The sequence below is a fragment of the Rhinoraja longicauda genome, chromosome 7 (genome assembly GCF_053455715.1).
Source record: "Rhinoraja longicauda isolate Sanriku21f chromosome 7, sRhiLon1.1, whole genome shotgun sequence".
Lineage (NCBI taxonomy): Eukaryota > Metazoa > Chordata > Chondrichthyes > Rajiformes > Arhynchobatidae > Rhinoraja > Rhinoraja longicauda.
The window spans coordinates 14,857,731-14,929,061 of record NC_135959.1 but is presented as its reverse complement, the minus strand read 5'-3'; the positions used below and the strand labels follow the sequence as shown (position 1 = coordinate 14,929,061).

At 42.6% G+C, this 71,331-nt stretch overlaps 6 protein-coding genes and 1 non-coding gene across 10 annotated transcripts in view; 2 read left to right on the top strand and 5 right to left on the bottom strand.

Annotated features, from left to right (window-relative positions):
* Positions 1–6,609: 6,609 nt before the first annotated feature.
* On the bottom strand, positions 6,610–6,680 carry trnag-gcc (transfer RNA glycine (anticodon GCC)). Its single transcript has one exon. It is a non-coding gene; the product is annotated as a tRNA-Gly (tRNA).
* A 15,749-nt stretch (positions 6,681–22,429) lies between these two features.
* Positions 22,430–23,280, top strand: LOC144595473 (mid1-interacting protein 1A-like). The gene has a single exon (XM_078402990.1). It carries the CDS (start codon positions 22,473–22,475, stop codon positions 22,878–22,880), a length of 408 nt encoding a protein of 135 aa, XP_078259116.1. The 5' UTR covers positions 22,430–22,472; the 3' UTR covers positions 22,881–23,280.
* A 1,374-nt stretch (positions 23,281–24,654) lies between these two features.
* Positions 24,655–25,507, top strand: LOC144595472 (mid1-interacting protein 1A-like). The gene has a single exon (XM_078402989.1). It carries the CDS (start codon positions 24,700–24,702, stop codon positions 25,105–25,107), a length of 408 nt encoding a protein of 135 aa, XP_078259115.1. The 5' UTR covers positions 24,655–24,699; the 3' UTR covers positions 25,108–25,507.
* Positions 25,508–28,997: 3,490 nt separating this feature from the next.
* ndufc2 (NADH:ubiquinone oxidoreductase subunit C2) lies at positions 28,998–34,746 on the bottom strand. Its single transcript, XM_078402988.1, has 3 exons — positions 34,519–34,746; positions 32,242–32,385; positions 28,998–29,191 (listed from the first exon to the last, which is right to left on the bottom strand). Exons 1-3 carry the CDS (start codon positions 34,661–34,663, stop codon positions 29,142–29,144), a joined length of 339 nt encoding a protein of 112 aa, XP_078259114.1. The 5' UTR covers positions 34,664–34,746; the 3' UTR covers positions 28,998–29,141.
* Positions 34,747–36,465: 1,719 nt separating this feature from the next.
* On the bottom strand, positions 36,466–56,068 carry alg8 (ALG8 alpha-1,3-glucosyltransferase). 3 transcript variants are annotated; one of them, XM_078402985.1, is made up of 13 exons: positions 55,983–56,068; positions 53,883–53,950; positions 52,753–52,946; positions 50,629–50,735; positions 49,493–49,560; positions 48,751–48,877; positions 47,042–47,145; positions 44,592–44,712; positions 44,194–44,333; positions 43,822–43,961; positions 41,943–42,040; positions 40,840–40,912; positions 36,466–37,290 (listed from the first exon to the last, which is right to left on the bottom strand). In XM_078402985.1, the coding sequence occupies exons 3-13, from the start codon at positions 52,854–52,856 to the stop codon at positions 37,053–37,055; spliced, it is 1,320 nt and encodes a 439-aa protein (XP_078259111.1). In that variant the 5' UTR covers positions 52,857–52,946; positions 53,883–53,950; positions 55,983–56,068; the 3' UTR covers positions 36,466–37,052. The 3 variants fall into 3 exon arrangements, with proteins under 3 accessions (XP_078259111.1, XP_078259110.1, XP_078259113.1); XM_078402984.1 differs by having other exon boundaries at positions 53,883–53,961; positions 55,983–56,065; XM_078402987.1 differs by lacking the exons at positions 43,822–43,961; positions 44,194–44,333; positions 47,042–47,145 and having other exon boundaries at positions 53,883–53,961; positions 55,983–56,064.
* A 2,988-nt stretch (positions 56,069–59,056) lies between these two features.
* Positions 59,057–61,135, bottom strand: LOC144595469 (BTB/POZ domain-containing protein KCTD21-like). Its single transcript, XM_078402983.1, has 2 exons — positions 61,075–61,135; positions 59,057–59,809 (listed from the first exon to the last, which is right to left on the bottom strand). The coding sequence occupies exon 2, from the start codon at positions 59,786–59,788 to the stop codon at positions 59,057–59,059; it is 732 nt and encodes a 243-aa protein (XP_078259109.1). The 5' UTR covers positions 59,789–59,809; positions 61,075–61,135.
* An 8,495-nt stretch (positions 61,136–69,630) lies between these two features.
* The window catches only part of lipt1 (lipoyltransferase 1), a 4,031-nt gene continuing 2,330 nt past the window's right edge, over positions 69,631–71,331 (bottom strand). For both annotated transcript variants that reach the window (XM_078402981.1, XM_078402982.1), the window contains exon 2: positions 69,631–71,331. This exon is cut by the window's right edge. The gene's annotated coding sequence lies outside the window, so the exon portion shown is untranslated.

The following is a 71,331-nucleotide window of genomic DNA, read 5'->3' as shown; positions in this document are numbered from 1 at the left end:
TCCCCCACCCCCCCTTTCCCTACCAGCCCCCCCCCCTGTCGTGCCGGCGAAAAGCACTTACCGAAAAGCACTTAGCGATGGACTTAGGGTGCTACATGGTTGCGAAAAGCACTTACAGATCGCTGTGAGAAGCACTTAGGGACCGAAAATGTTGCGAAAAAAGCACTTATTGAACCTACATTTTTAAAGTAGTATTTATTTATTGCAAGTCACTTAACATACACAGATCAGCATGGGGCCCCTATGCTCGTGGGCCCCCGGGCAAGTGCCCATCAGGCCCATGCGTTAAGACGGCCCTGTTATACACTGTACGATAGCAATGTTTAAGAGACGTCTAGACTGGCAGATGTACAGGCAGGTGGGATTTGCGAAAGTTGGCATCATGGTTGGCACAGACATCATGGGGCATCTCCTTTTAAAATCTATTCCACTAAATCCTCCTAAACTGCAGTTAGCTTCAGGGTGATTTTATGGAAAGATTTCTGGCTGTTTTCTGCAACGACTGTTTGGCGCATGTGTTGAGGACCAAATGGAATCAGAGCAACAGGCCAATAGGCAAATTAGCGGGGACCTGGGGTGGAAGGTATTGCACTGAGGAGTCCCCTGCAACCTGTTCCTCGCGCGGTTCACAGACTCGCCAGCCGCCTGCCACTTTTGCGGGTTGGAAGAGTCTGTGTACCACGTGTACATGGAGTGTGTGAGGTTGCAGCCCCTGTTCCAATATCTAAAGGGACTGCTCCTTGCTTTTTGGCTGCACTTTTCACCCACCATCCATCCTCATCTTTGGACACCCTGTGCGTAGGGGAGAGGGTAGGGCCGAAGATGTTCTGGTTGGGTTGCTCCTGGGCCTGGCCAAGCTGGCCATCCGCCGGGCGGAAGAGGGCTCTGCCCGAGCCAGCTGCCTAACCCTTTTCTGGGGTTACATCCGCACCCTGGAGGATTTCCGGGGCCGCTGGGCACCGCGGGGGATTGGATGTATCCTGGATGGGGATTGTAATATAATTGTATAATAGTTTCAATTGGTTTTATTGTACTGTACATATTATTTTAATATTTGAATAAATATTTTTGATTTTTTTTAAAAATAGGCAAATTAGGATAAGAAACATATATTGTGCATGGAGTGATCTTTTATTCTTACTTTGACAGGCAAAGTATAAGAGCAACATCAGTCAGAGTCAGAGCCCACTTTATGTGCTGCAAGGAGTGTACTGGGGAAAGGATTCCAAACTGAATTTGTAGCTGGAAGCCATCCTGAAGGCATCACGAGAGCATTTACTGAATTTACTGACGCATTCAAAATTATGTCAACTGAAACAATGGAAGATTATGTGCAGGGTTGAGAACAAGACGAGGAGAGTAAAAATGCAATTCGAACACCAAAGAGTACCTATTGAAGCTGAACTGATCTCAGTGCAGAGGACTCGCCTTAGGCTCGGCCCGCTGCGGACCGTCCGGTGCGGCCTGCAACCACAACAACCTGACTGCGGGAGAAGACGGCAGGAGGAGGGAAAGACATTGTGGCCTTCCATCACAGTGAGGAGAGGACTGGAGGAGACTCACTGTGATGGATGTTTCTTTGATGGATGTTTCTTTTTTGTGTGTTTTTGGGGTTGTGTAATTTTAATGCCTATTTAATGCTTTTTATTGTTGGACTGTGGGTGACTGAATTTCGTCCAATATTGGATGACAAATAAAGCTATCTTGAATCTTGAATCTTGAATCTTGAATCTTGAATCTTGAATGTTAGAGAAAAAAAAATGTTGGCTGTGGGAAAAGAGATGTTTTAGTAGGAACAACGAGGAGAGGCAGTATGAACTGAATGATGCAATTTTAAAAGCAAAGTGGAAAAAGTGAGTCCAGGTACAGTGAGGTTGGCACGGTGGTTCAGTGGTAGAGTTACTGCCTTACAGTGACAGAGACCCAGATCCTGACTATGGGTGCTGTCTGTGTGGAGTTTGCACATTATCCCTGTGATCACGTGGGGTTTCTCCGGGTCCTCCGGTTTCCTCCCACACTCCAAAGATGTACAGGTTTGGAAGTTAATTGTCTTCTGTAAATTGTAAATTGTCCCTAGTGTGCAGGATAGTGCTAATGTACGGCTGATTGCTGGTTGGCGTGGACTCAGTGGGCTGAAGGGCCTGTTTCCACACTATCACTAAACTCTAAAGTCCACACGTTTTATGTTGGAGAATGTTACAAAATAGCGCATGGAAACCTTAGCTTTAATAATGGCAGCATAGAGTGCAAAAGCAAGCACTTTGTACTAAACCTTCACGCCACATTGAATTGGTCATATTGCACACATACATGCCCTCAGCCCATCGATCTGTACTGTCCATTAAACGTCAGTTTATTCCTAAAAGAATCCCATTTTGTTATCTCCATTTTCCCATTAACTCCACCCGGTTTCTACCACTTACACCAGCGCATATTTACAGTGGCCAATTAACCTAGGCATCCACATTTACCTTGGGATGTGGGAAGAAACCGAGCACCCAGAGGAAACCCAGCTCAATATGGTATGACAGAGGTGTCTGAAATCGTGAAAGAAATTAGTGGAAGAAAGAGAAGTTGTGTCCTGAGCCAGCAGGTTTGGTAAAGAAGCCACAATTTATGATGACTTAGAAAAACAAATACTGTACCAAAGAAAGATAATGATCTGGCATCTCCTGCCTTAGAGGCAATAGGAAGTAGGATTAATATAACCCTTCAATTTGAAGCTGGATAAATGTTATCAGCGAAATATTTTACAGTAAAAGGACAAGGACATAGAATCAAAGACGGACACAAAAAGCTGGAGTAACTCAGCGGGACAGGCAGCATCTCTGGAGAGAAGGAATGGGTGACGTATCGAGTCGAGAGCCTATCCTCGGTTTAAACCAGCATCTGCAGTTCCTTCTTACACTAGGAAATAGAATCAATTGGATGCACCTACCAAACAGTTGGCACAGATACAATGGATCGAATGGCCATCTCCTCAACCATATCATTCTACAGTTACCTGATTAGAGTGGCCAGACCTATAATGGAGCTCGAATTAGCCAAATGGTTTCTGCTAGGGCAGACATTTTCAAGATTCTATGAATTCATCTGGTTCTATCAATAAGTGCTAAAAAGCAACAAAAATTCTACTTAGGCATAATTTTAGTTAATATAATGCATTTTTGCAAACAAATCAATTAAAAGTGAAAATCATCCATTGAACCCATTAGCTAAAATTAAGAGACATTTTTATCAGTATAACTATTAGCTATTACATATAAAGTTGAGAAATTTTCCCCTTAAATGATGGCATTTTCTGTATCTGTTTATTCGAAAGATATTTGTTCCATATTGTGAGATGAACACACTTACACATTAGCAATTCCAGTCACATTCTGCAAAATAAACATCATAAACAAGCAAGTTTATTTAGCATTCATTCACTAGCTTGCTGTATATTGAACCCACTGGACAACTGCCAGACTACATGACCTTCCCTCAGCATAAATCCATTTAAAATTCTCTTCCTTATAATTAAAGAGTCAAAATGTTGTGCACTATGGCTTTACATTATTACAGCTCTTCATTACTTTCATTGTATTTTATTTTGCACTTAATCATTGAACAGAATGAACACAATCACTGACTGTCATTTCGATCAGTCAAATAGACTTTGCAGTTTTTATTTTTGTGAGGTTGGCAATAATTTCTCCTTCTGCTGCCAACCCTTTAGTCAGAGGGTGGTGTATCTGTGGAATTCTTTGCCACAGAAGGCCTTCGGTGGACATTTTTAAGGCAGAGATAGATACATTCTTGATTAGTGCAGGTGTCAGAGGTTGTGGGGAGAAGGCAGGAGAATGGGGTTAGCAGGGAGAGATAGATCAGCCATGATTGAATGGCGGAGTAGACTTGATGGGCCGAATGGCCAAATTCTACTCCTACAACTTCTGACCTTCTGACCTTATGACCAACCCCCATGAGTAACTCACCAACCCCAGCGAATGCCTCCAGCCCCAGACCTGACTTGTCGAACTAGAGGGTGGAAAGAGAGACACGCAGTGAAGAATGCTAGTTGAGAGCAAGCACACAGAGTACACTTGGAGAGAGCCACGTGTGATGGACAATAGGCAGGGTTTGTGATAAGAGGCATCTAAAAGGCGTCACTCTTGGTGCTCAGACCATCACACAAACCAACCTCCCTTCCGTTGACTCCATTTGCACTTCACGCTGCCTTGGCAAGACCACTGGCATAATCATGGATGAGTCTTTATCATATCATATCATATCATATATATACAGCCGGAAACAGGCCTTTTCGGCCCACCAAGTCCGTGCCGCCCAGCGATCCCCGTACATTAACACTATCCTACACCCACTAGGGACAATTTTTACATTTACCCAGCCAATTAACCTACATACCTGTACGTCTTTGGAGTGTGGGAGGAAACCGAAGATCTCGGAGAAAACCCACGCAGGTCACGGGGAGAACGTACAAACTCCTTACAGTGCAGCACCCGTAGTCAGGATCGAACCTGAGTCTCCGGCGCTGCATTCGCTGTAAAGCAGCAACTCTACCGCTGCGCTACCGTGCCGCCCTTCTTCTCACACCCCTCTTCTCCCCTCTTCCATCAGGCAAGAGGTACATAATTGTGAAAATGCACACTTCCAGATTTGAGGACAGTTTCTTCATAGCTGTTAACAGGCAACTGAACCATCCTGTCAACAACTAGAGAGTGATCCTGAGCTACTATCTATCTCATTGGAGATCTTTGGACTACCTTTAATCGGACTTTACTGGACTTTCTCTTGCACTAAACATTATTCCTTTTATCATGTATCTGTACACTGTGGATGGATCAATTGGAATCATGTATAGCCTTTCCGCTGACTGGTTGGCATGCAACAAAAGCTTTTCACTGTACCTCGGTACACAAACAAAACAAAACTAAACTAAACTAAACTAAACTAAAGAAGTTGATAAATTCTGACAACATGATGGATGCAAAAATAAGAGGTGAATTAGGAGCACGGAGATCAATGCAGAGTCCAATATAGAACAAGTGCCGAATTTTACAGGGTCCAATACAGAACCATATTTCCCCATAACATTTATTCAGCTTCATACTAAATGTTTATATTGATCATACTTTCTATTGTCTCTCCGACAAGAAATTCCAAATCAATATCTTTCTTTCTTACAGTATTTTTTTTCCAAATGATGACAGATTGTGCTATAATGGCACGCTATAATGGCACGCTATAATGGCACGCTATAATGGCACGCTATAATGGCACGCTATAATGGCACGCTATAATGGCACGCTATAATGGCACGCTATAATGGCACGCTATAATGGCACGCTATAATGGCACGCTATAGTGGCACGCTATAATGGCACGCTATAATGGCACGCTATAATGGCACGCTATAATGGCACACTATAATGGCACGCTATAATGGCACGCTATAATGGCACGCTATAATGGCACACTATAATGGCACGCTATAATGGCACGCTATAATGGCACGCTATAATGGCACGCTATAATGGCACGCTATAATGGCACGCTATAATGGCACGCTATAATGGCACGCTATAATGGCACGCTATAATGGCACGCTATAATGGCACGCTATAATGGTACGCTATAATTGGCTGGGTAAAATGTAAAAATTGTCCCTAGTGGGTGTAGGATAGTGTTAATGTACGGGGATCACTGGGCGGCACGGACTTGGAGGGCCGAAAAGGCCTGTTTCCGGCTGTGTATATATGATATGATATGATATGATATGATATGATATGATAATGGCATGGTATAATGGAAAATCAGGAAATGCTGGCTTCTTAATTGAGTACTTTGGATCCATTTTGATATTGGACAATAAGGATGAAATACCAACAGTCCCAGGGAAAATAGGACAAGAAGTAAAAGGTTACAGATCCAATAATTATATTATTATCAGAGAATCAGAGAAGTGAAGGGAAGGCAGATCAGAAGTGAGCACATCGTATTTAACTGAGGGAAGAGTGTGGAGGGGAAGAAGTAGAGAATCAGCATCAACTCAACATAAAATCATTCTCAATCTGTGTAGATGGGAGCAGGAAATTAGTTTGGTTTAATTTATTATTGTCATGTGTACCGAGGGTACAGTGAAAAGCTTTGTTTGTGTGTTTTCCTGTCAAAGCAAAGACTATACATGATTACAATCAAGTCGTCCACAGTGCAGAGATAAAGGATAAAGGGTACAACATTTAGTGCAAGATAAAGTACGATAAAGTCCGATTAGAGATAGTTCAAAGGTCTCCAAAGAGGTAGATGGGAGGTCACGACTGCACTCTAGCTGGCGAGAAGAAGGTTCATTTGCATGATGACAGCAGGGGAGAAACTGTCTCTGTAAAAGGAAGCATGTGTTTTCAAACTTCTGTACCTCTTGCCTAATGAGAGAAGGGAGAAGAGGGAGTGAATGGGGTGAGAGTGGTCCTTGATTGATTTAGGAGGCGTTTAGATTGCAAGACAAAGCTAGCTGGAGTAAGAGGTAAAAGGACAACTGACCACTATTCTGGTGATCGTCTTCCAAGGCAGATTCTCAGGTTAAAGTACAATTTTAAAAAAAATCTGCAATGCATTGGCCGGGAATCGAACCCGGGCCTCCCGCGTGGCAGGCGAGAATTCTACCACTGAACCACCAATGCAGCTGCTGAATATGTGGTCTTGTGCAGGACTGATGACAGTGTCGTACCTTCCACATCTGTTCTTGCTTTCCTGTAGAATACTGCGGGGTGTTGCCAATTTCTCGTCATCAGAGCCAAAGCTCTGCTGCTCATTTATAGACTTCCATTTGAACACGGTAAACCACTCAGCACAATGTTAACATTTAATGCTGTACTCTGACAGGTCCTCCTAAATGCTGCCGCAATCTTATTGAGTTTGCCTGTTGTCGTCACAGGGGACTCTCCAGGTTTCCCACCATGATGGGAAAAAGGGATCAGTGCACCATACACAATGAAAGGATACAATAGACAATAGACAATGGACAATAGACAATAGGTGCAGGAGGAGGCCATTCGGTCCTTCAAGCCAGCACCGCCATTCAATGTGATCATGGCTGATCATTCTCAATCAGTACCCCGTTCCTGCCTTCTCCCCATACCCCCTGACTCCGCTATCCTTAAGAGCTCTATCTAGCTCTCTCTTGAATGCATTCAGAGAATTGGCCTCCACTGCCTTCTGAGGTAGCAAATTCCACAGATTCACAACTCTCTGACTGAAAAAGTTTTTCCTCATCTCAGTTCTAAATGGCCTACCCCTTATTCTTAAATTGTGGCCCCTTGTTCTGGACTCACCCAACATTGGGAACATGTTTCCTACCTCTAACGTGTCCAACCCCTTAATAATCTTATACGTTTCGATAAGATCTCCTCTCATCCTTCTAAATTCCAGTGTATACAAGCCTAGTCGCTCCAGTCTTTCAACATATGACAGTCCCGCCATTCCGGGAATTAACCTAGTAAACCTACGCTGCACGCCCTCAATAGCAAGAATATCCTTCCTCAAATTTGGAGACCAAAACTGCACACAGTACTCCAGGTGCGGTCTCACTAGGGCCCTGTACAACTGCACACAGCACTCCAGGTGCGGTCTCACTAGGGCCCTGTACAACTGCACACAGTACTCCAGGTGCGGTCTCACTAGGGCCCTGTACAACTGCAGAAGGACCTCTTTGCTCCTGCACACTGCATTATAAACGTAGAATAGTCTTAGGCAAGGAAGCTCACGTTCACTCTTTAGTCCGCCTGATCTCCCGGACACTTTAATTCTCCTTCCCATTCCCACACAGACCTTTCTGTCCTCGGTCTCCTCCATTGTCAGAGTGAGGCTAAACCCAAAATGGAGGAACAGCATCTCATATTTCGCTTGGGCAGCTTACAGCCCAGTGGTATGAATATTGATTTCTCTTACTTCAGGTAACCCTGGCACTCTCTCTCTCTTTCTCTCTCTCACTGATTGTGTCTTAAGTATAGTGCCCACATGCTCACACACAAACACATGCACGCAAACCAGCATCGGCTGTTCCTTGTATCCAGAAGTTTTATGGTTATGTAAAACATAAAGACTTTAGCGGGACAGGCAGCAACTCTGGAGAGAAGGAATAGGTGACGTTTCGGGTCTGAAGAAAGGTCTCAACCCGAAACGTCACCCATTCCTTTTCTCCAGAGATGCTGCCCGTCCTGCTGAGTTACTTCAGCTTTTTGTGTCTCTCTTCGGATTAAACCAGCATCTGCATTCCTTCCTACACATAAAGGCTTTAAATGGATTCTTGGAGTGCTTTATTAAATTATCAATGATAAAAATGGAAAGATCCACACCCTAATTATATGCAACAATAGGGAAGGGTAGATAGGAAGCAAGAGGTCTGAGGCAGATTCTCACAGACACCTTGATGAGAACTCTCAAGACCCATTATTGAAGGGATTTACCAGAGTCGCTGCCTCAAAAAGGTAGCCAGCATTATCAGAGACACCACACCACCTTGGCCACACACTCATTTCACTCATGCCATCGGGAAGAAGGTACAAGAGCCTGAAAACGGTAACATCCAGGTTCAATAGACAATAGACAATAGTCTATTCAGGATCAGCTTCTTCCCTATAGCCATCAGGCTATTAAATATTACAACCTCAAATAAACTCTGAACTTCAATAGATTATTATTGTCATTATTGCACTATTATTGTTTGTATATATATATATATATATATATATATATACGTATAGGGTAGCCACAAAATGCTGGAGTAACTCAGCGGGACAGGCAGCATCTCTGGAGAGGAGGAATGAGTGACATTTTGGGTCGAGACCCTTCTTCAGACATTCCTTCTCTCCAGAGATGCTGCCTGTCCCGCTGAGTTACTCCAGCATTTTGTGTCCACTTTCGATTTAAACTAGCATCTGTTCTTTCCTACATATAATATATGTGTGTGTATATGTGTGTGTGTGTGTGTGTGTGTGTGTGTGTATTTGTCATTATGTGTGTGTATATATATACACACACTGGACTTTTTTCTCTCTCTCGTTTATTATATTGTTCGCAGTGTACTATGTTTACACATTCTGTCGTGCTGCAGCAAGTGAGAATTTCATTGTTCTATCTGGGACACATGATAATAAAACACTCTTGACTCTTGACACAGCAGAGAGAACAAACTCAAATAGCAGAAGGAAAAAAGGTAACCGAGAATAAAAGAGAGAAATAGATCAACAGTAGAAACCAAGAATAAGTGCTGCAAGTAAGAAACAGACAATGCTCAGAGATAAAGTGAAAATGGAACAAAAAAGAGAAGACATATGTGAGCTAGAAGGTAATGAACTTGAAAGACAAACAGGGGAACATATTGCTCCAAATTTGGCAGGGACCTGCAATATGTGGCCTTCAGCAGCAGTGAGTCAAGAATGCCAAGTCAGGAATGAGGAAAATAGCTGAGTCGTTAATCTGAATGCTCTGTAAATTGCCACAAATTGCAGGCTGATACTTGCTTGGTTATTGAACTCGGCACCGCAAGTTGTCTGGTAATTATTTGCTAGAATATCCATGTAATTTAGATTTTTTTTAAATTAGATTTAGAGATGCAGCGCGGAAACAGGCCCTTCGGCCCACCGAGTCCGCGCCGCCCAGCGATCCCCGCACATTAATACTATCCTACACACACTAGGGGCAATTTTTACATTTTACCCAGCCAATTAACCTACATACCTGTACGTCTTTGGAGTGTGGGAGGAAACCGAAGATCTCGGAGAAAACCCACGCAGGTCACAGGGAGAACGTACAAACTCCGTACAGACGGCGCCCGTAGTCAGGATCGAACCTGAGTCTCAGGCGCTGCATTCGCTGTAAGGCAGCAACTCTACCGCTGTGCCACCGTGCAGGAGAAGGCAGGAACGGGGTACTGATTGAGAATGATCAGCCATGATCACATTGAATGGTGGTGCTGGCTCGAGGGGCCGAATGGCCTACTCCTGCACCTATTGTCTATTGTTTATTGTCTATTGTCTATAATTGATGTAGAAATTTGTAGCAATTACTCATTCACCCCTCTTGGCCAGGAAGTTTATAGTTTTAACTGCAGTTTTATTTCTTATTTTGGAAGTTTAAAAAAACTACAGGCGCAGATTTCCGACTTTAGAGACACAGTGCGGAAACAGGGCCTATGGCCCACCAAGTCTGCGCCGACCAGCGATCACCCTGTAAACTAGCACTATCCTACACACTAGGGACAATTGACAATCTTACCGAAGCCAATTAACCTACAAAACTGTGCGTCTGTGGAGTGTGAGGGGAAACTAGAGCACCCAGAGAAAACCCACGTGGTCACAGAGAGAATGTGCAAACTCTGTACAGACAGCACCCGTGGTCAGGATCGAACCCAAGTCTCTGACGCTGCAGGGCAGCAACTCTGCCGCTGCACCACCGTGCCACCCAATGCTGAAATAAAATAAGAAAATACTGGAAATATACATCAGTTCCAATTGTTCACTACGGTCCCAGATGGCCTGTTACTCTCACGGTTCTGTTATTAACTTAAATATCCAGTTAACTGGTGAGTAAAAAATATTCAACCTAAATAGAGAATGGTAAATCATATTGTAACAAATACAAAGAAAACCTGAGTTCAACAGAACATAGACAAGTACAGCACAGGAACAGGCCCTTCTGCCCACAATGCCTGTGCTGAACATGATGCCAAGTGAAACTAATCATCTCTGTCTGCACATGATCCATATCCCTCCATTCCCTGCATATCCATGTGCCTAATTAAAAGGCTTTTAAATGCCACTATTACATCTGCCTCCATCAACAACCCTGGCACTGTGTTCCAAGCACCAATCACTCTCCACCCACCAAGTGTAAATAAAATTTGCCCCACGCATTTCCTTTAAATTATGCCCCTCTAACCTTAAAGCTATGGCCTTTGGCATTTCCACCCTGGGGAAAAAGGTTCAGACTGTCTACCGTATCTATGCTTCCTATATTTTTTTATACATCTATCAGGTGTAACCTCAGCCTTCGGTGCCCCAGAGAAAACATCCCAAGTTTGTCTAACCTCCACTTCTAGCTAATACTCTCTAATCCGGGCAGCATTCGTGTAAACCTCTCCTTTGTGCTGTGTTAACCTGCGTGCACCCATTCTTCCTTCTCCTCCCGACTTAGACAATAGACAATAGGTGCAGGAGTAGGCCATTCTGCCCTTCGAGCCAGTACTGCCATTCACCGTGATCATGGCTGATCGTCCACAATCAGTACCCAGTTCCTGCCTTCTCCCCATACCCCTTGATTCTATTATTAAGAGCTCTATCTAACTCTCTCTTGAAAGCATCCAGAGAATTAGCCTCCACTGCCTTCTGAGGCAGAGAATTCCACAGCTTCACAACTCTCTGAGGGACTTCTGTTGGTAAACTTTGGTAAAGCCAACAGCATAGCAAACCAAAAGCAAACACATTTATTGCCAAGGAGCACATTTGTTGCCTGAGTTTCAAGAAGGATCCCCACCTGAAACGTCACCTATCAACATCATCCAGAGATGCTGCCTGTCACGTTAGGTAACTCCAACACTTTGTGGGTTTTTTTTAATCATTGCCAAGTAATAAACTCCATTTATGGAGCTCATTGCAGATTCCCTTTCTTCAGACTGCAGACTGTAAATATTTTGCAGCCAAATTCTGGTTGACCCTTTGGAGTAATGAGAAGGGAGGGCGGTTGGTACTCCTACCCTGGGCATCATCAGACTGGAGACCCCCATTCATATTTAGAAGGAGCTGCAGTTGCTGATTTACAGCAAAGATAGACGCAAAATGCCAGAATAACATAGCCGGTCAGGCGGCATCTCTGGAGAACATGGATAGGTGTCGTTTCAGGTCGGGACCCTTTTCTATTGAGTTTAACATATGGTTCTCAAGCCTGAAGGTCTCGACCTGAAACGTCACCCATTCCTTCTCTCCAGAGGTGCTGCCTGACCTGCCGAGTTACTCCAGCGTTTTGTGATACCTTCGATTTGTACCAGCATCTGCAGTTATTTTTCTACATTAAATCATAACTGATCATCGCCTGCTTACTTTAGTCAACTCTGAAATTAGTTTTGATAGACACAAAATGTTGGAGTGTCTCAGCGGGACAGGCAGCATCTCTGGAGAGAAGGAACGGGTAACGAATCGGGTCAAGACCCTTCTGCAGTTCTGAAATTTGTTTATTTAGTTTCATGATAATCCGTCCATAATTGGTTTAAGGAGAACTACATCCCTAAGGCTTTTACTAATGAAGACAATAATTTCTTTCAGGACAGGAACCTTATCTAGGGACAGGAAACTTAACTGTTAGTTATACAATACAATATATCTTTATTGTCATTGTACAGGGGTACAACGAGATTGGGAATGCGCCTCCCATACGATGCAATAAATTAATTAGCTAGTCAGTATTAATTTATACAACCCAATGAAACAAATGAGAACAGTTTTAAACAGAATAAAGTGAAAGTAGATCTGTGCTGGTTCACTGTGCGATGTGACCATCCGGCTCAGCAGGACCGGTTCATAGCAGCTATGGCCCTGGGGATGAAGCTGTTCCTTAGTCTGGAGGTGCGGGCGTAGAAAGCCTTGTATCGTCTGCCCGATGGTAGAAGTTCGAACAGACTGTTGCAGGGGTGTGAAGAGTCTTTGTGGATGCTGGTGGCTTTTCTGAGACATCGTGTGTTGTAGGTGCCCTCTAAGGTTGATAACTGTGTTCCGATGGTCCTCTGAGCTCTATGGAGCTCTGAGCTTTATTCAGCCATTCCTTCTACAAGCTTATTTCCAAAGTAAACAAAATGACTGCAACCCAGCTGTTTAACTCTGAAACCTCCATCCCAGGCATTTCAAGCCCTTCTCTCAGGCAAGGTGCAATTAGATTTGTATCCAGCAGAGGGTAGCAGCGTTCTGCTGGTTGGGCTGTCATTCATTTGATGGTAAGTTACTGAAAGAAGAGGAGGACTCTGCAATGCATTAACAGGATACTTTTAGAAGACCTGAGGTCCAGATTAAATTGCAGGCAACAAGTTAAAAACAGCTTCACTGCAAGACCAAGGACAAATGATTTGTTGCTGCTCATTTTATGCAAAATTGCCTAACATAAAAAGGCAAATTTCATGGTTAGACATTAGAAGGGTTCCGTCACCTATTCCTTTTCTCCAGAGATGCTGTCTGATCTGCTGAGTTACTCCAGCATTTTGTGTCTATCTTCGGTATAAACCAGCATTTGCAGTTCCTTCTTACAAATTTCACCGTTACATGGTTTAGATTGACTCAATTTGCCACAAGAGGTAATGGCATGCCAGTTATTTGCTCGAAGCATTCTTGCTAAAACACGTATGGAAACAAACTGTGGAATTTCACAGAATTTTGTTTTAATGATTGAGTTAAATTATATATAAATTACTACAATTGTCTAAATTCTCATTGCTCTAAAAAGTGTGTCAAAGTAACAGATTTGAAGAACTAACTAGCCACCTACTAGCTCTATGTTATCGATTATCAAACAATTCAATATTTCAAAGCAATGAATAAGTTGAGCATATTTAAGGGAACCTTCATACTAAAACACACTGTATTTCAAGCATAGTTATTATTCAATTAATTATTTTAATTTGTTGGAATTAAGCAGTTTCAGTTAAACATGAATACTCAAATCAATTAATACTTTGTATAAAATGGTCCCCTTTTCATTCTTGTCCCCATGCAAAGACTAGAACCCATGTGTAGGATTGAAGCAAAAAGTATGTGTATTGAATGGGAATCCAGATTGAGCAAAGAAATATTTGTGTTGCAATTTAGTTGATGCAGGATTACTTCAGCTTTGCAATGATAGGTATTTACTTTGTTTGTTAATGCGCACACATAAAGTCAGGGCACAATCTGTCTTCAGTTCAGAACAGAGTGAAAGATTTACTTCGTGTTGTGCAAGTATTTAAACTTCTAACTTGTGAAATACTGTATCCTAAAGAGATAACGACATTTCCAGACAGCCATGATCTAGCTGAAGCCAGTTGTTGATAATCGAGTGCAAATTCAACTGAAAGGCACCAGTGCACTTCAAATTTCATCCTAAAGCAAACAATGTTAAATGAGAAACAAGAGAAAATTCATGATGTTACACACATCAGCCTTGTCAGAACTTAATCCTATTGCCTTAAAGGAAGTTAATCTTTCTCTCTTGATGTGACTGGTAGAAAGTTTAGAAGGTAACTGAGGAGAAATATTTTCATCCAAAGAGAATGGGAGAGTGTTGGAAAGGGTGGTGAAAGTGGATAGGCACAAAATGCTGGAGTAACTCAGCGGGACAGGCAACATCTCTGGAGAGAAGGAATGGGTGACGTTTCGGGTCGAGACCCGAAAAATCACCCATTCCTTCTCTCCAGAGATGCTGCCTGTCCTGCTGAGTTATTCCAGCATTTTGTGTCTATCTTCGGTTGAAACCAGTATCTGCAGTACCTTCCTACACATGGTGAAAGTGGAAATGTCTATCACATTATGAAGGTGAAGTGCTGAATCACTGTGACTTGGGTGGCACAGTTACGCAGCGGTAGAGTTGTTGCCTTACAGTGCCAGGGACCGACTACGAGTCCTGTCTGTAGGGAATTTGTACGTTCTCCCCGTGACCTCGTGGGTTTTCTCCGGGTGCTCCGGTTTACTCCCACATTCCAAGGACGTACACGTTTGAAGATTAATTGACCTAGTTTAATTGTAAATTGTCCCGTGTGTGTATCAGATAGTGTTAGGGTGCAGGGATCGCTGAACAGTGTGGACTCGGTGGGCCGAAAGGTCTGTTTCCGCATTGTATCTCTGAATTAAACTAAACTAAACAGGAACTAGGAGCAGGTAAAGTCTTTTTGAAGGTCCCAGAATGAGACACCACTTGAGATATCTTCCTTAATTCATCATTCACTGCGGTAATGGAGGGACCTAGGGCCACACGGATGATGAAGCTAAAAGACATCCATCCAAGGTTGCCAATGACACATAATTACACCGTGTGATCAGGGGCATTAAACAGCAAAGAGGTTTGAATAGGTCATGTGAGTGGACAAAACTGTAAAGATTGAATTTCAATATATAGTGTAATCATCGTCAATGAACCAGAAACAACAGCACACTTTCAAAATGGTGGGAAAAAATAAACAATGGAAATCCAAAGAAAAGGAATAGTTGAAGTTTTGGGTCGAGAGCCTTCTTCAGATTAAGAGTTTCCCCTGACTCTCAGTCTGAAGAAGAGTCTCGACCCGAAACATCACCTATTCCTTTTCTCCAGAGATGCTGTCAGACCTGCTGAGTTACTCCAGCTTCATAAGTGATAGGGGTAGAATTAGGCCATTCGGCCCATCAAGTCTACTCTGCCATTCAATCATGGCTGATCTATCTCTCCCTCCTAACCCCGTTCTCCTGCCTTCTCCCCATAACCTCTGACACCTGCACTAATCAAGAATCTATCTATCTCTGCCTGAAAAATATCCACTGACTTGGTCTCCACAGCCTTATGTTGCAAAGAATTCCACAGATTCACCCCCCTCTGATGAAAGAAATTTCCCCTAATTTCCTTCATAAAAGAACATCCTTTAATACTGAGGCTGTGACCTCTTGCCCTAGACTCTCCCACTAGTGGAAACATCCTCTCCACATCCACTCTATCCAAGCCTTTCACTATTCTGTATGTTTCAATGAGGTCCCCCCTTATTCTTCTAAACTCCAGCGAGTACAGGCCCAGTGCCGACAAATGCTCATCATAGGTCAACCTACTCATTTCTGAGATAATTCTTGTAAACCTCCTCTGGACCCTCTCCAGAGCCAGCACATCCTTCCTCAATATCTACCTTTGGTGTAAACCAGCATCTGCAGTTCCTTTCTACACAATCAAGTTTAAGTATCCAGTACTACTGATGATTATTTTACAAGCATCACATATTCCTTTTCCCTAGAGATGCTGTCTGACCCGCTGAGTTATTCCAGCTTTTTGTGTCTATCTTCGGTTTAAATCAGCATCTGCAGTTCCTTGCTATACAATTAAATCACATTGATAAGGAAACAATGTGCCAATGGTTTCTGAAGTATGGGAAAATTGCATTGATTAACAAAACAAAAAGAGGAAAATTACATATTGAAGATTTGTTCTTCAAAATGTTTTAATGAAATTCAGCACTACAATTATTAACCTACCCTGATATGGATCTAAAGTACCTCCTGAGTAAATATGATTTGCAATATTTATTTTTCAAAACATTGCAATGAACTTGAATAACAGTAATCATTTCTCCAGTTACCACAATCATGCCAATCAGATAAATAAGGGATTTCAAGGTGAGCACAAAATGTAATTCCATTCTTTTTCAGTTTTCAAAACATCAATTTACAGCGACCTGTTAGCTAATTTTACTTTAGAAAATGGATAGAATATGGTTTAGAGTGTATGGATATGGATATTGTAAGAAAATAACTGCAGATGCTGGTACAAATCGAAGGTATTTATTTCACAAAATGCTGGATTAACTCAGCAGGTCAGGCAGCATCTCAGGAGAGAAGGAATGGGTGACGTTTTGGGTCGAGACCCTTCTTCACGTTTCGGGTCGAGAACCGAAACATCACCCATTCCTTCTCTCCTGAGATGCTGCTTGACTTGCTGAGTTACTCCAGCATTTTGTGAAATAAATACCCTGGATATGGATATTGATAAGATAGGTTTAGAATGGATAGGATAGGTTTAGAGGGATATGGGCCAAATGCAGGCAGATGGGAGTAATGTACATGTTGGTCGGTGTGGGCAAGTTGGGCCAAAGGGCCTGTGTCTATGCAGTATGACTCTATGAAAAGCACTTTTACAAATGTAAAAATCCTGTATATTTTCTGGATTTAAAATAAAGATTTAAATTGTTGTTTACACTGAAAAAAAAGAACAAATCTGTAATCCATTCTGGAGATGTACTCTATATGAATCAGGAAAGGTCCACCAAATGTAACTGAGGACTGCAATATTCATGCAGATTACAATAGACAATAGGTGCAGGAGAAGGCTATTCGGCCCCTCGAACCAGCACCGCCATTCAATGTGATCATGGCTGATCATTCACAATCATTACCCCGTTCCTGCCCTCTCCCCATACCTCCTGACTCCGCTATCATTAAGATCTAGCTCTCTCTTGAAAGCATCCAGAGAATTGGCCTCCACTGCCTTCTGAGGCAGAGAATTCCACAGATTTACAACTCTCCGAGTGAAAATGTTTTTCCTCATCTCCGTTCTAAATGGCCTACCCCTTATTCTTAAACTGTGGCCCCTGGTTCTGGACTCCCCCAACATTGGGAACATGTCTGGGAACACGTTTACTGCCTCTGGCGTGTCCAATCCCTTAATAATCTTATATGTTTCAATAAGATCCTCTCTTATCCTTCTAAATTCCAGTGCATACAAGCCTAGTCGTTCCAGTCTTTCAACATACACAGTCCCGCCATTCCGGGAATTAACCTAGTGAACCTACGATGCACGCCCTCAATAGCAAGAATGTCCTTCCTCAAATTTGGAGACCAAAATTGCACACAGTACTCCAGGTGCGGTCTCATTAGGGCCCTGTACAACCGTTTACAAGCTCTCTATTATGGCCGGACAGTACAGTCCGGCCATAAGATGGGGGAATCAGCAAAAGAATAATCTTTCATTGCAGGGATCTGAGCCTTAACGCATTTTGGAATCATTTTTGGGGATCTGGGCTCATCTTGAATTGTCTTTGAGAAGGAGGCAGTGATTCCCCCTCTTGAGCCATTGTAATGGAAAGATAAATGATATAATGGAATCGGTCCATTTAAGAGTCAATCACGTCAGTAGGCCTGAAGTCCCATAAAGGTTGTATCAGGAGAAACCGGTGGATTCCTCCCTCGAGGTCCATGAGTGAACCAGCTGGGCTTTTGACAACTTGCAGTGATTTTATAGTTAAAGAAACTTAATTACTTAATGACTAGTTTGTTTTTAAATTCTAGATTAATAATTGAATTTAAGTTCCATAGATGTCATTGATGAATTGGAAGGGAAAATATGGATCAAAATTTAAATAGAATTTATCAAGAGTTGCAGACTCAGGCAGAACAATTGCAGAGGCTGTTTCTGGAAACTGCTCAGCCAACATTGCAAGGGAGCAGCTGGACACTACTTTCGTACTGTATGACTCTTGGAATAGGAACGATGAAGGCTAACGCAAAAACTGCGTAGATTGCAGTGTGATAGATTATTACTTACAGCCAAAGCAAAACTTGTACTTGTACCAATACAACAGGTAACTGTGGAGAGCTTGAAATAAATCTTCAAATAGTTGGTTTTATTCCAAAAAATATCTGCAGCATGGTAAATGCACAAGCCTCAGGAAAAAAAACCTTTGGGTACACACCAGACAGGAAAGAGAGTGACATAAAATTCATCTCAGCATATAGCACTGTTTATTGTGCAGTTGTCCAGAATTCCTCTGCTGTGTCCTGCAAAGATGTCACCAGAAGTGGCCACATTTACTGTGAAGCTCCTCTTAAAACAGTTCAAGCAGCCTTTTCCCATTGTTTTCCCTTTATATATCCGTCTAGCACTGAGAAAGTCGTTAGCTGAAAGTCTCCTGTCAATTGTTGCTAAATTAAAGAAACTCAGTCTGAAGAAGGGTCTCGACCCGCAACGTCACACATTCCTTCTCTCCTGAGATGCTGCCTGACCCGCTGAGTTACTCCACTTATAACGATGGATATGTATTGGTGTTATGCTTCCAGCATCATGTGAGTAGAAACAAAACAAGGAGGCGCTTCACCTGGCGTAAGGAGGCTCCAGGTAAAATACATGGAATCCTGAACCCCCTATTCCACTCCCACTCTCCTCTGTAGCATACTTCCAGATAATGTTAAATCATTTGAGAACAAGCAGCGAGCTTAGAGCAAAGGGAGATCACAGACTGCTATGTTATTTGCATCCCTGAAACATGGCTAACCTCTGACTCACCTGATCCTGCTATACACCTGAGAGTTTCTCCATGTATCACATGGAATCTGGAATCCTCAGGAAAGGTGAAAGGTGGCAGTGTTTGCTTTTTGGCCAGTGCTTCATGGTACACTGAAATGATGGTTTTAGCTCAATTCTGCTCCCCTGACATGGAATACCTGTACCAAAAATCCCATCCCCTTTATCTACCGAGGGAATTCACAATACAATACAATACAATACAATATATCTTTATTGTCAGTTCTGAAATTTGTTTATTTAGTTTCATGATAATCCGTCCATAATTGGTTTAAGGAGAACTACATCCCTAAGGCTTTTACTAATGAAGACAATAATTTCTTTCAGGACAGGAACCTTATCTTGGGACAGGAAACTTAACTGTTAGTTATACAATACAATATATCTTTATTGTCATTGTACAGGGGTACAACGAGATTGGGAATGCGCCTCCCATACGATGCAATAAATTAATTAGCTAGTCAGTATTAATTTATACAACCCAATGAAACAAATGAGAACAGTTTTAAACAGAATAAAGTGCAAGTAGATCTGTGCCAGATCTGTGCCGGCTCAGCAGGACCGGTTCATAGCAGCTATGGCCCTGGGGATGAAGCTGTTCCTGAGTCTGGAGGTGCGGGCGTAGAAAGCCTTGTATTGTCTGCCCGAGGGTAGAAGTTCGAACAGACTGTTGCAGTGGTGTGAAGAGTCTTTGTGGATGCTGGTGGCTTTTGTGAGGCATCGTGTGTTGTAGATGCCCTCCAAGGCTGGTAGCTGTGTTCCGATGGTCCTCTGAGCTCTATGGACTACCCGCTGAAGAGCTTTCCTCTCTGCCTCCGTGCAGCTGAGGTACCACACATCTACCAACTTGCCAGTTGTCTATATAGCACCCCAAGCTAATACCAAGGTAGCATTGGACGAATTATACTTGGTTGTCTACCTTCTTCAGACAGCAGCTGGCTCAGATGAAATTGCGATCCAATCAACTGGCTAGTCTTTGTCGACATCTTCAACCTCTCACTTCAATAGTCTATTGGCCCCATCCACTTCAATGAAACCACCATCATTTCAATCCCCAAGAAAAAAAAAGACTTTTCTCAATGACTAGTGTCCAGTGGCTTTAACATTGACTATAATGAACTGCATTGAAAGATTGGAAACAGACCACGTCTGCACCAGGTTTTCGGACATGGTGGTAGAGCTGTTGCTTTCCAGTGCCAGAGACCCGGGTTCGATCCTGACAACAGGTGCTGTCTGCATGGGGTTTGTACATTCTCCCTGTGACCTGCATGGGTTTTCCTCCCACACTCTAAAGACGTAAGGTCATAAGTGATAGGATAAGAATTAGGCCATTTGGCCCATCAAATCTACTCCGCCATTCAATCATGGCTGATCTATCTCTCGCTCCTAACCCCATTCCCATGCCTTCTCCCCAGAACTCCTGACAGCCGTACTAATCAAGACATACAGGTTTGTGGGCTAATTGGTTTGGTAAAATTGTAAATTGTCCCTGCTGTGTGTAGGATACTGTTAGTGTGCGGGGTTCGCTGGTCGGTGAGGACTCGGTGAGCCGAAGGGCCTGTTTCCATGCTGTGTCTCTAAACTAAACAAAACAACGTAGACCTGATTACAATTTGTATCCAGGAAAAATAGGTGTTCTGAGCGGTAACCGGTGGAGATCACCATTTTTCTTGGGGTTTGAAACTATGGTGGTTTCCTTGAAGCAGATGAGGACTCAAAGCTCTACACACCTTCAAACATCCTATTTTTGTAATTAATCAAATATCCATGACCTCCAGGGTGTAGTTAAATATTCAACTTCATCTTCAAGGCAAATCATGTCTGACGAATCTTATAGAATTTTTCGAGGATGTAACTAGTAGAGTGGATAAGGGAGAACCAGTCGATGTGTTATGTCTGGACTTTCAGAAGGCCTTCGACAAGGTCCCACATAGGAGATTGGTGTACAAACTTAAAGCACACGGTATTGAGGGTTCAGTGTTGAGGTGGATAGAAATTGGTTGGCGGACAGGAAGCAAAGAGTAGGAATAAACGGGTCCTTTTCGGAATGGCAGGCAGTGACTAGTGGAGTACCGCAAGGCTCAGTGCTGGGACCCCAGTTATTTACAGTGTATATTAATGATTTGGACGAGGGAATTGAATGCAACATCTCTAAGTTTGCGGATGACACGAAGCTGGGTGGCAGTGTTAGCTGCGAGGAGGATGCTAGGAGGCTGCAGAGTGACTTGGATAGATTAGGCGAGTGGGAAAATGCATGGCAGATGCAATATAATGTGGATAAATGTGAGGTTATCCACTTTGGCGGCAAGAACAGGAAAGCAGAGTATTACCTGAATGGTGACCGATTGGGAGAAGGGGAGATGCAACGTGACCTGGGTGTCATGGTGCACCAGTCATTGAAAGCAAGCATGCAGGTGCAGCAGGCAGTGAAGAAAGCGAATGGTATGTTGGCATTCATAGCAAGAGGATTTGAGTTTAGGAGCAGGGAGGTTCTGCTGCAGTTGTACAGGGCCTTGGTGAGATCGCACCTGGAGTATTGTGTGCAGTTTTGGTCTCCTAACCTGAGGAAAGACGTTCTTGCCTTAGAGGGAGTGCAGAGAAGGTTCACCAGACTGATCCCTGGGATGGCGGGACTTTCATATGAGGAAAGACTGGATAGATTGGGCTTGTACTCGCTGGAATTTAGAAGACTGAGGGGGGATCTTATAGAAACATATAAAATTCTTAAGGGGTTGGAGAGGCTAGATATGGGAAGATTGTTCCCGATGTTGGGGGAGTCCAGAACCAGGGGTCACAGCTTAAGGATAAGGGGGAAGTCTTTTAGGACCGAGATGAGAAAACATTTCTTCACACAGAGAGTGGTGAGTCTGTGGAATTCTCTGCCACAGAAGGTAGTTGAGGTCAGTTCATTGGCTATATTTAAGAGGGAGTTAGATGTGGCCCTTTTTGCTAAAGGGATCAGGGGGTATGGAGAGAAGGCAGGTACAGGCTACTGAGCTGGATGATCAACCATGATCATATTGAATGGCGGTGCAGGCTCGAAGGGCCGAATGGCCTACTCCTGCACCTATTTTCTATGTTTCTATGTAACTTTGTGTTGCTTTAAACATTTGGCAACATATAGTCCCACAGTAACAATCACACCACTTTTATGATATTGTGCAATCTCTTTCTGAAGATCTGATGTTATAGTTAGGCAGAGTGTATAATTTGTCAGTCAGTCGCCACAATATTAACGGTGATTGCTGGCTTAAACCAGGCCAACTCAAACACTGATCTTCAAAATGTCAATGTACAATGTGCACATGACCTTTAAAATGACCAGAAAACGAATTGAACTGGAGTAACATTGCATCATATCCTAAGGGTACATAAGTGCATGTCTGCTCTTTTCCATTCAGCTGTCTCCGCACTGAACGGCCAGCATCATGCAGTTCCTAATTGCTCAACAGCAAAATAATTTCCTAGTTACTGCTTTGACCAAGTATTCTTCTGCAGTGAATAATATGGAGCAAACAATCATGCTACCCAGCCTCCTTCAAGACATCCCTACGGAGGAGCACAACGAAACTAAAGATGCTGAAGGCGGTCCCCATAATATGTACGAATGCTACAACCTGCTGAAATCCATCAAAAACACCGTGGAAAGCAGCATGCTGCCATCTGAAGACTGGAAACAGAAAATCAACAGTGCTTCGGAAAATGAAGAAGTGGCAAATTTGGAGAAACTTCTCTATACCCATGTGAAGGGCCTCTGTATGGTGTTGAATAGATTGACGGACAAAGCCAACACATTGACAAGTAGATACAAGGGCAGGATTGGAACTTATTTTTGAATCACATCAAGATAATCATTCAGCTGACAATGAACAACCAGAAGCAAAGAGCTCTTGAGAGAGAAGATAACTTGTACCGCTTGGCTAAAAAACACATGTTTGAAAGTAAAGACAAAATTCGTAATTCTGCAGAACACGTTTGGCTGATGATCGTTGGATGCCTTCATTGAGCCACTGCTTTTTACAAAAGAACGTCAATGTTGTGCTGCATGTATTGTGAATTCTTGACTCCATCGTGAAATATTTCATCTGCAAGAAGCAACTTGGAACTGCGACTTAAGATCAGTATGTACTTTCCAACTGTTACATACAGGAATAACTTTCCTAACAGTGCTTGATCATAAATGTGAACTACTTCCATCATTTTTCATTTATGACAAAAATAAAAGAATACAAATTATTTCAAAATGGTGTTTATTTTCTTTCGCATTTTCCTTGGGGCAAGGAAGGTTATGGGATTTAATAAAGGCAGACAAGACAACTATGGGTAGGGAGAACGGCAGATGCTGGTTTAAACCAAAAACAGACACAAAGGGCTGGAGTAACTCAGCCGGTCAGGCAGCATCTCCAAAGAAAAGGAATGGCTGACATTTTGTACAAACGGTCTGAAGAAGGGTCTCAACATGAAACATCACCTATTCCTTTTCTTCAGAGACGCTCTCTGACCCGCTCAGTTATTCCAGCCTTTTGTGTCTGTCTTCAAGACAACTATAGATTTAGATAAGGGAGATAGAGAGAAGCTGTTTCTATGAGTGAGTGATTCAAGAAATAGGGACACAGATTCAAAGTTTCTGGGGTGTGGAGTTTGTAAGGGGATCAACCTTCACTTAAGTGCAGTGTAATGATCTGGAAATCTTTGCCACTGCAGGCAATAGAAACAGCTTCAATCAGGACTTTCAAAACTGAATTTGAATTGATACTTGAAGTAAAGTAATTTGCGGGGCAATGGGGGGAAAATAGAGCCCCCCCCCCCTCCCCTCTCCCCCCCTCCCCTCTCCGCCCCCTCTTCTCCCCCCCTCTTCTCCCCCCCCCTCCTCTCCCCCCCCCTCCTCTCCCCCCCCCCTCCTCTCCCCCCCCTCCTCTCCCCCCCCCTCCTCTCCCCCCCCCTCCTCTCCCCCCCCCCTCCTCTCCCAATTCTTAAGGGGTTGGAGAGGCTAGATGCGGGAAGATTGTTCCCGATTATCACAGCTTAAGGATAAGGGGGAAGTCTTTTAGGACCGAGATGAGAAAACATTTCTTCACACAGAGAGTGGTGAGTCTGTGGAATTCTCTGCCACAGAAGGTAGTTGAGGCCAGCTCATTGGCTATATTTAAGAGGGAGTTAGATGTGGCCCTTTTTGCTAAAGGGATCAGGGGGTATGGAGAGAAGGCAGGTACAGGCTACTGAGCTGGATGATCAACCATGATCATATTGAATGGCGGTGCTGGCTCGAAGGGCCGAATGGCCTACTCCTGCACCTATTTTCTATGTTTCTATGTAACTTTGTGTTGCTTTAAACATTTGGCGACATATAGTCCCACAGTAACAATCACACCACTTTTATGATATTGTGCAATCTCTTTCTGAAGATCTGATGTTATAGTTAGGCAGAGTGTATAATTTGTCAGTCAGTCGCCACGATATTAACGGTGATTGCTGGCTTAAACCAGTCCAACTCAAACACTGATCTTCAAAATGTCAATGTACAATGTGCACATGACCTTTAAAATGACCAGAAAACTTATTGAACTGGAGTAACATTGCATCATATCCTAAGGGTACATAAGTGCATGTCTGCTCTTTTCCATTCAGCTGTCTCCGCACTGAACAGCCAGCATCATGCAGTTCCTAGTTGCTCAACAGCAAAATAATTTCCTAGTTACTGCTTTGACCAAGTATTCTTCTGCAGTGAATAATATGGAGCAAACAATCATGCTACCCAGCCTCCTTCAAGACATCCCTACGGAGGAGCACAACGAAACTAAAGATGCTGAAGGCGGTCCCCATAATATGTACGAATGCTACAACCTGCTGAAATCCATCAAAAACACCGTGGAAAGCAGCATGCTGCCATCTGACGACTGGAAACGGAAAATCAACAGTGCCTCAGAAAATGAAGACGAGGCAAATTTGGAGAAACTTCTCTATACCCACGTGAAGGGCCTCTGTATGGTGTTGAATAGATTGACGGACAAAGCCAACACATTGACAAGTAGATACAAGGGCAGGATTGGAACTTATTTTTGAATCACATCAAGATAATCATTCAGCTGACAATGAACAACCAGAAGCAAAGAGCTCTTGAGAGAGAAGATAACTTGTACTGCTTGGCTAAAAAACACATGTTTGAAAGTAAAGACAAAATTCATAATTCTGCAGAACACGTTTGGCTGATGATCGTTGGATGCCTTCATTGAGCCACTGCTTTTTACAAAAGAACGTCAATGTTGTGCTGCATGTATTGTGAATTCTTGACTCCATCGTGAAATATTTCATCTGCAAGAAGCAACTTGGAACTGCGACTTAAGATCAGTATGTACTTTCCAACTGTTACATACAGGAATAACTTTCCTAACAGTGCTTGATCATAAATGTGAACTACTTCCATCATTTTTCATTTATGACAAAAATAAAAGAATACAAATTATTTCAAAATGGTGTTTATTTTCTTTCGCATTTTCCTTGGGGCAAGGAAGGTTATGGGATTTAATAAAGGCAGACAAGACAACTATGGGTAGGGAGAACGGCAGATGCTGGTTTAAACCAAAAACAGACACAAAGGGCTGGAGTAACTCAGCCGGTCAGGCAGCATCTCCAAAGAAAAGGAATAGCTGACATTTTGTACAAACGGTCTGAAGAAGGGTCTCGACATGAAACATCACCTATTCCTTTTCTTCAGAGACGCTCTCTGACCCGCTCAGTTATTCCAGCCTTTTGTGTCTGTCTTCAAGACAACTATAGATTTAGATAAGGGAGATAGAGAGAAGCTGTTTCTATGAGTGAGTGATTCAAGAAATAGGGACACAGATTCAAAGTTTCTGGGGTGTGGAGTTTGTAAGGGGATCAACCTTCACTTAAGTGCAGTGTAATGATCTGGAAATCTCTGCCACTGCAGGCAATAGAAACAGCTTCAATCAGGACTTTCAAAACTGAATTTGAATTGATACTTGAAGTAAAGTAATTTGCAGGGCAATGGGGGGGAAAAAGAGCCCCCCCCCTCTCCTCTCTCCCCCCCCCTCCTCCCTCTCCCCTCTCCCCCCCCTCCTCCCTCTCCCCTCTCCCCCCTCCCCCCCCTCCTCTCTCCCCCCCCTCCTCTCTCCCCCCCCCTCCTCTCTCCCCCCCCTCCTCTCTCCCCCCCCTCCTCTCTCCCCCCCTCCTCTCTCCCCCCCCTCCTCTCTCCCCCCCTCACCTCTCTCCCCCCTCCTCCCTCCCCTCTCCCCCCCTCCTCTCCTCTCCCCCTCCTCTCCTCTCCCCCCTCCCCTCCTCTCCCCCTCCTCTCCCCCTCCTCTCCCCCCTCCTCCTCTCCCCCTCCTCCTCTACACCCCTCATCTCTCCCCCTCCCTCCCCCTCCTCTCTCCCCCCCCCCTCCCCTCTCTCTCCCCTCCTCTCCCCCCCTCCTCTCCCCCCCTCCTCTTCCCCCACCCTCTCCCCCCCCCTCCTCTCCCCCCCTCCTCTCCCCCCCCTCCTCTCCCCCCCCTCCTCTCCCCCTCCTCTCCCCCTCCATTCCCCCTCCTCTCCCCCCCTCATCTCCCCCTCTCTCCCAAAAAAAAGAACACAAGACACATGACCCCAACACAAACGTTCATCACAGTGAAGGGGTGTTTGGAGTCACTGTGAGGCAACAAAACTTCCACTCTCTTCCCCACGCCCACGGACAGACAGCTCGTCCCCGACCGACCCGCACAGTCCCCGCGGCCGAGTCGCACCGGGCGCTGAAACGTCTCGCGGCCGAGCCGTGCGGTGGAAGTCCCCGCGGCCGAGCCGTGCGCAGCTAAGTCCCGCGGCCGAGCCGCACCCCGCGCCGTGAGTAAGAGACCTAAAAGAGAAAGGTTTCCCCCCCCCCACCACCACCCCCCCCACCACCACCCCCACCACCACCCTCCCACCCCCACCACCACCCCCCACCCCCACCACCCCCCCCCACCCTCACCACCACCACCCCCCCCACCACCACCCACCACCCCCCCCCCACCACCACCACCACCCCCCCCCCACCACCACCACCACCACCCCCCACCACCACCCCCCCCCACCACCACCACCACCACCACCCCCCCCCCCACCACCACCCCCCCCCACCACCCCCACCCCACCCACCACCACCCCCCCCCACCACCACCACCACCCCCACCACCCCCCCCCACCACCACCCCCCCCACCACCACCCCCCCCACCACCACCACCCCCCCCCCCCCACCACCACCACCACCACCACCCCCACCACCACCCCCCCCCACCACCCCCCCACCACCACCACCCCCCCCCCCACCACCACCACCACCCCCCCCCCCACCACCACCCCCCCCCCCCCACCACCACCACCACCACCCCCCCCTGCACCCAATCCAGTCTACAGAGCCCACTCTATAATGATTGGGTCCACACATATCCTACCCCGGCCACAGCAAAATGAATGCAACGTTAACCCTATGTTGAAAGCAACACTTTTACCTCTTCTGAAGTTCAGTGTGGAAATTTGTCTGTGAACATTGATTCAACTGGGTTGTACAGCCAAGCACACAGGTTTGCGGGTGTAATAGAACAATTTGACTGTTCACCCACAGGTTGTTCACATCAGGTTACAATGTTTTGCTCCAATCTATGCATGGTCTCAGCGTTTGCAATGAATACAAAATATTAAGAAAAATCGCCATCTTATAATGTTCACACACTCAGTGTGAGACTTGCTCGATTTTCATTTTCTGTGGGATAATACCATGGCTTTTGGTCAGCATCATCTCACTGGGATTTAAAACTGAGCACTGAGGAATAAATCTCAAACTGTTTTACATATAATTACTTACCTTTAATATTTAAAAAGTCATTGACATTGGACAACTGACTAGGTGAAGCATCACTAATGGTGTGTGCTGCCATCATTTGTTGAGATAGGAGTCTGCTGAAAACATCTAAGTGGATTGTTTTCATGTTATGAATATTTTGGACAGGAGCTTGTAATGTGGTCACTTCCAAAGGGAGAACATCGATGTACTTTTTCAGACCCCCACAGCCCTCAATGGTAATGTGATCTCAATCACCGAGGCCAATGTCAGAAGATCCTTCATAAGGATGAACCCTCAGAAAGCGCCGGCCATGATAGTCCACCTGGGCGAGTTCTTAAAACCTGCGTGGACTAAATGGCAGCAACATCACCACTAAGGTCTGAAGTCCCCGCCTGTTTTTAAAAGGACATCCATAAATACCGGTGCCCAAGAAGAGCAAAGTGACAGCGCTCAATGACTACCAATCAGTTTCACTTACGTTTGTTGGGATGAAGCGCTTTGAAAGGTTGGTTATGGCACACATCAACTCCTGCCTTAGTAAGAACGTGGACTCACTACAATTCGCCTACCACATCAGATTAACAGTGCATGCGATCTCACTGGCTCTCTATTCTGGACTACTTGGACAATAAGAACACGTACGTCAGCTGTTGTGTTTTGACTACAGATTGGCTTCAAAGCCAGCTTCCCTCTAAACATCATCAAACTATGGAACTGGGTCTCTGCTCATCCCTATGCAATTGAATGCCCAAATGTAACGCTTCTACATAAAGTACTTCATGTCTCTTTAAATAAACAACCTAACTCTTAACTAAAACACGATAGAGAAGCTGTTTTATTCAGCCAGAGATTTCACCATGTACCATAAATTGGCATTTCTCCCCAAAATAGATCTTATCGCTTAAAAGATAAAATAGATTGTTTGAGTTTCCACAATTATTTTATCTCCAAGGTTATTTCGTCGGTTTTACAATAATTTATTTACTGTCTGTCTGATATTTTTGCATCTGGCTAAAGTCACCGAGGCTATTGACCAAATACTCAATTAGAGAAAACTTGTCTGATTATTGTAACCATGTTGACCTGGTGCTAAATTGAACTGTAATCTCAAGATTGAAAAACAAACAGCATAAATAATTTCACATAATTTATTACAAAGTAATTTACAACGAGAAAGACCATGCGTTGGCAGCATGGTTTTATAGACCAGCCGATAGTTATTTGAGTACGAGTGATCACTCAACATGAATAGTCAGCTATGTGTTACTACTGGTTGGTTCAGCGAATTGGATGGAAATTCTCCAGAATCTCAGCAAATGTTTTTTTTTCTGTAAAATGAAAAAAAAATGGAAACGTTAAAAGAGACATTTTTTTCTCAGTGCTATGCTCTAATAGAAGATCCAAAATATAAGCTGTACTTTTGATTCAGATATGTTGAAGCAGAATCTTAGGTCTTTAAATTAGAGAGCGAGAATAACAAGGTGGTTACTGTCATGCTACCGTTACACTAAATCCTGCGGAGACCACGCATTCAAAAACAAAACCATGGGATCAACGACAAAGATGGCAGTTGCTGTCCAAATTGCTCTGGATCTGCAGTCACATACATCCCAGAGCACGAGGTTGGCAGATTTTCTGAAGGACATTAGTAAAGCAAATGGGATTTCGTGGCAATCTGGCAATTTGATAGTCACGATTACTGACTCTAGCTTCACATTCCAGATATATTTAATCACCTGAATTTAAAATTCCCCAGCTTCCAAAGTGGAAATTGAGCTCATGCTTCCCAACAAATGGATCCCACTCCAGCATACTTTTGCACAATACAAGATGGATATTTTGGCACTGGAGAAATAGCATATGCCTTTACCAGATTACCAGTTTGCAGATGACGCAAAGCTGGGTGGCAGTGTGAACTGCGAAGAGGATGTTGGGAGGTTGCAGGGTGACCTGGACAGGTTGAGTGAGTGGGCAGATACATGGCAGATGCAGTATAATGTAGATAAATGTGAGGCTATCCACTTTGGCGGCAAAAACAAGGAGGCAGGTTATTATCTCAAAGGTGTCAGGTTAGGTAAGGGGGAAGTGCAGCGAGACCTGGATGTCCTTGTACACCAGTCACTGAATGTTGGCATGCAGGTACAGCAGACAGTGAAGAAAGCTAATGGAATGTTGGCCTTTATAACGAGAGGATTTCAGTATAAGAGTAAAGAGGTTCTTCTGCAGTTGTATAGGGGTCTGGTAAGACCACATCTGGAGTATTGTGTACAGTTTTGGTCTAATTTGAGGAAGGACATCCTTGTAATTGAGGCAGTGCAGCATAGGTTCACAAGATTGATCCCTGGGATGACGGCACTGTCATATGAGGAAAGATTGAAAAGACTAGGCTTGTATTCACTGGAGTTTAGAAGGATGAGAGGAGATCTTATCGAAACATATAAAATTATAAAAGGACTGGACAAGCTAGATGCAGGAAAAATGTTCCCAATGTTGGGGGAGTCCAGAACCAGGGGCCACAGTCTTAGAATAAAGGGGAGGCCATTTAAAACTGAGGTGAGAAGGAACTTTTTCACCCAGTGAGTTGTGAATTTGTGGAATTCTCTGCCACAGAGGGCAGTGGAGGCCAAATCACGGGATGAATTTAAGAGAGTTAGATCGAGCTCTGGGGGCTAGTGGAATCAAGGGATATGGGGAGAAGTTGGGCACAGGTTATTGATTGTGGATGATCAGCCACAAACATGCCGGCTCGAAGGGCCGAAAGGCCTCCTCCTGCACCTATTTTCTATGTTTCTATTAATGACAAGAATAGTGTTAAGACTTTAGGACTAATAAATTCTGGTGGAAAGTGAATGATTATAAACATTAATGTATTGAGATATAATCTGCATCGAGCGGCATTCTGCAGTAAAGATATAAATGACTTGCTGCTTTTTGAACTTTTCTTAAAAATGTCTACCTGTTCACTAAAACTGTGTTTTGTTAAGTGGTGCAGAGGGATTTTGTCTGCATTCACACAGGAACAATACCTCTCTGTTGTGCTGTGTTAATGAAGTTGCAACAGAGCATTAAACAGTAACAGTCAACGACAGAGCATTAAACATTTTCAGTTATTCTTTTGAATTCAAATAATTAATGAGCAATTTTGTTTATGTGGAAGCAGACCAAAATGAGGTAAACTCAGACAGGGTGAAATAAATTGGAAACAGAAGAAAAGATGAAAAGGATAGTACCACCACCCGCCATGCTACCCTGAGCTTAAAGCCCAGGCATAAACTGCACGTGTGTTATTAGTTATAACCCCTAAAAGGTTTGTACATATCCGTATTCTTCAGTGTGGCTCCAAAGCTAAGAATTGCTGGGAAACTCATGCTCGCATGTCACAGTGAGTTGTTGTGATTGAACTGGATCTGAGGTAGTGCTACCGGGCAGCAGTGTCATTTATTCATGTTTTATCAGCATGACATGCCCGAAAGAAATTGATAGTTAAGCGCACAATGATTTATTTGCATGTGAATTTCATTGTTTTTAAGGGGAGAATAAACATTTGTTGCGTATTCCTACACTGACATGTCTCTTAGGAATCTGAACCGATACGAAATTATGGTAACACTTTCATGTTCCTTGAAATAATCACTTCCCCTGTTATTTTTGATAAATGGTGCATATTTATATCATACAATAAAGCAATGTCAATTCCCAGATCCTAAATCTAATAAAAACCTTTGTAAGTAATGAAGTGGTCTGCAGAGCAAGATAATCAAAACCATAACTTCAGGAATGGATGTTGACTGGCCATATTTATGTCTTACTGCCACTATATGCCTATAAACAGTGCCAATTTCTTAGCATAAAATGGGGTTTTGGAAATTTTGAGTGTGTGTTTTTCTATTTCTAAATGGGATGTTGCAGATGTGTTTTCAATTAATTTTAAATAGGATATTTATAAATGTAAACCCTGAATTCTACAAGTGTGATTTCACATTAAAAAAATTAAAAGAGAAAAAAAAGGGGATTGCAGATGTTGGAAGCTGGAGGAACTCAGTGAGTCAAGTGGCATCTGTGAAGGAAAATGGACAGTTGACCCATGAAAGGTCATGACTCGAAACATCAACTGTCCCTCCACAGATTCACTTCACCGATTTCTTCCAGCAGATCGCAAACTGCTTATTGTTAAAAATGTAACAAAACGGCATCAAAGTTAGTTTGCGAGTTTCTGAGCCATTCAGATAGGAAGGCAGCAGCTTTGATATCAAGTGATAAACTCAACATAGAATTGGTACACTCCCCTAGGTAGGTCGCTAGGAGACGATAAGAGCTCCAATGGCCTCGAGATCGGAAGAGTAATTCAAAGGTAAAGGTAATTCAACTCATTACTTACCCACTTCCGGAAAGTCATCAGGATGGCGCTGAATATAGTCCATCATTTCTTTATCCAGTTTGGCTGTCTTGTAGTCTACTATCTTGCTCACGTGATATCCAACAAACCATCCAACACTCAGAAAGAGAAGCTGGCGATGCACACCTGTAAACAGAAAGATTATTGTTTTCCTTTTGTTTAAATTGAGGTTAAGAAATTTGGAGACTTCTTTGGACATCATTTATCCATTCTCTCCCTACGCTGCTTGGCCCGCTGAGTTCCTCCAGCACTGTCTGTTTTGCATAACTTCATTCCGTTGTCATTCTGACAAAAAAAACTAATGATTTGGTGTTGTTCTGTCTAATGCACCAATTCATACAGAAGTGGACTATGAACACATGTCCACTTTCCATCTGTGCACCCAAACAAGTCATCCTGAGGCTTTTTCAAGCAAGCCTTTTAGTTCATAACATGCTGTTCAATGTATTTACTCATTCAACCACAGATTCCCAACAAAAAGCAAAATTCACTCCAACAAAATCCAACCCAAAAAAGATTTAAAGATTTAAATACATGTTGGCTTCTCCATGTTAATTCTGCTGCTGTTGAGGGTGTTCACTGTGAAGTGGGTGAGTAACTCATCTTCAACTGCCCTCAAAGTATGCCATTGTGTCTCCATTTTACTGCTCCACTGCAAAATCTCCTCAAAGTATGCTGCCTGTATGCATCCACACATGCTGCCTGACCTGCTGAATTCCTCCAGCACTTCGTTTTGTATTTACAGCATTTTAGATCTTGCTTGCAAAGCATACAACTCAAGGATACGAACATTGAATTCTCCAATGTTCCATTGAATTCCCCCCCACCCACCCAGCACGTTTACTGCCTTTCCAGTGCCCCACCCCCATCTTCCTTTATCCCGCACTTCTTTTTTCCCCTCCCTGTTCTCTTCTACCTCTATCCCTCCCCTGGCTTTACATTTCACATCCTCTCTGGCCATCTGTCACCCATTTGTGTCCTTTTCATCTCTGGGCTTTGTCCATCCATCTGCCAATTACCCCTCACTCACCTTCACCGTACCTATAACAGATAAAACACAAAGTACAGGAGTAACTCAAAGGATCAGGCAGCAACTCTGGAGTGCATGGATAGATGGTCGTAACCCTTCTTCAGTCTTCTTAGCCTCCTACTACAATCTGTCTGAAGAAGGGTCGCTTATCTATGTTCTCCAGAGATGTTACCCGACTTGCTGAATTATTCCAGCACTTTGTGTGTTCCAGTATCTGCAGTTCCTTGTGTCTCCATTTAACAGGCCTTGTGCTGGAAGGCGACTGAGAGTCCTGGCCTGAGCCACACACTATACCTTCTTTGAAGCAAACACACAAAATGCTGGAGTAACTCAGTGGGACAGGCAGCATCACTGGATAAAAGGAATGGGTGATGTTTCGGGTCGAGATCCTTCTTCAGACTCAACTTCTGTGTCTATCTTCGGTTTAAACCCGCATCTGCAGTTCCTTCCTCAGAATCAGAACAGCCTTTATTGTCATCCAAAAAAACAAGTCTTTTGGACAAAATTCCATTACCCACAGTCCAACAATAAGAGCAATAAAAATAAGCAATAACACACACAATCACAAACCAACACAAAACAACAAAAAAAAGAAACCTCCATCACAGTGAGTCTCCTCCAATCACCTCCTCACTGTGATGGAAGGCCAAAATGGCCTACTCCATGTTTGGAGGACATGGATATGAGTTTTGGGTAGAATCCCTTCTTCAACTCTAAACGTCGCCTATCCATGTCTTTCAGAGATGCTGCCTGACCCACTGAGTTACTCCAGCACCTTGTATTCCATGCAAGTTTCCAGCAACTGTTGATAACTTGATGGCTTGATGGACACCACTCTTGCTGCGGTTACCTGTCCTGAGGTGACCTGTTGTCCATCCATCTGCCAATTACCTTCTGCCACTCACCCTTCACCCGTAGTACCCCCTGTTTTGTTCTGGCCTTTTCTATCTTTCAGTCTGAAGAAGGATCTCGAACCTTTCTTTCACCTATTCCTTTTCCTATCTCTATTCATTTTCTCCAGGGATGCTGCCCGGCCCATTGAGTTACTCCAGCATTTTGTGTCTTATATTTGACGGCTTCAGACTGGGCTCTCTCTGGTCCGCGGCTCGACCCCATCCATCCTTGGCCCGGGGTTCGACCCCACCCACCGTGTCGGGTCGGGCCGGGCCAACCCGATCCCCGGGCTTATCACCGCAGCACCAGGCCCTCGCCCCTCGCTCTTTCCTCACCCGATCTGAAGGCCGGCCGCCGGTTGATGCCGTTCTGCATCAGCGCCGCCGTCCAGCCGATCAGGCCCAGCCACACGCTGTTCTTGTTGACGATCCCCGGAGGCGGCAAAGCCCGCGCCTCGGCCGGCAGTGGCAGCAGCCCCATCCCAGCCAGCACCACCCGCCGCCGCTTCACCAGCGGGGAGGACAATTCAAGGGCGAAGCACCAGCGCTTTCAGTCCGCGCCTCTCAAGGGCTCCGGGTGGATCCCCGCCGCCGAAACAATAGTTCCGACAACTTGCTGTGGCAGAGAATTCCACAAATTCACAACTCTCTGGGTGAAAAAGTTCCTTCTCACCTCAGTTTTAAATGGCCTCCCCCTTTATTTTAAGACTATGGCCCCTGGTTCTGGACTCGCCCAACATTTGGAACATTTTTCCTGCATCTAGCTTGTCCAGTCCTTTTATAATTGTATATGTCTCTATAAGATCCCCTCTCATCCTTCTAAACTCCAGTGAATACAAGCCTAGTCTCATCAATCTTTCCTCATATGACAGTACCGCCATCCCAGGGATCAATCTCGTGAACCTACGCTGCACTGCCTCACTTACAACGATGTCCTTCCTCAAATTAGAAGACCAAAGCTGTACACAATACTCCAGATGTGGTCTTATAACTGCAGAACCTCTTTACTCCTATACCGAAATCTGCTCATTATGAAGGCCAACATGCCATTAGCTTTCTTCACTGCCTGCTGTACCTGCACGCCTACTTTCAGTGACTGGTGTACAAGGACACCGAGGTCTCACTGCACTTCCCCCTTACTTAACCTGACACCATTGAGATAATAATCTGCCTCCTTGTTTTTGCCACCAAAGTTTAGTTTAGTTTATTGTCACTTGTACCACCTCTTCCCGAAAATTCTGATTCCTGGAATCTCGAGTGTTGGTTGCATTAGATTTCTGAACATTGAAGGAATCTGGAGAAATGGAGATCGAACAGGAAAATTATGCCGAGCTAGAAGATCAGCCATGATCTTATTGAATGGAAGATAAGGCTGAATGGCCTACTCCTGTTCCTATTCATAATGTTCTTGTGCAGTATTTAAGAGCCCAGCAGCAAAAATACTCCAGTAGATGCTGGAAATCTGCAATACAGACATAAAATACTGGAAATACTCAGCAGCTTAGCCAGCATTTTCCAGGTTGCTGACCCGTGTTTCTCTCTCCACAGATGCTGCTTGGCCTATATTCCATTTCCTCGAGGATGATGTTTCCACTACATTTTTGTGGGTTTTGGGTGGCTGAGTTCTATGCTGTATCTACAGATTCTACTACACGTGGGACAGGTGGAGACTGCCAGGATGGGTGGTCAAAAGGAAAACATTTCAAGAACATTGGAGATGCTGAAAATCGAAATTAAAAACATAAAAATGTTTGAAATATTCAGCACGTCAGGCTGCATTTGTGGGAAGATAAACAGGGTCAACCTTTTGGGTTGTGAGAAGTGGAAAGGACACAACATAATTTGTGAAGCTTGAGGGAGGGGGATATCTCTGATTGGGTAAACCAGGGTGACCATGGGATAAGTTGTATGCAAGACGATCTGGTCAATGGGAGCAGTTAATAAATGCTTAGTCCAAACAAAGTGGGAGTTGCAAACTACCGAGCAGAAAGAGATGTCCAGCAGATTGAGCTTGCATGTCCTATCATCATCTCTGGACATAATGCAGCCTTCTGGACCTAAAAACAAACTCTACAGAAAATTTGATCACTGTATGTTTCAGATGTCCATCTGTAATAATGGCTTCGCTTGTTATCTTGTTATAGCTTAGCTTGTTAATTCTGCACTAAACATATTTCCTGGCAAGCAATTTCTCCAACATGATTTAATTTAAATATACTGAAGGATTTTATATTTATAAAGCACATACTTGTCCATGTTACATTTACATTGACTCATGAACACTGTATTCATAACATAATTATTTTTGGTCCTTAAATTTATCTTTGACATATTTGTTTTAAAAAATGCCCAACCAAGAACAAACTCGGATCAACACATAAACTTCCTTTAAGGAAAAAAATGAATGCAGGTATTACAGGAATGATACAGATTTGTTTCAAAATATATTCGTTAAAAATAGATAGAAATGCATATTTTTTTGCATTGCAGAACACATTGGAAGCACCTAACATCCAATGTGGAGGAGCTATGCATAGGAGAGCAACATTTATGATTCACAGGTGTGGGTCAAAAATATGGAATTGTGAAATTAAAATACATAATTCATTAATAACTCAACACCATCACAATATCAGGTGCTGTTATAAAAACAAGAAAACGATAATTGGAAAATTCATGCTCTTCCCTGCATTCTGTCGATCACATCTCAGTTTCAGTACTGTAATTTTAATTAGCATTCATAATTTGTGAGTGACATTTTTGCTTCCTGTATTTCACCCATAATTACTTTATTGCCCATGATTCTGTCATGATTCATGTAACACAACTCCAAATGAATAACACATTCACAAGTTGAACAAATCCATTAACTATAGTGCTTTCATCTTCATGTTAACCAATGTCGTCTCCCTTAGGACTGAAATATACAGTTTGATCCAAGCGTAGGTAATTCCCAGCGAACAATATACGGAGATGGACATCAGTGGTATAAAGGGGAACCTCTCCTGCCAGAACGTTAGAGGGTAGATGAACTCGCAAATAACTTGCAGGGGAATAAGACCACTGAGGTAGATGGATTCTGGCCAGTTTAGAAGTGTTCCTTCATTCCTGGATAAATAACAAACTCCATTAGATTTTATTGGATTATATACATTTCTTTTAAGTTCAACAAATGTAATCAATTGCAAGTGTTAAATGTGATGTGGAATTCTTTGCCAGCCCTCGTGTATACAATTTGAGCTAGGTTTACCAAGATGTACTTCATCAGACTGAATACTTTGCTGTAAATATTTTTCAACAAAATATGAAACTAAGCAAAGCTTCAGCAATCTCTAGGCTATTGATCCAGACACCAAAATGGTGCATTAATTCTAATCCTTTAATATTTATAAGAAAATACTGTGGATGTACAACAGATTGATCATCCAGGAGGAAAGATCATCAAAAGGATGTTCTTTTAGGAAGATGAGGAGAAATTTCTTTAGTCAGAGGGTGGTGAATCTGTGGAATTATTTGCCACAGAAGGCTGTAGAGGCCAAGTTAGTGGAGGTGTCAGAGGTTATGGGAAGAAGGCAGGAGAATGGAGTTAGAAGGTCGAGATAGATACGCCATGATTGAATGGCGGAGTAGACTTGATGGGCTGAATGGCCTAATTCTACTCCTATTCCTTATGACCTTATGACCAGACTAAAGTTGATTCTGAAAGTTAAAAGTTGATAACCACCAAAAACGGATTCAGGGATTGTCATGTGTAGGAAGGAATTACAGATGCTGTTTACACTGAAAATAGACACAAAATGCTGGAGTAAATGCTGGTGACGTTTCAGGACTGAAGAAGGGTCTCGACCCGAAACGTTAACCTTTCCTTCTCTCCAGAGATGCTGCCTGTCCCGTTGATTTACTCCAACATTTTGTGTCTATCTTTAGGGATTTTCATGCTTTGTTAACCTACCACACCAGTCTTGTATTACTTCTGTACGAAGACGACAATACCTATTCAATCCATTGGATGCATATACCAGCTGGGGACCTGGTGTAGCTCACACATTTGAAAATGAAGGTGCTTTTTGACTGCTTTAGCTGCAGAGATTTTAAGTAATAATGTGATAGCCAGCAAAGGCTGACCACCAAAGGGAGCAGATAACAACATTTCAGAGGCTGAACTGGAAATCTTTGTTGACAGCATGGGGTATAGAAAAATATATATCTATTAACTTCATAAAATCATACAGCACGTAAACAGGCCCTTTGGCCCAACTCATCCATGATGACCAAGATGCCCCATCTAAGCTCGTCCCATTATCAAATTTGGCTCATCTCTCTAAATCTTTCCTATCCATATGCCTGTCCTAGTGTCTTTTAAGTACTGTTATAGTAACCGCCTCAAATACCTTCTCTGCCAGCTTATTCCATATACCCACTACCCTCTGAATGAGAAAGTTTCCTATTAAATCTTTCCCCTTAAACCCATGTCCTCTGGTTCTTGATTCTCCTCTGAGTAAAAGACTGTGCATTCACCCTATCGTGGTTTTATACACCTCTACATGATTAGCCATCAACCTCCTGCGCTCCAAGGAATAAAGTCCTCGCCTGCCCAACCTCTCTCTGTAGCTCAGGCCTTCTGGCAAAATCCAGTGAATCTTTACAACCTTTCCACTTTAATGACATACTCCGAAAGACATTTGCAAGAGAAAACAAGCCTCTCATTCCAGACATACATGATGTGGTGATAAGTTTAGTGGACTACATGGGCATTGGTGCCTTCACACAAATATGGAAGTAGGATGAAATTGGCAGCCTGCCAATCGACTGAGTGGTGGGTAAACCAAGCGCGGTAATCCCTCCAGCAATATTTGGTGGTTATCTCATTTTAACGTGCAGAATCACCTTTTGCCTTTCAGGTGCTGATCAACCTGTTCAAACGTCAAGGTTGGTTAATGCAACTGAAAATGCAAATCCTACTTAAGGTACTACTGACCTCAGTTACCACTCAATCCACACATCTCCATCACTCAACTACCGACTTGATTTGTCAGGTTAATTGGCTGGGTAAATGTAAAAATTGTCCCTAGTGGGTGTAGGATAGTGTTAATGTACGGGGATCGCTGGGCAGCACGGACTTGGAGGGCCGAAAAGGCCTGTTTCCGGCTGTATATATATGATATGATATGATATGATATGATGTGTATGCATCGCCCCACACTCACATATTCGGTAAGCATCACACCTCATCTCAGGTTCTTCCTTTTTAGAATTTCATTTAAAGGGACAAAGAGTAGGAGTAAACGGGTCCTTTTCAGAATGGCAGGCAGTGGCGAGTGGAGTGCCGCAAGGCTCAGTATTGGGGCCGCAACTGTTTACCATATATATTAATGATTTGGAAGAGGGAATTAGAAGCAACCCTAGCAAGTTTGCGGATGACACAAAGCTGGGTGGCAGTGTAAACTGTGAAGAGGATGTTAGGAGGTTGCAGGATGACCTGGACAGGTTGAGTGAGTGGGCAGCTGTGTGGCAGTTGCAGTATAATATAGATCAATGTGAGGTTATCCACTTTGGCGGCAGATTCAAGGAGGCAGATTATTATCTCAATGGAGCTAGGTTAGGTAAGGGGGAAGTGCAGGGAGACCTGGGTGTCCTTGTACACCAGTCACTGAAAGTTTGCGTGCAGGTACTGCAGGCAGTGAAGAAAGCTAATGGAATGTTGGCCTTCATAACACGAGGATTTCAGTATAGGAGTGAAGAGGTTCTTCTGCAGTTGTATAGGGCCCTGGTAAGACCACATCTGGAGTATTGTGCACAGTTTTGGTCTCCTAATTTGAGGAAGGACATCCTTGTAATTGAGGCAGTGCCGCTTAGGTTCACGAGATTGATCCCTGGGATGGCGGGACTGACATATGAGGAAAGATTGAAAAGACTAGGCTTGTATTCACTGGAGTTTAGAAGGATGAGAGGGGATCTTATAGAAACATATACAATTATAAAAGAACAGGACAAGCTAGATCCAGGAAAAATGTTCCCAAGGTTGGGCGAGTCCAGACCCAGGGGCCAGTCTTAGAATAAAGGGGAGGCCATTTAAAACTAAGGTGAGAAAAAACTTTTTCACCCAGAGAGTTGTGAATTTGTGGAATTCTCTGTCACAGAGGGCAGTGGAAGCCAAATCACTGAATGGATTTAAGAGAGAGTTAGATAGAGCTCTTGGGGGCTAGTGGAATCAAGGGATATGGGGAGAAGGCAGGCACGGTGTATTGATTGGGGACGATCAGCCATGATCACAATTAATAGCGGTGCTGGCTCGAAGGGCTAAATGACCTCCTCCTGCACCTATTTTCTATGTTTCTATTAAAGTGCACATGAATTGCCCAATCTTTTGTACATCTGTTCTAATATCCTTAAGTAGCTTGGTGACAAATGTTTGTTCAATTACTTTCATGTTCACTACTTTGAAATCTTTTTGCTAAATTAAAGAAGCTATATAAATGAGAATTTGTTAGTGGTTGATCATTATTTCCACAAGGAAAAGAGAGCATTTGATTATAGATTTAGAGGGCCCCAAATGAACAAAAAAGTCCACTTTCTGACATATTTTTAAACCCCGATTATAATATTTATGGTAATAATGATGTAGCACTATATATTGGGTGAGGGATTTCAACTTACCTGAATAAAGCATGCAGAGCAGAGAAACTATATACAGTGAAGAACAGCATGAGGAAAATTTTAATTGGCATTTCTAAAAAGATAAACAAAAGATCAAAATAAAATCAAAACCACAGCATTGACCACAACATGAGATGCAAGAGTAGATTCACCAATCCAATAATGTAATTAAATAGAGCACAAAACAGACCAGAGAACAGTACAGGGCCTTCAGCCCACCAGGCAACACAAATAGATAGAGTAGTAAGGAAGGCATATGTTATGCTTGCTTCATTGGTTGGGGCATTGAATATAAGAGTCAGGAAATCATGTTGCAGCTTTATAGGACTTTGGTTCGGCTGCATGTGGAGTATTATGTGCAGTTACTTTCTTTTTTTTTTTAATGTATAAAGTACCTTGGAATTTCTTTCTCAAAGGTTGTTTAGGTGGATGGTAAGATGTTCAATTTTATCTTGAGTCTCCCTTAACAGGATTAGGATTGAAAATCAGAGAGGCATGCAACAGGAGAGTCAGGTTCACTTCTGCAGTCTGAGCACAGATATTCAGCAAAGTGATCAAACAATCCATGCTTAATTTCTCCAATGTCGAGGAGACCACACCGCGAACAGCAAATGCATTAGATTTGACTGCATGAAGTACAAATGAATTGTTGCCTTCCCTCACATGGAAGGGTTGTGTGGGTCCCTGGATGGTGGATGGGAAGAGGTACGTGGACAGCTGTTACTTCTCTTCCAAATGCATGGGAAGATGCCGTGGGGTTGGGAATACTGGGTGGGGAGGCACAAAGTGAAATGCAGAAAGTGGAGGAAAGTGGAAGAATGCCTAATGGTGGGTTTATATTAGAGGTGTCAGAAGTTACTGAGGAATTTGCAATGCTCTAATAGGTACTCTGACTGAAATCAGCTAACTCAGTATAGATTGGGGAATCAAACTCAGGACTGTCCATCTTATCAATTCACCAGGTCAAGTCACTAGACTGAAACACTCATAGGCTATTTTGTCCTAATTTTTAATCGAGGAATTATCCAATAACAGATTGTTTTATTTCTTTAGGCCAAACAAGTATTGTAGTTATTAAATATGAATGAACATATTTTCATTACCTGGTCCCGTGAAGATAAGTGGGAAGAGGGAAAGATGCCCTGTTGTTACTAAAACAAGATATATTCCAGCATTGTTTCTATTTTCCACAGCAAACAAGCTGAAAGTTAAAAAAGGAACTCAAGATTAATTTTATTGTCGGTGACACAAATCCCATTTAAATGATAAACTTTATCCTGCATGTCCTGGCATTTTAAACTCAACAAAGGATGTTTTGGCTCTGATGGTCTAACCTAGCGATTTAGCTTCCAGGCAACCAATTCAGTGCAGTCTTGTCTGATACATAGTTTGGAAGAGATGGGAAGGAGCTGCGGGTCTCAAATTTGTGGTGATTCCATTCTTCAACCCTAATTCAATCACAAAAGGGGATCCCATCCTCATTCTGCAGATAGTAGAGTGTGGATTGCTGTAACGGATTGGTGCAGTGTGAAGCTCTCTTATTCTGCCCAGTTAGACAAGGTGCTCTACCTTCTTCCTGAAGATGAAGCTGTCCTACTTTAGTCCCCAGATTCCAGAGGCCTGGGGTTACCTGACCATCTGCAGTAATACCTACACGTTAAATCCGACATCTCATTATTCTGACACATTTCTGTTGTGTGGGTGAGCTGTGGCAATCCATCCATAACAGCCCCCAACTCTTGTCCCACCTCCATATAATTAAGAGGTTAATAAGATGCATCTGGCTTAATGAAACACAAAAAGATTCCCCTGTCCCCATTTAACGCTCTCATCCCCACCACCTCCCATCTAATCCCATGCACTGACCATTGTTAAAATTCCCCCAATATTAAAACTTTAACTGACAAAAAATGTACAGCAGCATTATTGGAAGTTATCTAGATGAGTTAGAAACACATATAAAATATTTTCCAGCACCTATTTTATGAATAAGACTAGGCGCTAGCAATGGCTGCCTCGCCAGCAATCTGTCTGTCCCTTCCTTCTTTGTTGTTTGTTTGTATGTGTGAAATGTATGTTTTTAGTTTGCTTGAGCTTGTTTTGTGTGGGGGGAGGGGGGGGAGGGAGTTCGGGAAGTCTTTTTCCAATCTCTCTCCTCGACGGACATGCGATTTTTTCCTGCATCTTATCACCGTCCACACTGTGGCCTAACATCGAGGAGTTGACAGCCTTTGCTGGAGACCGACTTCGAGAGCTCAACGGCGGGAGCCTGCGGACTTAACATCACGGAGCTCACGGATCCCTGTAGGGGATCGACTTTGGGGCTCCACCGCGGGAGGCTCTGGACTTAACTTCGTGGAGCTCCCATTAAACTAAAGACATGAGTTGAATCCCACCATAGAGAATTTATGTTCAAATATTTAAAATAAAGCTGGGGCCAAATAGCTGGTATTAGTAACGTGAACAATTAAACAAATAGTTTTCTATATATCTGGTGCACTCAAATCCTTTACGGAAGGAAATGTGCTGTCCTTAATTGATCTCTCATTTATGTGAGTCTCCTCTCCAGCACAGGAAAGTGGGACCAGCACAGGTAGACATCATGATCATCTTGGATGAGTTAGGCCATGTGACTCTACTCCTCTATAGGTCTATGAATGTTGTATCTCTTTATGTATGGCCTCGTCATTTCAGGAACAATTGGAGACAGAAAATAAACGTCAGGCCTGTTAACAGCTTCCATATTGTGTGCATGAAGAAATAAAAAGAAGCAAAGCTGAAAATAAAAAAAATGTAAATGAAAATAGGACCGAGCTGTTATAATCTGCGTTGGATCTACTTGGAATCCACTTGTGGCTTCATCCCTGCAGTTTAAACATCTCTGCCTCACTCCATCCAATACCCCATTATCCAACATAATTAAACTGCATTGCACAAAATATTATTTTTATAACATTACCCAACCAATTAATTGTAAGATACCTCAAAGGCAGTGTTGCGATGAGAATGGCCTTTTCATGAACATGCCAGCCAAACATGAATGAACCCAATGCGCAAAGAATCAGGCAATGAAGGAATCCTCTCGGTCCTCGAGGTTTCAGCCAAACATGACAAATAGCAGGCTTGAAATAGAAAACACAGAGACACAGGGTATTAACAACTGAAGCAAAGCCAGATAACATTCTCTCTCAGCTATATCAGGCATGACTAAACATTTTCAGCAGCATTATAAAACCAATGTTAACCCAGGAAACTCAACCTGCCAACTTCATATAAGCGAGAACAAAGTAAAGGTCAAAGAATAGCAAGAGTCAAACAGCATGAAATGTGGAATTATTTGGAGCTGGTACTGACCGTTATTGACAGCAATGTACAGACCAAGGTTGCCAATGGTGACACTGAAGGCAAGACGGCATGTTGGAACTCCTTTACTAAGCCTCCTGTCATTGATGCGTTTGAGATGTTGGCATGACCCAGTAACTGCAGCTTCACATCTGTAGCAATAAATTAAAGTTGTCTGTCAGCTGTTCGAAGAATTAGGTTTCTGTTTAATAAATAAGTTAATGAGTCAGTTGCAGTCATGGTATCAGGGATGTCAAGATGACTTTGATTCAGCATGAATGAGGACTATGAAAGTATAGTTTCCTGGGTTATTATTAGTTTTCAACATGCAAATATAGTACTGATTCCCACTATTATAAATGACATTTTTTAAATTGCCTTGAACTGAACTACATGTTCAGTGACCTTACCAATGACAGACAGTACTTTGTCCGCTGCATTGTACAGAGCCCAGAAATTTGGAGCCCAATATGCATGAGAGAGGCCTCGCTTGAAGGGGAAAAGTCGTGCAAGCACCTGAGGTAGCTGACCCTAGGAAAGAAAAAAAACATTAATTATTGCAGTTTTGGCATTTTATATCCATGCAATGAAATAGTCTCCCCAAATATATTTTAAAATAAAGACAATCCATTACTTGACATTTATGTATCACATTATCATAAAATGTTGCAAATAATTCAGAAATTCAAATATATGCATTGATTGTTGTTTCCATACAGAAGTCCATAATGCAAATGTAATTTCCAATTTTGCAATCAATATATCTCCCAACAAACTGCATATTAAAAAGAATTATTAAAACATTTGAAAGACATTAATCTTTATTTTACATCTACTCAATAATAAATAAAATTATCTCTAAGAATATATTTAGAAACAATTATTGCATAGGAAACCAATGCCATTAGTTTTCCTGGCCCCCAAGAATGGAATATTTATTTCTGACATATACTGACGACGTGGAAAACATGGGACCTCACAGAAATGCATTGGATACTGGAGAGCAAGAACCAGGCTTTGAACATACACAATTGATGTTGGAGGAATCATTGTGAGGATAAGACATTAAAAGTCCATTCACGTTTCAGGCAATGAGCATCTCCAACAAGAGAACCTATCACAGAAAGGTTACAGCATAGAAGCCATTTGGGCCACTGAGTCTAAGCCAGCACTAGGCAAGATCAATCCAGCCATTGATTACAAAAGCAGGCGGACTCATCATAAAAACGTACGGCTATAAGAATCCAGAGCCTTAGTATTCGACAGCCACTATCCTATCCTCTCCACGAGATTAGTTTAGTTTAGAGATTCAGCGCGGAAACAGGCCCTTCTGCCCACCGAGTCTGCACCGACCAGCGATCCCCGCACATTAACACTACCCTACACACACTAGGGACAATTTATACTTATACCAAGCTAATTAACCTACAAACCTGTACATTTTTGTTTTGTGGGTGGAAACCAAAGAATTCAGAGAAAACACATGTGGTCACGGGGAGAACGGTCAAACTCTGTACAGAGAGCAACCGTAGTCGGGATAGAACCCAAATTGGGATATAAGCCATCGCCATAAACACATCAGAAAAATGGCACCATTTCTTTTTACTACTTGCAAAATTGTCGGCTACAATAGCGCTCACGAAGCTCAGCATCACTTAGGACGAAGTCAGACACTTGATCATTCTCCACCCAGGAGCCAAATTGTGGCTGAAAAACACAGCATCTACAGGATGCACCACAGCAAGACCTAACCTTAATTTATGTGAAGGAAGGAACTGCAGATGCTGGGTTACACCGAAGATATAGAAACATATAAAATTCTTAAGGGGTTGGAGAGGCTAGATGCGGGAAGATTGTTCCCGATGTTGGGGGAGTCCAGAACCAGGGGACACAGCTTAAGGATAAGGGGGAAGTCTTTTAGGACCGAGATGAGAAAACAGTTCTTCACACAGAGTGGTGAGTCTGTGGAATTGTCTGCCACAGAAGGTAGTTGAGGCCAGTTCATTGGCTATATTTAAGAGGGAGTTAGATGTGGCCCTTTTTGCTAAAGGGATCAGGGGGTATGGAGAGAAGGCAGGTACAGGCTACTGAGCTGGATGATCAGCCATGATCATATTGAATGGCGGTGCAGGCTCGAAGGGCCGAATGGCCTACTCCTGCACCTATTTTCTATGTTTCTATGTTTCTATGAAGATAAGACACAAAATACTGGAGTAACTCAGCAGGTTACTCTGGAGAGAACGAATACGTGATGTTTTCGGGTTAAGATCCTTCTTCATACTGAGAAGTCTTCAGAGATGCTGCCTGACTTGCTGAGTTACACCAGCATTTTGTGTCTAACCTTCATTTAACTGAATTTCTATACCCACAGTCTCCACTACCGAGGGAGATAAGGCAGTCAAATCCATAATATTGGTTAGGGGTATTCTTCCAGCTTCATTCTCAAATTGTACACAGACTGCAAATGACTACTTTCTCTTTCGGAGTAGAATGCACCATCTCTTTTGTAAACTGTGTCCTGGATAAAACAACATTCCTTGTACCCATCTAACGCTGTAGCTAGTTAATTTACCAGCTCATGATAATGAATTATGAATACACTGTATGCCACTTTCTCTCATATCCAGCAACTTAACTAAGTAGTTGACTCCTTCTGCCATTTTTAGCAGCCATTTGAGTTGTTCCAGATACCCTCCAATACATTGCCATTCCATGGGAAACAAATTACAAATATGATAAGGAATTGACATCAAAGATTCATGGAAGAGAACTACATTAAGAAATCTGTGCTCAATCGATGTCACAAATTACATCTCAAATTATATTCATCTTTAGATTAATTCATCAAACTCATATTTACCATGACTATGAAGGGACCAAATGAAAGAGCAAAAACAGAACAGACTGTCAATCCCAAGACATAAAACCGCATACAGTTGAAACTTCTCCACTGGACTGATCCATCTTAAAAGTAAACACAAGAAACAATAAAACAATTTATGAATCATAAGTCATCCAAAGACTAAATTAAATAAGATGCAGCATTTTAAAACGTTAAAAATATTTACTATCAATACCCCTTAAGAAAACTCAAATAGTTCCAAAATGTATCATTAATCCCCTTAATCTGTCTGAAGAAGGGTCTCGACCCGAAACGTCACCCATTCCTTCTCTCCAGAGATGTTGCCTGTCCTGCTGAGGAACTCCAGCATTTTGTGTCTACCCTTAATCTGTTCTATCCATTCGACATGTTTTTTAAGTAAATGAAGGGAGTTAGTTTGCATAGGTTACCAAAACTAAAATTTAGGGAGTTGGCAATAATCAAAATATGTCAACAGTAAACAACATAAATGTCTTAAGAAGCAAGCAACATAATTCTATTTTTCCTATTTTTCTTAACACTAATAATTATTATCAGCAATAATAATTTATTGTTAACAATAGAATTAACAATAAAAAATTAAAGTAATAAAGCCACTGTTTACTTTTGAGGAGCTTCATTACAGTAAGATAAGTTATAAAGTGGTGTTAACTAGGTTAATTCCCGGAATGGCGGGACTGTCGTATGTTGAAAGGCTGGAGCGATTGGGCTTGTATACACTGGAATTTAGAAGGATGAGGGGGATCTTATTGAAACATATAAGATAATTAGGGGATTGGACACATTAGAGGCAGGAAACATGTTCCCAATGTTGGGGGAGTCCAGAACAAGGGGCCACAGTTTAAGAATAAGGGGTAGGCCATTTAGAACGGAGATGAGGAAGAACTTTTTCAGTCAGAGAGTGGTGAAGGTGTGGAATTCTCTGCCTCAGAAGGCAGTGGAGGCCAGTTCGTTGGATGCTTTCAAGAGAGAGCTGGATAGAACTCTTAAGGATAGCGGAGTGAGGGGGTATGGGGAGAAGGCAGGAACGGGGTACTGATTGAGAGTGATCAGCCATGATCGCATTGAATGGCGGTGCTGGCTCGAAGGGCTGAATGGCCTACTCCTGCACCTATTGTCTATTGTCTATAACTCATAATTAGGAAAATAAAAATAATATTTCAATACAAGATTTAAGTGACTACTGAAATGGCAATAATCGATATTTAAGGGAGAATTAGGTGATAAACATGAATTAGAAGTATGTGCGATAATTGCTATGTTAATTTATTTTGATTGTTCTCAACCTGTATGAAGTGGAAACAAGCAAAACCTGGCTGTTCCAGAGTCAGGGATTTAATTGGTTCTTAACTTAGAATTTCACTTCAGAAACATGGATATGAAGGTGGCTACCAAGCTGCTCAGTTGTATCAAAAAGCTAAGTTTTTAGAATAACTAGTAAAGGGACATCCCAGGAATTCTTTGAGACTGGAAGTTGTGATGAAAATAGGTGAATTGTTACGGCCTACATCTGTGATTTTCTTGCTATTATGCTGGAAAGAATGCAACGTTTTAATATAAATTTTCTACACCTTACTTAAACCTCTGAGAACAAGTCCCCATTTTTTTGCTGACAGTTGAAAATCAAGTAAAGAATCAAACTAAGTTATATTTTAATTTAAAATCTGTTGGAAGAATGAGCTCAGTACCTTGTTTATTCTGAGTGAAGCAGTATGAACGCAGCAGGTAAATACCATAGGCAGGAGCCACATAAAGAAAGATGTGTTTAAAGTTCATCAGGACTGCAAATAGTAAAGCACTATCCACAACTCTTCCCTGTAATAAAATCAAATATTTCAAATATTCTATTACTGCGATATTTTTTATTATTTCCAAAATGATTGAGTATGAAATCTGTTCAGTGTAATGAAATTGATAAATGCTATGGAAGACAACTGAAATGGGAATATTATTCAATTGTTTAAATTATCCCACATATCTTGACAAAATACCATCGTGCTTTAGAGCCAAAATGTATTTTTTTAGTCTCTGCTCAGTGTAGGGAATTGAGTAGTCAATTTGCCCACAACAAACTAACATGAACAACAATGTGTTAATGATCAATTTTTTAACTTTGTGATGTTGATTGAGATTTAAGTATTTGGGTTGAGATATAAATATTGACCCAGGGTAACTCTCTGCCCTTCTTTGAAATAGTGCTCTGGGATCTTTTACATCCACTTGAAAGAGGTGAGAGGACTTTGACTCAATGTCGCTTTCAAAAGAACATCATCTGTGTTGTACCCCATAAGAATGAATTTTCAGTCTTGCTTATATGTTCAAGTCTCGGCAGCGAGACATGTTGCCAGAGCCTGTCTGGTTCAGAGGTGGGAGCGTGGCCAGCTGACCCATGCAACAGCTGATGTTATTATACTGTATTTTCAAAAGTACCTGAAACATCTTTGCAATTGAAAGAAGCAACAAGCCAAATAAGAAGCCGTTGTATTGGAAATGAATGTCTAGGTTTGGATTAAGAAATAATACATTATCAGTGTTTTCATAAAAGAGATGACACAAAGAGAAGAAAAAAAGAACCAACAGACATACATTTCTCTGAAAAATAAAGACAATTTTTTTCCTTTCTGAGTTCTTATCTAAATCTGAGACAGCAAATCTGCTATTCTTGTATACCTTTATTATCATCCCTTCCAAAGCCAACAATGGGCCATTATGGGCTTCACCCTTCCTTGCTCATTTGTTGCCAGCCCTGATTTGTTCTACCCTTTTCCACCTCTAGTTCCCTCCTGTCTACTTTCAGTCTGAAGAAGGGTTCCAACCTGAAACGTCACCTATCCTTTTTCTCCAGAGATGCTGCCCGACCCGCTGAGTTACTCCAGCACTTTGTGTCTAAATCTGCTATAAGCCTTTGCCAGCACCAATCCAGGTGATTCTCTTCTGAGCTGTGATAACAGTGAATATTACCTTTCCAAATCATTTCTACTCTGTGATGTCTAAGATTCTGGGCAATTTAAAAAACCCCATCATTCCATGGAGCTGCAACAAACCTATTAGTTAAGATACCATTTATTTAGAAAAAACAATATTATTATTTGAAAGCACAATTAATCATTCACCCAATAAATGGGAAAGTGGTTATTATAGATTTTCAGTAACGATGCTCTGTTTTTTGTTTTGCCTCAGTAGCAAGTTACTAGTCCCTGTGAAGCAGGGGACTCGGTAAAGGCAGTAACATAGAGTCATAGAGTGATGCAGTGTGGAACCAGGCCCTTCGGCCCCACTTGCCCACACAGGCCAACAATGTCCCAGCTACACTAGTCCCACTTGCCTGAGCTTGGACCATATCCCTCCAAACCTGTCCTATCCATGTACCTGTCTGTTTCTTAAACGATAGGATAGTCCCAGCCTCAACTACCTCCCCTATGAGCTTGTTCCATACATCCACCACCCTTTCCATGACAAAGTTATCCCTCGGATTCCTATTAAATCATATTGAAATTATTAGAGAAAAAAAAAATCTTGCTGATTTTTGTTATATTAAAAGATGTACTTTATAAATGTAAGGATACGATCAATAATCAGTAATCCAAAGTTCCAAAGTAACAGCACTGCAAGTATGAATTCTGGCTTCTCCAGTATTTCCTTTGATTTTGTACTTTTTATATTCTTGCAACACCTTTAGAATAATAGACAAAAAAAAACAACATATTGATTATACACCTTCTACTTTTTCTTCCCCGAGTACTAGACCACATAGGTGCTTGACAAAATATCTTTCACCTTCCTGACAAATAATGTTTTCCAATGGCTGAAAACAAATGAGAACCATGATCGCCTTTTGGTAGCTGCATTTTTAAATCACCTGATCAAGTACAGATTGAACAGTCCCAACTGAGGCACAATAAATAAGTAGGAATGAAAGGCATTCTTTGGGAAGTGACCAGAATATTTCTTACTTATAAATTGAGCAATTATGCTGATTTGATTATGAATAATTATTGCTAATTAAACTGACTCTTTGTTCTAGGGTATGATTCTCGCTTAGGGTGCGAAAGGTCCCGGGTTCAAATCCCGGACAGCACGGTGGCACAGCGGTAGAGTTGCTGCCTTACATTACCAGAGACCCGGGTTCCATCCTGACTACGGGTACTGTCTCTATGAGTTTGTACGTTTTCCTCATGACTGCGTGGGTTTTCTCTGGGTGGGTTTTCTACCAACATTCCAAAGACATACAAGTTTGTAGGTTAATTGGCTCCTGTAAATGGCACATTATCCCTAGTGTGTAGGATGGAGCAAGAGTACAGGGGTCGCTGGTGAGAGTAGACTCGGTAGGCCAAAGGGCCTGTTTCAACGCTGTATCGCTAAACTAAACTAAACAACAGAGCTCCTTCAATGGCTTTGTGGATGCTGCACAGTCCAGCATGAAACTGCCGCGATGCTGCACAGTTTCATTTCCACACATGTTTGAACTTTGGTTTTGTTGGAGATGGAAAAATTGGGTATAAATCAAGAGTCATCACTACTAGCAAGTGCACAAGTGGTCATTAGGGAGGACACAACTGAGCTCCCACAGTTAAATAGACTAAAGATGAGGAATGATAACTTGGGAACAGTACCACAACATTGCCAATAATCATGCACCCATCCCTTCATAAGACTAATGGCACCTGTATTTTGTCAAGTTCATTACTTTTAACACTCAATTGATTTTCAAAGCTAAATGTTTGTCAAATATTCTACGATTACATTCTATACAACTGATCAGTTTGAAAGTTGGGCACAGAATTGACAGATGGAATTTAATCTTGACAAATGCAAGATGGTTCATTTGGACGTCAAACGGAGGTAGGATATATTATGTGAATGATACGGCTCTAAAAGGAATGTTGATGAACAGAGAGACCTGGGCGTCAAAGCCTATAGTTCACTTAAAGTGGTAACACAGGTGAACAGAGTGGTGAAGATGACGTATGGCATACCTGCCCAATAGCTTGGGGCACAAAATGTAAGAATTGGTGTGTTATGTTTCAACTTCACACTTGATGAGGCCCAACTTGGAGTACTGTGTGCAGTTCTCGATACCACACTAGAGAAAGGATGTAATTGTGCTGGGCATACTGCAGAGGAGATTCACCAGGATGTTGCCTGGTTTGGAGGACTTTAGTTATGGGCAGAGACTGGAATGGCTGAGCTTGGTTTATCTGGAGGCTGAAGGGTGAACCTGATAGAGGTAAATAAGATTATGAAAGGTATTAGATAGATAAGATAGATATTCAAAATATTTTTCCAAAGGTAAGGAGTATCAAATGGATATGGTTTCAAGGTGCGAGGTAGGAGATTTAAAGGAGATCCTAAGAGCTGAGTTTTCTTGCACAGAGTGATTGATATGTGGAATGCGTGTCAGAAGAGGTAGTGGGATGAGATCAAATGACTACATTTAAGAGGCTTTTACTTAGGCACAAAATGGCAACACATAGCAGGATATGTCATAATATGGGCAAATGGAATTAGTGTGGGTGGGTAAAAAGATTGACATGAATGTGGTGGGCCAAAGGGCCTGTTTCAGTGCTATCTTTATATATATATATATAGACTGTCCTTTATTAGAGTCGTAGAGCTATATATTATATAGGACTACTAATAAAGGAAAGTCTAAATCTTAACATAAATATAAAGGCAATGTTAACACATACGCTATTACTCCATAAATGAACACTATGTCCATGGTGATCACCGAAAGCCGCTGAAACAGTACTGTTGCGTCGCTGGCATAATTCAGGTTCTGGACAACCAGCATTTTCGCATCGAAAAATTGTGCATAGTAAGAGAGGCAGTATTCAAGGAATGCAAAAAATGGTGGATAATCCAAAGTCCAGCTTGAAGTCTCCTGGATTTTGGGAATGGGGTGGGGAAGGGTGCGAGGTGGAAGATGAATGATGAAAAATCAGGAAGAAAAGGAGAAAATAGAAAAGTTAGATTTTATCCAATAAATTGCAATTATCGTTCAGCATTTTACAGAAATTGACATACAACATTTACTGAAGTCACAAACATCATGAGACAAGGTGGATTTGGTCTAATGACTATTACTGACAACGTGTGGAATTGTACATGGCATTCACAATGCAGGGAAAACAAAACATTTGGATTTATTTGATCAACAACTGAAACTGTGCAGGTCTGCTCCAAATGCATATCGTATTATTCCCAGGTTGATAAAATGGGTAGAAATCAACCCACAACTCATTGAAAGTAGAAAGAAAAGGGAATATGCAGATCCCTTGCTTTTGAAAAATTAGGAATCAAAATAGCATTCTTTTCAAGAGGAGAGTGAGTAAGTGAGATTAGAGTTATAAGTTCAGGGAATTAATCAAGTTATGTTGTGATTGCAGAGCAGAGGGCACAGGTTAAAACCAACAAAAGTAGGGACTCAAAGTTTCACAAAAATGGTTTAGCTTTTGGAAAGTAATTCTGGAGAAAGAAATTCTGAATATATTTGGAAAACAATTGAATGAATGAATGAATGAATAAATGAATGAATTAATAAGTTTATTGGCCAACTATGTCCATGTACAAGGAATGTGCCTTGGTGCTCCGCTCACAAATGACAACACAAACATACAGTTAACAATTAAGAATAAAGCATAAACACATCAAAACAAAAAGGATACAACATTACGGTCTAAACACGTGGGTGAAAATAAACACCCTTCCACACCACTGACCGAAAGAAAATACGAGGAATTATTGCAATGCCAGTGAACATAAGTTTCCTTCAACTGTTACACGTTAGGAGAACTAACCTTAAATCATAAAGACTTACTTCATAATACCACTCTGATAAAGGTAAACTGTAAGTAATGGCCAGCCAGTTTCTGTGGACTTCAAAATCTGTTGAATGACTAAAAGTGAAAAATGTAATTATATATTTCATGGAACTATATCAATAATGTCCATTTTGCTGCAGGATGTCTAAATATCAATTACATAAACCATGAATATTAAAATATAACAATTCATTCCAGAGATTACAAAAGCACCAGAACTAAATTTATATATTTAACATTATTGTATTTCATAAAAATGAAGTAAAATGTTGGTATTTCTCAATGCATGGAATGAGATTTGCTAATTTTACATAAAATATGTAATCTTTCATTCCACTCTGATTAATGATAGATTCTGATGATCCAGCTATAGGAAGAATGGTATTAAGCTGGAAAGGATACAGAAAAGATTTACAAGGATATTACTGGGACTGGACATCTTGAGTTATAAGGAGGAACTTGATAGGTTGGGACTTTTTCCAGCAGGAGCATGGGAGGCTCCCAACCACACATGAGGGATGACCTTACAGGTGCATATCAAATCATGAGGGGTATAGATAATGTGAATGGTCGTTTGGATCGATACATGGGTAGAAAAAGGTTAAGAGAGATATGGGTCAAACACAGGTAAATGGGACCAGCTCAATCGGCAACTAGTTGGGCCAATGGCTGAACAAATATAGCCTTTCTTCTTGTCATGCAGTCATTTGAGATCATGGATAGCTTGCTTAATGTCATTGGGGGATCTACAGACTTTACCATAGGTAGGACTGGAGTGTGTAGTTGGGAGGTGGTGACTTTCTGAATTCTCCCAATGAATGGACATGATGTTTTCAATACCACCAGAATTCTCTATTTTGAATCGACATGAGTGGCATTCCCACAACTCAGTGAGGATGTTACACTTACTCAAGAAACTAACATTTATCAAATCTTTTCCTCTATTCCCTTAGTAATTTCTTGCCCTGACAGAGATTGGAAATACTGTCTCTTTTTTGGAGTTTGACATTGGGCATGTGAGCAATGCGGCCTGCATTGAACCAGTTGACTCTAATTCAGACCGCAACGCAGAGGGTGTTGGCCTGGGAAAGGATCTGACATTAGGAAACTTACCCTACCAGTGGATCTGAAGCAGCTTGCAGAGGCAGTATTGGTGGTATGTCTCCAGTTCTCTAAGATCCCTAATGTAGGCACTCCTAATTTCTGAAGAGTTGAAGAGGTCAGAGATCATTGCTATCTCTTACCAAGAGATTTTCACTGTGTTTAAGACCTTGATCTTCAAACACTCTTTTCATCAGATGGCCTAAATCTACTAGCAAACTGAAGGTCACGCTAATTTCATCATTGACAGATGGCTCCAACATATGGAATGTGATCCATATTTGCCAGAGTTTTGTCATGGACCTTTGTTGTCAGATATGGCACAATGGGGTCACATTGGGGGAGGGTCTTGGCTTTGTAGATATTAATTATGACAGTTCTGTGAATTAATTATGACATTATGAATTTCTTATCTGCACCCTTAATTGCTTAAAAAGGACAAAGGACATTCGGGATAGCACGGGGCAACTCAACTTTAGTCATCGGGTACAGACTGAAACTCAACGCAGTGAACGGACGAAACACCCCTAAACTACCAATCCACCCGTTAAGGCATCTCTGTCCCACCCCCAACGGTGTCTCCAGATCCACAACTGGCCTCATCAGCCACATCGAAACTGAAGTCAAGGCAAGTCCTCCTTTGCCCAAGGTGGGCTGCTTAAGAAAAGTAATCAATGGCTTCTGTAAAGGGGCAAAGAACCAGAGTGACGGTGACAATTAAGCCCAAACACTGTATTCATGTCTTTCACCATTTGACATTTAATTCCGGCAGAAAAAATAAATAAACCTTAAAACATTTTACTTTCTTTTCAGTGACATTCATTGAAAGCAATCGGCACAACCGTGGCCGGAGCTGGAGGGGGGAGGGGAGGGGGGGCGCCGCGCCTCCGCCTCCGCCTCCACAGCGGCGCCCGAAAGATGAAAAATAACATTCCGAATAAGCAGATAAAACCCCCGTTTTAGGGAGAAAACCTCCGCCCGGGGGCAGCTCTTACTAAGCAGGGATGAGCAGACACTTCAAGAGAGTCACACCAAAGACGAGCGGCAGCAACCAACTCCACATCCTGGACGCCGCCATTGCTGTCTCACACAACTTTATTCAAACACACACTGCAGCTGCTGCGAGCAAAGCAGGACCAAAGGCATTTCCCTGCTCCAAATATCCCCCTCCTCCCCATCCTCATCAAGTTTATGACTGTTGTTTTCACATGTGGATTATGCTGCTACTCATACTTCAGAGGAAGTTGACTTTTTAAATTTAAAAAAAACCTATTAAGTCAAGGTAGCATGAAGTCTGGAACTGAGAAGACAGCAGGGGAAGAGAAAAGACATTCTGGCCTTCCATCACAGTGAGGAGGTGACTGGAGGAGACTCACTGTGATGGATGTTTCTTTTTGTTTGGTGTTGGTTTATGATTGTGTGTGTTATTGCTTATTTTTATTGCTCTTATTGTTGGACTGTGGGTAATCTTTCATTTCACTGCACATGTATGTGTATGTGACAAATAAAATTGACTATTGACTGCTTCTTGCAAAACATTCAAATATAGGGGGATTGCACGTAAGGTCATAGGGCGTGACGCACGGAGTCACTCAAGCCATCTGGAGGACATTGCAACTCCGACATACACTAGCAACACATGCATTCTTACCTTGAAAAAAACGGCAAAATAGTCCGTTTTGGTGCTGTAAAAAAATGAGGAAGAAACTGCAGGATCCGAGAGAAGGGCAGCAAAGCCCGCGGTCGCAAGAAGCAGCTGGGAAAACGTCTGGCCAGCTGGCGGGAGAAGGGGAAACGCGGCCGGGAAAGGAGGCAGGAGAGCAAGGCCGAGAAGCAGGGGTGCGCCGACCGGCCGGCGGGGGAAGAAGAAGAGGAGTAGGAGGAGGAAAGGACGGGGTTGAGCGAGCTGGGGGAGGAGCAGTGGGAAGAACCCGAGCCAAGGGGCCTGGAGGGTTTGCTGGGGCAGAAGCAGCGAGTGCTGGAGGTCGACGACCCACCTGAGGGCGAAGGGCCCAGGCCGTGCTCGATGGCCTTGGAGGAGGCGGTGGAAGTGGAGGAGGAGGAGGAGCGGAGTGTCGAGCCCGATGAGGAGGAGGAAGAGGACTGGGGAGAGGCCGATCGGCAGCGAGAGCTGAGGCGGAGGACCAGGCCACAGCTCTGCTCGGCGGCCGCAGCCACGAGGCATTGAGCGCCGGTCAAGTGGAAACAGCCAGGCTGGAGATGGAGATGGCGAGCGGGGAGAAGGGCTGGAGGGCCAGCAGGAGCGGCGCGGGGCCGAAGAGCCGCAGGAAGCGAGGCACGGAGCAGGGGCGCCGAGCCTGGAGGAGCGAGGAGCGCAGGGAGATTGCCGGAGACGCGCTGATGGGAGAAGACGGGGGAAGCCGAGCGGCAAAGTGCAGCCGCAACATTCAACTGCAACACCCTCTCAAATTAGGACTGACGAATTGTTCCACAACAAAAGTCATTCCAAACATAAAATAGAAGAAAAAGACTAAGCAAAAATGCACTGAAAGCCATAATAAGTGATTGCCTGCAGTACACGGCTTGCCCCCCAGAAGGCGTTGTGTGGCACCTCGCCTGACGTGCATTCCCCCGTTCAGAATCAAATATGTTCAAAAAGGTCATGAGCCAGAACTAGAAGTGGTGGAGCCAGAGAAATTGCCATTGTTCGCATCCGAAGCTAAATAATTTTCACACGTGCTTAGTTTACATGCAAATTCATAACCTGCTATTTGGGAGTGTTTTTCTACTGAATTGTTTTACTGGCACCCTAACTGCATTACTGTTTTGCAAACTCTGACTGGTAGAGTTATCTTTATGTATGTGGGTTGTAAGTATTGAAAAATCTAATCTCTTAAAAAAAACTAAATGCCATGTTATTTCAGCTTCAGCTGTAAACTTACATGTTATTTAACCTTAGCAAATTGTTTCAGATATTAACTAAATCGCTTTTTTTTGGTTTGTTATCTGCACAATTTTTTCAATATGATAGATTGTTCAACTATCATATTTATGTCACCCGATATTTATTTTGCTCATTGTAAAATGTTTCAAATATTTGCAAAATAAATAATTGTTCTTTTTATTTATTACTAGACCAAGTGGACCCGTTGGGCCTAAACCTCTCCTGCATTGGTGCAGCACCCTCTCCATCCCCACTCCCCTCCCCCCTCCCTTCCCCCTCACTCCCCCCTCCCCTCCCCCTTGATATGAAAGGGGGACAAAAAGGTATTAATAGGGTGAGTGAAATATAAAGCCAGAGGGAGAGATATAGGTGGAAGAGAATGGGTATGCACCAGAGTCGTTGGAGGATGTGGTGAAAGAAGAGAACAAAATTGTGGTGTGGTGTTTTTTCTTAAATTGGAGAATTCGATGTTCGTACCATTAGGTTGTAAGTTACCCAAGTGGAATATAACATACTGTTCCTCCATTTTTCGTGTAGTGGAGTGCTGAAAGAACTCAGTGGGTCAGGCAGCTTCTTAAGAATTAAATAGAATCCCAACCCAAAACGTTGTCTGTCCCTCCACAAATGCTGCCAGACCTGCTGAGCACTTTGTGTAATAGGTAGGCAACTGCAGTCTGTAATTAATCCATGGCTACGGAGTTATTACCCAAATGAGTGAGGTGCTGTGGTGTTGAGCAATTTAAGTGGAATGTGCAAGGTGCTGGTTTTCAACCGTAGCTCCATGCCTGGATCTATATCTTCTAGACTTGAAGCTCTGATTTGTCTCACCACATGTCTCATTTTTTACTTCGAAAATGTTCCTGAAAATTGATCCCTTTGACCAAATCTCGATTATCAACCAAATATGATATGAACCGACGTTAAAGACTTTGGGGTATTTGACCATGTCAATTGAACTACAGAAATACAGGTTGTTGAAGTTTACTGTGAACAAATCAATCATAATTCAACCAACAAAGTAAAAGAAACAATTTTTATACCATTCATTTTTCACGATGAGTTTTATTTTGAAGCACATGGATGGAAAACGATTCAGCTCTTTGTAAAAAGGGATGCTGTTCAATTTTGCTTCAAACCCAAATATTGGGACCTGCATCCATTTTATCAGCACTGAGTGAAATGCATAATTACTGGGCTGGATGAAGTGGTGGGAAAGGAATGAAGGAGGAATCCGCCATTCATCGCTATTTTGATGACTTGTTGAAAAAACATTTGCAGATTTTTGATTTTCCGGTGAGACGCCGAGATGTGGAGGCTTTTCCAATTCTGCATCAAATACTGGCTTTCCATTGCATTTAAGCCACTTTCAACCCATTCCAAGGAAATTAAGTTCTGATTCTCTTCTTTGGTGTCTACAGGTGTGCGCTCCCCATTAATAGCATAGTAGAACTTGGAGTTTAGGAGTTTCAATAGTGCACACGATGTAGAAAACACTTGAGCACTCATAATTTTTACAGGAAAAGAACCAATATTATGTAAATGGGAGTCAAAAACAATATTAAGAATTGTATTCATTCTCACTTTAGTAGCTTTTGCTTTGATGTTCTGCAAAGCTTCCAGCAGAGGTTGGATCTGAAAAAAGTCAGCTTCTCTGTGCAGAAGACCCAGCTCTTGGAAATCACCTGGAAGGTCTAAATGTGATGTACGAAGGAAATTCAGGATGTAGCGAAAGATTTTTCCGTCTCTGTCAATGAAGCAGTTTCCTTGTAAATCTTTTTTAATGGGTAATGTTCCGCCAAACATTGAACCAAGCATTGAATCTGGATAGCAAGTTAAAGTAGTCAGGGAAGTGGTGTACAATCTTCCCCCTACATTCAGCGTTATTGGATCAGACATGGTGAAGTCTTAAATTAATCTCTGTAAGAAAAAGGAAAATATGGGATCCAAAAAGTATCTGAAAGTTTAAAATAAAACTACCTTTGTTGTTATGTCCTAGACTGTTACATTCTGGCACTTACTGTTATAACATGTCATGAGTAGAGCTTGCAGACATCATGGAGAAAGTGGTTCAGCTAAACTAAGATAGATACGAAAAGCTGCAGTGCTTCGCTCAACACCTGCGCTCGATCCGCGTTGGCCAAACTGATCTCCCGGTGGCCGAGCACTTCAACTCCCCCCCCCCCCATTCCCAGTGTGACCTTTCTGTCTTGGGCCTCCTCCAGTGCCATAGTGAGGCCCACCGGAAATTGGAGGAACAGCACCTCATATTTTGCCTGGGCAGCTTGCAGCCCAGTGGTATGAACATCGACTTCTCCAACTTTAGATAGTTCCTCTGTCCGTCTCTTCCCCTCCTCCTTCCCAGATCTCCCTCTATCTTCCTGTCTCCACCTATATCTTTTCCTTTGTCCCGCCCACCTGACTTCAGTCTGAAGAAGGGTCTCGACCCGAAACGTCACACATTCCTTCTCCCCTGAGATGCTGCCTGACCTGCTGAGTTACTCCAGCATTTTGTGAATAAATACCTTCGATTTGTACCAGCATCTGCAGTTATTTTCTTATACTTACAGTAACTCAGCAAGTCAGGCAGCATCTCTGGAGAAAAGGAATAGGTGACATTTCGGGTCAAGATCCTTCAGTCAGTTTTTTTTTCGCCAGACAGGTTTTTGCCATGTTGCTCCACATCTTTTATTGTTGAGACATATATGATCCCATTCAAATATTATTGCAATGGCTGCAATGATGTTTACATCCAACATTGGACAAAAATACTATTTTGATGAACTTGGGTGGAAATTATCATTTTACTGCCACAATGGATTTGAGCCACGAAGTTTACAAATCAGAAATTCACAGAGGAGCGAAAGGCTGTTTATTCATTCATGTGTCTTTAACCAGAGTTTGCATAAGGTGTCATGCTGGTGAAGATTATAACAAAGATTCAAGAAAAACCTGTACAAAAAATTATATCGGCAAAAATTATATAGTTCACTTCACAAATTGCTTGGTGTTTGACGAATTTTGAAAAGTCCAATTAATCTAGAAAAAAGGAATCCTCTCATATACTGAATGCGACAAGGTACTTTTAAAGGAATTATGGTTAAAACACTACAAAATGCTTCAATATTATCTCTGCCCACTAACTCTTGCATTTGGAAATCTTTTCAATTACACATATTACTTACCTACCAAAAATCGCAAAATATTCTGTATTTAACAGCTTCAAAGGGAGCAACAAAACCGAAGGCCACACCCAGAATGCTGAATTTTACACACCTGTTTAAACATTTTTTCTATCATGCGATTATTCCAATGTGTACGTTCTTGCACAACTATCTTTTTGGAACACATCCAGCCAGTTACTAAATCTAATTGAAGGGTTCTTGAAAAATGCAAGGAAATCTTACACGGGGCGAGGACAATATAGGAACTCCAAAACTTACCTTCAACACATAAGGTTGCAAGGAACAGCCTTCTGAGATAGGTATTTTAATTTCTCCCATAATGCACTTCGGTTTAAGTCATTTCAAAACAAACCTGATGTACAGGAATTGTGTAACATTTCTGGAAGGTATTAGGTAAATCATTCAGCAAACAGTTACTACTTTTCTGCTCAAATAAAGGGTTGTGCAATAAAACTACTCCAACAGCTGCACCACCTCGTCCAAAACCAGTTCATCTGCAAAGTAATTGTTCTGCAGAATGTAGCAGAACTACCCAGCAGGTCAGGCAGCAACTGTGGAGAGAGAAACAGAATTAACATTTGAGGTTAAGGATCCTTCATCACAATCAGGAAAGGGTGGAAACAATCATATTTTTAAGGTAGACACAAAATGCTGGAGTAACTCAGCGGAGGAACAGGCAACATCTCTGGAGAGAAGGGATGGGTGATGTTTTGGGTCGAGACCCTTCTTCAGACTCTTAAAAATCATATTTTTAAGTTGTGTAGGGAGGAACTGCAGATGCTGGTTTAAACCGAAGACAGACACAAATGGTTGTGTTGTTTCTGATAGGACAGAGACACAAGGAGACTGAATGTCACAGTGACGCTGGTGTCGGCTGAATGTGGTGCTTGTTAAATGCAGTCGCTTGGTCTGGAGGAGATGTGAACAGAATGAGATGAATGACAACAGTGGAGTGAAAATAATATCAATGCCTCAACTGTGAGATGCAAAACACCGCAGTTGCTAGAAATATGAAATAAAAGAGATCACTAGAGTTACCCAGCAGGTCGGGTATTATTAGTGGGGGAGAAAGACTGAGTTAACGTTAAAACATTTTGTTTAATCAGAATTGGTCAATTCTGATAACAATCCAGCTGCTCACCTGGAATTATTGAATCTGGGTCACTGTTCTGTCAGCACTATCACCCTTTCTCATATTGGCGACCTTAGTAGATTTATGTGTGTTTACAGAGTACTATGATTACAGATTCTGATGTGCTGTTGCAAGTACAATTTTCAATGTTCTGTTTGGGACAAATAACAATAAAAACACTTGACTCTTGACCTCCCCTTTTCAACTTCCTTCCCCACCATCTAAGGACCCAGACCGTCGTTCCGGGTGAGGCAGCAAGTTACTTGTTGGATTTTGCAAACTTAGATGCTCATTTAAGCAAGACCCACTTGCCTGTGTTCAATCATATCCCGCTAAACCTTTCCTATCCATGTAACTGTCCAAAAGTGTTTTCAATCTTGTTATTGTACATGGCTCAACCATTATTTCTGGCAGTTCATTCCAAATATGTGCCAACCTCAATGCGAAAAATTTGCTCCTCAGATTCCTATTAAATGACCATTAACTGGCGGTGCGCCTCAGGGGTCGGATCTGGGCTTATCGCTGTTTGTCATCCACATCAACAATTTTAATGAAGATGTACAAGGCACGATTAGTAAGGTTACAATACCATCTACTTTATTGCCACCTGCACTCAGAATGATGAATGAAGATGGATATGAAGAATTATAGTGGGATCGAGATATATAAATTTCATTGTTGCATTTTGGTACATATGACAATAGAACACTCTTGACTCTTGAGCTGGGCAAGTGGAGGTATGCCAAATGGAGTTTAATTCAGGTAAGTGTTACGTTTTGCAATTTGGGAAGTCAAACAATGGTAGGACTTTCACAACGAACAGTAGGAGTTTGTACGTTCTCCCCGTGACCTGCGTGGGTTTTCTCCGAGATCTTCGGTTTCCTCCCACACTCCAAAGACGTACAGGTATGTAGGTTAATTGGCTGGGTAAATGTAAAAATTGTCCCTAGTGGGTGTAGGATAGTGTTAATGTACGGGGATCGCTGGGCAGCACGGACTTGGAGGGCCGAAAAGGCCTGTTTCCGGCTGTATATATATGATGATATGATAATACTTGTTCAGGTCCATCAATGATTTTCCGGCACCCTTTGTTCCAGAGGCTTGCCGAGTTATCCATTGTGTCAGACCACAGAGGTCTGGGCCCCCGAGAGAAGTTGAACAATGTTGGAACGGTTTGCCTAAGCTATTGGGGGGGCCGAGATACCAGCCCGCAAAGTTGGCCTTGAAAGTTGGCTATGGGAACAGATGTGCCGGCTCTGCCAGGCCCGAGTTCCAGAGCCCCGGCCGCAGGGTGAAAATTTGACCCACCGATCGGAAGTCCGGGCACGAAAATACCAATGAAGTTGAGAATGGCTGCCTCACCCGGCCTAGGCGCCACATTTTCGGTGGTGGGGGGACGGACACACACTCCCAGAAGGGATTTCAAGTGCGCTCTCGTAATTTTGTCCGGATTAAAGGAGGTGCCGGACAATCAGTTACCAGAAAATCAGTGGAGCTGTACATAGTTTACGGAACTCAAGGATTTTGACACACTGGCTTCGTCAGTCAGAGAAATGAATATATAAATTACAATGTTATGATACAGTTGCACAAGACCACACTTGCGAGGCCACACTTGGAGTATTCATTTCAGTTTTAGTCACCCTGTAATAGGAAAGTTGCCATTACGTTGAAAGGAGTGCAGATAGGATTTTCGAGGATGTTGCCAGGACTCGATGGTCTGAGTTACAGGGAGAGGTTGAGCAAAGCTGAATTTTATTCTTTGGAGCGCAGGAAGCTGTCATATGAGGAAGGATTGGAAAGACTGGGCTTGTATTCACTGGAGTTTAGAAGGATGAGAGGGGATCTTATTGAGACGTATAAAATTATAAAAGGACTGGACAAGTTAGATGCAGGAAAAATGGGACTAGCTCAGGTAAAACATCTTGATGAGCATGGAGGAGTTGGTCCAAAGGGACTATGTCGGTGATGTAAAGCTCTATGACTCTAAATCTTTCCTCTCTCACAATAAACCTTCGTTCACCCACTAGAGAAACCAAATGTAGATTAGATGATATTTTACACATCTCCTCTCTGTATCCAACGGGACTGTGTCCATGATGTATGACTCTAAATCCTTCCTTCCTCCCTCACCTAAACCTTCGTTCACTCTCTAGAGAAACTAAATGTAGATTAGATTACCATTTTGCACCGCACCTCCTCTCTGTATCAAAGATTACTCTGGGCATCCAGTTTAGTTTAGTTTATTGTTGTCACGTGTACAGTGAAAATCTTTTTTGGTGCGTGCTATCCAGTCAGGAAAAAGACTGTACGGATTACAGTCAAGCCACCCAGTGTACATATACAGGATTAGGGGGATAACATTTAATGCAAGGTAAGGTTCAGTAAAATCCGATTAAAGATAGTCCAATGAGGTAGATGGTAGGTCATAACCGCTCTCTAGTTGGCGATAGGATGGTTCAGTTGCCTGATAACAGCTCGGAAGAAACTGTCCCCAAATCTGGACAGTAAAAAAAACTTTTCACTGTACCTTGGGATATGTGACAATAATAAACTAAACTGAATTCAATAATTTCAGATAATCAGCTTTTTCAGACTGCGTCGATACTGACCATTCTGAAGAAATCTTTCACATGCTGCCTGACTTGCTAAATAATTTCAACATCCTCATTTTATTTAAGATTCCCATCAATTGCAATGTTTTGTATCTTACGATTCCAGCACCTGTTTTTATTGTCACCTTTTTACATATCTTTCCATTTATTGTCCTTTATCTCTCTACATCATCGTCTATATCTCTCGTTTCCCTTTTCCCTAACAAGTCTGAAGAATCTCAACCCGAAACATCACCCATTCCTTCTTTCCAGAGATGCTGCCTGTCCCGCTGAGTTACTCCAGCTTTTTGTGTCTATTTTCGGTTTAAACCAGCATCTGCAGTTTCTTCATACACCTTTTTTGCTCCTTAGTATTCATTCATCTCCTTTCATTAAAATCTCCTCTGCCAATTTACACCCCTTCACCCAATCTGTCAACTAGCACCACAAATATTTGTGTTATCCAGAATCTCTCAGTTTCCACCCTATTGTACACTTTCCCTTTGTTCTCGCTACCTTCTTCTTTGATTTCCAGTTCTCCTAGTTTTATGAAGGGTTATCAAGGTGAAATGTTAACTCAGTTTCTCCCTCCACAGATGTTGTCTAACCCATTGAGTATTTCCAGCAAAATACTGTGATGAACTGCTTGAATCCTGAATTCAGTGCATGCCAGAATCTACAATGCAGCTTTAGTGCTGCCAATTTCTCAGTCACGACTCTGATATTAATACAAATACAGGGCCTAACTCGTTTGTATAAAAAATTCTTAAGATTCTCTAGAGGAGGTGGTCTCACCCTGCCTAGGTTTGATGATACAAGAACAAAGAAAAGTATAGCATAGGAACAGGCCCTTTGGCCTACAATGTCTCTACTGAACATGATGCCAAGCTAAACTAATCTCATCTGCCTGCACATTATCCATATCCCTCCATTCCCTAAAAACCTCTTAAATGCCACCATCGTATCTACCTCCACCCCAAGTCGTGCATTCAGGCACCACCCTCTGCATTAAAAACTTACCCCGCATATCTTCTTTAAAATGTGCTATTTGCCATTTTCAACCTAAAGCTATGCCCTATAATCTTTGGCTGAAGTACAACCCAGTTCTGTATAAAATGAATTTTATTCAGTCTTCACAAATCTGTGCAATATTGTCCATGCTCTGTAATCCTAACTCAAATTAATGTGATTACTGAGTGTCAACAACATTTTACTTGTCTCAAGTTGAAAGTTTAACTCCTTGGTGTGGAGCTTCAGGTATTCATGTAGCCAAATTTTGTAACATTCGTATCATAGTTCTAGTGTCACACCCACAATGACTAGATCCCAGAAGCTGCTGCAATATAAACGGAACATTGGCTAATTCATGTTGCTCAATTGCATGCAATTAACCTGGGTGGGAGGATGAGAGAGTAAAAGAGTTAAAGTAATTATAAAAGTGAAGTAGGTTACAAAATGGACGCCCTGCTGTAGTTTTAATCAATATACAAGATGAACACCTTGCTTGTAGTTTGCATGCTAGCTGATGGAAAAGTACAGCCGCTGGCTTATCAGCATGGGAAACTGCAGAAACAGCACAAAACTTACTATGTATGGACATGGTGTGATTTTATACTGAAATGTACTGATAAAATAGGGGTTTAAGTAAGCAGCTTGAATGTTGTATCGGGGAGTGTAGAACACGAGGTGATCTGTGAGTCTTAAGACACACAGTTCTGTCCTCGCCAGTTTTATACTGCCATCAGAGTCTGTCCTCACCTTCTCCACCATGGTCTGGTTTGGCTCAGCCACCAAGCATGACCTTCCCCCCATTGCCGAATTGTATACTGCAAGGGCCAGGAAGCGAGCGGGTAAGATCATCTCTGACCCCTCTCACCCTGGCCACAAACTTTTTGAAGCACTTCGCTCTGGAAGGTGACTGTCAAAGCTGCCACAGCCAGACATAAAAACAGCTTTTTTCCTCGAGCAGTAGCTCTACTCAACAACCAAAAGTCTGTAACCTCCTTTTGCTCTGGTATTTTATTTCATTCTTCACGTGTTTAAATTATGTTTTATTCTTAATTGTTTACTGTATGTCATGTTGTTCCTTGCGAGCAAAGCACCACGGCAAATTCCTTGTATGTATACATACTTGGCTAATAAAATTTATTCAATTCAATTCTATTCAATTCAAAGACACAGTTGCCCAAGTATCTTGCTGCCACCTGCTGGTAAACTGGATGCAAATAATTCAAAAGCAAAATACTGCAGAAATCTGAAAATAGAAAATGCTGGAAATACTCTGTAGGCCAGGATGTACCTGTGGATCGGAAAACAGTGATATCATTCTGTCAGTGATCTTTTATTTCCAGATGAAGTATCTTTTTAAAGAAGATCTGTGGGTTTTTCTTTACATATAGGGTTGGTGGGTGCCTGGAATGGGCTGCCAGGGGTGGTGGTGGAGGTGGAAACAATAATGGCTTTTGGATAGGCACATGGATATGCAGAGGACATCTCGGGAGCCCCAGTGTGAAACACCTCATCCCGGGCGCAGACGGAGGAATTGGGTACACTTCTTCCCACCCGGTCCCCTGCAAAAAGTCTATCCCCTACTAATTCCTCCGTCTACGCCGCATCTGTGCCCGGAATGAGGTGTTTCACACTAGGGCTTCCGAGATGTCCTCGTTCTTCAGGAAACGGGGCTTCCCCTCCTCCATTATAGATGAGGCTCTCACTAGGGTCTCTTCTACATCCCACAGCTCCGCTCTTGCTCCCCCTCCCCCCACTCACAACAAGGACAGAATCCCCCTCGTTCTCACCTTCGATCCCACCAGCCAGCGGATCCAACATAACATTTCCGTCACCTACAACGGGACCCCACCACTGGCCATATCTTCCCATCCCCTCCCCTCTCTGCATTCCGCAGAGACCGTTCCCTCCGTAACTCCCTGGTCCACTCGTCCCTTCCTACCCAAACCACCCCAACCCCGGGCACTTTCCCCTGCAACCGCACGAGATGCAACACCTGTCCCTTTACCCCCCCCCCCTCAACTCCATCCAAGGACCCAAACAGTCTTTCCAGGTGAGACGAAGGTTCACCTGCACCTCCTCCAACCTCATCTATTGCATCCGCTGCTCTAGATGTCAACTTATTTACATCGGCGAAACCGATGCAGGCTCGGCGCAGACTCGGCGATCGCTTCGCTGAACACCTGCGCTCGGTCCGCATTAACAAAACTGATCTCCCGGTGGCCGAGCACTTCAACTCCCCCCCCATTCCCAGTCTGACCTTTCTGTCATGGGCCTCCTCCAGTGCCATAGTGAGGCCCACCGGAAATTGGAGGAACAGCACCTCATATTTCGCCTGGGCAGTTTGCAGCCCAGTGGTATGAACATCGACTTCTCCAATTTTAGATAGTTCCTCTGTCCCTCCCTTCCCCTCCTCCTTCCCAGATCTCCCTCTATCTTCCTGTCTCCACCTATATCCTTCCTTTGTCCCGCCCCCCTGACATCAGTCTGAAGGTCTCGACCTGAAACGTCACCCATTCCTTATCTCCCGAGATGCTGCCTGACCTGCTGAGTTACTCCAGCATTTTGTGAATAAATGTTTCCAAGTACCTACTGACTATGTTTCAGAATATGGGGCTAATCATTTTGGAAGGCTCTCCCAAAGAAGACTGGTGGAGTAGCTGCAATACATCAACAATGGTGCATTCTGTAGACCCAGTGAATTTCAAATTAATTGGTGCACTTCTGTGAGCAGTTATGATTTGCTGAATAGATGCGCATTTTGTTAGCATGACATCACATTAGTTATTAGAAAAAGACAAAGACGACGACAAGACATTTGTTTCAACTTGGCAGCAGGGTACCAGAATCAAGGAAAGAATTTACAAAAGAAGCATATATACTGCTTTTTGTTTTGGTTTTGCTGAACAATAGCGCTCGCTCTGCCAAGGCCTGCTGGATCTCCTGGTTGCTAACCATTTTAACTCCCATTCCCATACTGACCTGGGCCTCCTCCATTGCCAGATTGAAGCTGCACGCAAACTGCAGGAACAACACCTCATATTCCACGTGGGTAGCTTACAACCTAATCCCATGAACATTGAATTCTCCAAGTTTAGGTAATTAAGCAACAAACAAGCCCCCCCCCCCCCCCCCCACTTTTATCCCCCTCTCTTCCCTGGATGCACATTCATCTCTCCCACAATCCTACCCCCCTTTTCCCATCCCCCCCATCTTCTTCCACCTTTATCCCTTCATCTGGTTTCACATTTCATGTCTCTTCTCTCCTTATCTCATACTTTTGTACTAAACCAGTATCTGCGGTACCTTGCATCTATTTATAATACTTTCATTGCAAACCTAGGTTTTGTTTGCAATTGTGATCCAATTTCCCTTGCACAAATTGGAATCGCACAACTATTGCAATATAGATGGAGGCCACTTGGTCTGTCAAGTTTGTACCAGCTCTATGCAAAAAAGCAATCCAGCTTGTCCATCCTTCCCCACCTTCTCCCCGTTGGACCAAATATTTTGTTTCAAATTGCTCCCATTTAAGTTATCCATGTCTCTTTTGCATTTCACTTGATAGACCCTGACCAGACAATGAATAAATACATTTTTTGGAGAATGTAGTTATTGCCAGTGACCTTCAGTCTATATCGTCTACTCCCAGGTGTGTGAGTGAGGTAATAAAAAAGAGGATAAGAGCCGAGTGCTTGCGTGAAGTGTACAGTGGGGGTCAAAAATTGGAAAATGTACACAAAATTACCAGTTTCAAGCCTCTTTTAGTGTATTTCAAAGTAAAAACGGACATTACAAAATAATGTGAATATGTCACTGCATACTAATAACATTTTTATTATTTTAATTAATTTAGTTATATAATCTTGCACTTAAATTTAATATTTACTCATTACAGTTCCACCAATGATTTTCTGGCACTTTTGGTTTCAGAGGTTTGTTGGTTTATCCAGCCGGCCAAGGAAGTCGGCTATATTTGGATAGATGTGCTGGCTCCAGTTTGGCTGGAATTCCACAGCTCCGGCCGCAGGTGGCAAATTCAACCCACCGACGGCCGTGGAAGTCCCGATGATGTCAAGATTGGCTGCCTTGCCCAGCTTTGGTGCCACATTTTCGGAGAGACTTCCAGGGCGGGGGGAATTCAAGTGGGCTCTCGTAATTTTATCCAAATTTCAATGATTAGTGGTGATTTCTCGCGGAACCCCTAGTGACCTCTAGCGGAACCCTAGTGCTCCAAGGAAACTCCGGTTGAGAAACGCTGCTATACATCATTTCTTTTCTTTTCCTCGATCCAATTTCTCCGTTGGTAAATGCGATTTTGGCAAAGTGATAAAACGTGGAAATCATGCAAGAAGCGCAGAAAATGGATTGAAAAAACGCGGAAATCCGCGGAAAATTCACATGCCTGTACTCCTTAATTTTTCTACAAATGCCAAGTTTCGCTTCATATCCGTTCTGCTCATGGTTTTACAACCATCACTTCTCAACCAAGGAAAACAAATACCAGCTTCTCCAGTCTCTCATCCTACTGACGGGTGCTTTTTTCTCTCTGGTAGAAATTAGTTTTAATTTAGTTAAATGCAGCACTAATTTCTCAATCTCCTCCAATGTTTTATTCATTTCATGGATATGAACATTGCAGGAAATACTTATATCTGTTATCCATTTCTAGTCGTTTCTGAACAGAGGGGCAAAAGACTCAAATACATTGGTTTGCACATATGAATACATACAGTGGATTTCCTTCCCTGAAGTGAACCAGATGGGTTTTAACAATGCAGTAGATTTGTGTTTCCTGTAACTGAGATGAGCTTTCTTCTTTAAATTCCAGATTTATTCCAAATTAAAATTCCCAGCTGTTATGACAGAATTAAAAGTCACATCTCTGGAGTTCGTACAGTACCTTAAATATGTAATATGTCCAAATAATGGAAATCTGCAATATATTGGCAATGCTGGAAATATAGACACCAAGTCAGCATAATTCCAAGTTTCCAATTTTAATTTAAAATTAAATACTCTATTCACACTAACACAACGCTTCATCTCATTTTCTAAGCTCTATATGGAATTCAAATACAAATTTAAAAAGTTAACTTTATATTAATTCATGGAACTTACTGCAGCAACTCCAACATCAGAATGTACTGCTAATTCTCAGCTGCCGTTGTGAAGGAGGTGGTGATCATGTTCTTGAACTACTGTAGTGACACTGAAGTGCTGATAGATAGGGAGTTCCAACCTTTAACTAATGACAATGGAGGGATAGTGATACACAGCATTTCCAAATCAGGATAGTGTGCAATTTGGTTAAGGACATGGAGGCTGTGATGTCACTATGCACCTACTGCCCTTGTTTTAAGGTGTGGAGGTCACAGGTTTACAAGGTGCTACCAAATAAAACTTGGCAGGCATGTAGATAATACTGCTGTACTCCGACATTGGGGAAAATGAATAGTTATGGTGGTGGATGGGATGCCGATCATGAATGCAATTTTGTCCTGGATGGTGAACTTCCTTGAG

Excerpts from the sequence above, each read along its gene's own strand:
- LOC144595473 (XM_078402990.1), top strand. The coding sequence starts at position 22,473 with ATGCAGTTCCTAATTGCTCAACAGCAAAATAATTTCCTAGTTACTGCT.
- LOC144595472 (XM_078402989.1), top strand. The coding sequence starts at position 24,700 with ATGCAGTTCCTAGTTGCTCAACAGCAAAATAATTTCCTAGTTACTGCT.
- ndufc2 (XM_078402988.1), bottom strand. The coding sequence starts at position 34,663 with ATGGGGCTGCTGCCACTGCCGGCCGAGGCGCGGGCTTTGCCGCCTCCG. Across the intron at positions 32,386-34,518 it reads GCGGCCGGCCTTCAGATCGG|GTGTGCATCGCCAGCTTCTC; the intron begins GTGAGGAAAGAG and ends TTCTGTTTACAG. Across the intron at positions 29,192-32,241 it reads TGATGACTTTCCGGAAGTGG|AAAAAAAAACATTTGCTGAG; the intron begins GTAAGTAATGAG and ends TTCATTTTACAG.
- alg8 (XM_078402984.1), bottom strand. The coding sequence starts at position 56,065 with ATGGCGGCGTCCAGGATGTGGAGTTGGTTGCTGCCGCTCGTCTTTGGT. Across the intron at positions 52,947-53,882 it reads TATCAGAGTGGTATTATGAA|GAGACTTCAAGCTGGACTTT; the intron begins GTAAGTCTTTAT and ends CCCAAAATCCAG. Across the intron at positions 48,878-49,492 it reads CAATTGCAAAGATGTTTCAG|GGAAGAGTTGTGGATAGTGC; the intron begins GTACTTTTGAAA and ends ATTTTATTACAG.
- LOC144595469 (XM_078402983.1), bottom strand. The coding sequence starts at position 59,788 with ATGTCTGATCCAATAACGCTGAATGTAGGGGGAAGATTGTACACCACT.